The 70,839-nt window shown below is 30.2% G+C and overlaps 10 protein-coding genes, 1 non-coding gene and 1 pseudogene across 12 annotated transcripts in view; 8 read left to right on the forward strand and 4 right to left on the reverse strand.

Annotated features, from left to right (window-relative positions):
* Positions 1-3,364: 3,364 nt before the first annotated feature.
* On the reverse strand, positions 3,365-4,194 carry LOC148575507 (26S proteasome non-ATPase regulatory subunit 12 homolog A-like; annotated as a pseudogene).
* Positions 4,195-6,240: 2,046 nt separating this feature from the next.
* LOC107626450 (thaumatin-like protein 1b) lies at positions 6,241-7,251 on the forward strand. Its single transcript, XM_016329330.2, has 2 exons — positions 6,241-6,295; positions 6,575-7,251. The coding sequence occupies exons 1-2, from the start codon at positions 6,241-6,243 to the stop codon at positions 7,249-7,251; spliced, it is 732 nt and encodes a 243-aa protein (XP_016184816.1).
* Positions 7,252-8,965: 1,714 nt separating this feature from the next.
* LOC107626451 (thaumatin-like protein 1b) lies at positions 8,966-11,131 on the forward strand. The gene is made up of 2 exons (XM_016329331.3): positions 8,966-9,177; positions 10,245-11,131. Exons 1-2 carry the CDS (start codon positions 9,126-9,128, stop codon positions 10,916-10,918), a joined length of 726 nt encoding a protein of 241 aa, XP_016184817.1. The 5' UTR covers positions 8,966-9,125; the 3' UTR covers positions 10,919-11,131.
* Positions 11,132-13,069: 1,938 nt separating this feature from the next.
* LOC107626452 (thaumatin-like protein 1b) lies at positions 13,070-14,446 on the forward strand. The gene is made up of 2 exons (XM_016329332.3): positions 13,070-13,225; positions 13,555-14,446. Exons 1-2 carry the CDS (start codon positions 13,162-13,164, stop codon positions 14,229-14,231), a joined length of 741 nt encoding a protein of 246 aa, XP_016184818.1. The 5' UTR covers positions 13,070-13,161; the 3' UTR covers positions 14,232-14,446.
* A 9,906-nt stretch (positions 14,447-24,352) lies between these two features.
* On the forward strand, positions 24,353-30,023 carry NODGS (nodulin/glutamine synthase-like protein). The gene is made up of 18 exons (XM_088504350.1): positions 24,353-24,626; positions 25,147-25,398; positions 25,503-25,569; positions 25,648-25,764; positions 25,843-25,948; positions 26,044-26,200; positions 26,291-26,386; positions 26,490-26,538; positions 26,630-26,892; positions 26,990-27,162; positions 27,255-27,375; positions 27,464-27,516; positions 27,606-27,735; positions 27,861-28,006; positions 28,120-28,308; positions 28,784-29,016; positions 29,341-29,477; positions 29,716-30,023. The coding sequence occupies exons 1-18, from the start codon at positions 24,465-24,467 to the stop codon at positions 29,776-29,778; spliced, it is 2,514 nt and encodes an 837-aa protein (XP_088360476.1). The 5' UTR covers positions 24,353-24,464; the 3' UTR covers positions 29,779-30,023.
* Positions 30,024-42,164: 12,141 nt separating this feature from the next.
* LOC107626455 (phosphatidylinositol 4-phosphate 5-kinase 9) lies at positions 42,165-46,733 on the forward strand. 2 transcript variants are annotated; one of them, XM_016329335.3, is made up of 9 exons: positions 42,165-42,406; positions 42,816-44,178; positions 44,288-44,455; positions 44,707-44,872; positions 44,988-45,098; positions 45,202-45,389; positions 45,460-45,617; positions 45,933-46,098; positions 46,256-46,733. In XM_016329335.3, the coding sequence occupies exons 2-9, from the start codon at positions 42,935-42,937 to the stop codon at positions 46,533-46,535; spliced, it is 2,481 nt and encodes an 826-aa protein (XP_016184821.2). In that variant the 5' UTR covers positions 42,165-42,406; positions 42,816-42,934; the 3' UTR covers positions 46,536-46,733. The 2 variants fall into 2 exon arrangements, with proteins under 2 accessions (XP_016184821.2, XP_016184822.2); XM_016329336.3 differs by having other exon boundaries at positions 42,173-42,406; positions 42,565-44,178.
* Positions 46,734-47,444: 711 nt separating this feature from the next.
* LOC107626456 (ras-related protein RABC2a) lies at positions 47,445-49,534 on the forward strand. Its single transcript, XM_016329338.3, has 6 exons — positions 47,445-48,151; positions 48,436-48,504; positions 48,592-48,657; positions 48,822-48,943; positions 49,069-49,197; positions 49,312-49,534. Exons 1-6 carry the CDS (start codon positions 48,010-48,012, stop codon positions 49,423-49,425), a joined length of 642 nt encoding a protein of 213 aa, XP_016184824.1. The 5' UTR covers positions 47,445-48,009; the 3' UTR covers positions 49,426-49,534.
* An 82-nt stretch (positions 49,535-49,616) lies between these two features.
* LOC107626457 (Ankyrin repeat family protein) lies at positions 49,617-51,530 on the reverse strand. The gene is made up of 6 exons (XM_016329339.3): positions 51,288-51,530; positions 50,529-50,620; positions 50,351-50,429; positions 50,165-50,259; positions 49,927-50,022; positions 49,617-49,841 (listed from the first exon to the last, which is right to left on the reverse strand). Exons 1-6 carry the CDS (start codon positions 51,451-51,453, stop codon positions 49,764-49,766), a joined length of 606 nt encoding a protein of 201 aa, XP_016184825.1. The 5' UTR covers positions 51,454-51,530; the 3' UTR covers positions 49,617-49,763.
* An 828-nt stretch (positions 51,531-52,358) lies between these two features.
* On the reverse strand, positions 52,359-53,377 carry LOC107628627 (zinc finger protein ZAT5-like). The gene has a single exon (XM_016331259.3). It carries the CDS (start codon positions 53,238-53,240, stop codon positions 52,359-52,361), a length of 882 nt encoding a protein of 293 aa, XP_016186745.1. The 5' UTR covers positions 53,241-53,377.
* A 2,463-nt stretch (positions 53,378-55,840) lies between these two features.
* TRNAH-GUG (transfer RNA histidin (anticodon GUG)) lies at positions 55,841-55,912 on the forward strand. The gene has a single exon. It is a non-coding gene; the product is annotated as a tRNA-His (tRNA).
* Positions 55,913-57,841: 1,929 nt separating this feature from the next.
* Positions 57,842-61,074, reverse strand: ACA7 (alpha carbonic anhydrase 7). The gene is made up of 7 exons (XM_016331260.3): positions 60,513-61,074; positions 60,211-60,428; positions 59,157-59,263; positions 58,896-59,010; positions 58,596-58,760; positions 58,135-58,188; positions 57,842-58,008 (listed from the first exon to the last, which is right to left on the reverse strand). Exons 1-7 carry the CDS (start codon positions 60,598-60,600, stop codon positions 57,928-57,930), a joined length of 828 nt encoding a protein of 275 aa, XP_016186746.1. The 5' UTR covers positions 60,601-61,074; the 3' UTR covers positions 57,842-57,927.
* An 8,277-nt stretch (positions 61,075-69,351) lies between these two features.
* LOC107626458 (putative pectate lyase 12) overlaps positions 69,352-70,839 on the forward strand; it is a 4,168-nt gene continuing 2,680 nt past the window's right edge. Inside the window, exons 1-2 of the mRNA XM_016329340.3 lie at positions 69,352-69,629; positions 70,039-70,487. Of these exons, the coding sequence (XP_016184826.1) occupies positions 69,388-69,629; positions 70,039-70,487 (691 nt within the window). The 5' untranslated portion in view covers positions 69,352-69,387. The remainder of the gene's footprint in view (positions 69,630-70,038; positions 70,488-70,839) is intronic.

Below are 70,839 nucleotides of genomic sequence, written 5' to 3' on the forward strand. Positions count from 1 at the left end.
CAACCATGGCATTGCAAATTTTAAATGCTTTGATGCCAAAGTTGCATGAAGAATTATATTTTGGAACATGGTTTTGAGCTAAGAACACAAGCTTGTGAGATTTGAGCCTAATGGTGTGGTTACATCTTATAACCACTTATTTTTCCTTCTTGTGTGCATTATTCTCCTTCTATGATTGTGATCTTTGATTTGTTTGACTCTTTATGTCCATTATTTGGTATATTCATGCATTTATATGATTGAGGCCATCATTTCATTAGCTCACTCACCCAAACGGCCTTACCTTCTATCTTCCTTTGTTAGCCAAACTTGAGCCTACGATTAACCCACTTTGTTCTTAATTTAGCACATTACAAGCCTTAAAGCGGAAAACAATAAAAGTCCTTATTTGGATCTTTGATTAGCTTAGGCTAGTGTGTGTGAGTATCATTCAAGTGTGGGAACCTTGGGGCATTGGGTGGATAAAAGGGTATTTTGTATTATTATCGAAATATTGGGAATTGGGTACATACTCATGAATTGATCAAATGTAAAACCTTACGCATTGACGCTCTTGTATATAAAAAAAAATTGAGAAAAACAAAAGAACAAAAGAAAAAAAAAGAACAATATGGAAAAGAAAAGAAAAATAGAAAAAGAAAAAAAATAATAATAAAAAGGGGACAAAATGCCCCAAAGTGAAGCTCAAGAGGAATCAATGCATAAGTATTGTGAAACGAAAAGAAAATGCATGAGTATGTGGAAAAGTGAGGAATGGGTAGTTAGGATAGTACTTAATTGTATAGGTCATTATATAGGTTAGGTGGGAAAGTTTAAGTTAATCAAAGATTCAAATCCTAAGTCCACTAGCCATATATGACCCTACCTTGACCCTAACCCCATTACAACCTAAGGAAAAGACCTCATGATAATTGTATGCATGCATTGAATAATTGTTGATTGTTAGATGAAAAACAATTCTTGGAAAGCATGATTAGGAGAGAATTGAGAGAATAAACCCTAAACACCGAGTGATTAGAGTGCAAACACTTCCGGTGAGGGTTCGATGCTCAATCCTTTAATTCCCGGCTCTCGCGAGCATTCCTCATGCAAGGTTGCGCATATTGCATTTGATGCTTAGAACGTGGCAAGTCCTATGCTTTGGCCACCATCGTACCCCATGTGCTCGCATATGTCCTAAGAAGGCTAATTTGTTCCCAACCAAGTGGATAGTAGCACTAGTCATAGTTGCATGCATGTAAGTAGGTTGCACTTCATGAGTCTTATACTTTTGTGATCCCTCGGTCTTCTGTGTTTCTTTGCATTTCTCTAAGCATGAGGACATGCTAGAATCTAAGTGTGGGGAGGTTGACAAACCCCAATTTGAGGGTTTATCTTGTGTTAATTTCAGGGGTTTTATCAATGATTCCACACACTTTCTATATGAAAATACAAGATTTTGCATTCCTTCCTTAGTTTTGCCTCATGAATGAAAACATGCTTATTTTGCACTAAAATAAATACATTTCTAATCTTCTCTTGATGCCATTCGATGCCGTGACTTGTGTGTTAAGTGGTTTCAGGATATAGAGTAGGAATGGGCCGAAAGAGAGAAGGAAGACAGGTACAAAGGAAGGAAGCATGAGGATTAAGCTTTGGAAATTTCCGCATGGGCGCGTGCGCGCACCTGGCGCGCCCGCGCGGATTGAGCAACGTGAAGCCAAAGCCAAGAGCCAAGTCACGAGCCGGCTTGAGAAGCGGCTAAGCCAGGATCTTCATGGGCGCGCACGCGTACATCACGCCTCCGCGCACATTAAAAGACGTCTCAACGGCGCGTGCGCGTACCTTGCGCGTGCGCGCCGATTTGCAAATATGATTTTTTAAGAAGTCACGTGACTTAGGCGTGGAGGCAGTTAAGGATCCCACTTTTGGAGAAACACCTTGGCGGGAAAAGCTTAAGAAGACCAAAGGAACAAGGGTTAAGGACACTTAGTTAGTTCATTCTTCTAGATCTAGATATTTTGGTGAGAGAGAGAGTTAGTTACACTTTTTGAGGAGAAGAAGAGGGAGATTCCAAGCTTCATTAGGGTTCATCCTCCTCTAATTTCTGAATTTTCAATGACTTTTTGGTGAGATCCACTACAATTCTCACTCCACTTTGTTCATGTCATAGATTTCCTTCTCTAGTTTCAAGTAGTAGATGCAATTGATCAATTCTCATAGATCTAGAATTCACTTTGTAATTTTGGATTTTGTCTCCATTTTCATTGCTACTCTATGAGACTTGTTGTTAGATCTTTGTGTTGCAATACTTTCAATTTGACTTTCCTTCTCATTTTGCTATGACTTTCCTTATTGCTCATCACATGTTTGATAAAATGACAACACTAGCTATGGAGTAGAATTTTCACACTTGGCATAGGGTTTGGTCCTTGGAAGAAGTTGAATAGTTGTATCAATAGTTGATTGAGAATTAGGGATTGCTAGTTGGCTTGGAGTGCACTAAAGCTAGGTTCACATAAGGTGAAGCTAGGACTTGTGACTCAAGTTGATTGCTTTCATTTGACTTCCCTCTATACCTAGGGGTTAACTAAATGGAGCAAGGCTTAATTGTTGTCAACATTGAATGGACTATAAGGATAGAATTTCTAATGCCAACCCTAAGCCAAGTCTTTTGATAATTGATTGTTTGTTTCTCATTGCTTTGCTAAAACCTTCAAAGAATTCCAACAAGGCTTACTAAATCAATAAGAGGCATACTTTGGCAATTCCAAGGGAGAACGACTCGGGAGACAAGTACTCTCGGATATAGATTGTAGATTTGTTTGATGAAGGATTTTGCGTCGGTTTAGACTATACTACGATTGATCATTTGATAATTTCTATACCGGCAAAAAAAATTCATTTGTCACCCTCCCCCATCCCTCAAGAAAAAATACAGCAGAGCACTTTGAATATCTATGTGATGTTAAATATATAACTGTACAATCAAACAAAATGGAAATAAACGATAGAGTCGTAAGGGTCAGCAACAATATTTGTTACTAAACCTGATAGAAACAAGTTTGGTTTAGTTTACAAGAGGAGAGTTAAGTAGTCTACTTGCTGGTTTTAGTTCCTAATTGCTGTTAATTGGTTATCTGTTTGTTCCCTTTGAGATGCACTAGCAGGCATGAGGGAAATAGTCTTAGTCCTAGCTGCTGCCTATAAATACTAGTTGATTAGTTAGTTTTAGTTTTGGTCATTCTATTAGATCAGTTAGAACTACCGATTCTATTACTACCTGATCCTATCAAAACCACATCAAAATTCAAAACATCACCCAGTAACAAATTTCTATTTAGATTGAACAAGCTAAGCAACATAACGGAAAGTATTGATTAATTTACCGAATCATTAATTCGTAACAGATCCACTTCAACTCTGGTAGAGATGGTATATCAGCAGGAGCTTCTTCAACAACACTATCACCTTCTTTAGGTTTTTTCTTTTCCTTTGAAGCATCAGCATCAAATACTCTCGTACTAATTTTTCTTGAAAGTATTTGTGCACGAACATAATCTTGACGGTCTAGGCACAAACAAACCTGCACAATTTAATGCAAGAAATTCCTTATCCACAACTAAAATGCAACATCAAATTATGGCAGATGTCATCTCTAAAGGAAAGAGAATGAAGATGTCATCTCTAAAGGAAAGAGAATGATGTCTAGAACTTGTTCAAGAATGAAAGCAATTTTCTCGGTTTTTGCCATGGCACCAAAAGTTTTCACCTGTTATGAAGAACCATTTACACGAGTCAATTGACTACTAATTGCATAATCAAAACCATCACAACATTCAGTATCCACACCAACCGCAACTTCTTGCATCAAATCAGCAGCTTCAGCTATAAGCCCTTATTCCTCCTTAATCTTGGCAAGTTTCTTGACCAATCGAGCTGTCTCAATCTCAACATATATCTAATAAATGATACAAATGTCATATGTACATATCACTCAAGCTCAAGAACATAAGTTAATAAGAAGGAAAACTGTGAAAACATCACAAGCTCACCTTCCTTGCAGATACACTGTTCAAGGTTTTGATGAGTTCTATATGTGTTTCAATATCTGGTGTTTCATCAATAATCACTTGTTTTCATTCCAGCTGTTGCAGTGCAAGAAAGACCCACAAATTGGAAGTGCAGGGCGACACAGCGGCACCAATGCGTCATTAGCGAATTGAATTTTGCTTTCACTGTCTTTTGTTTTGTGTTCTTGGCAAGAACAAAAAAAAGTGTAAATTGAAACCAAATAAAAAAGAAAAAGGGATGGATTTGGAACCAAATAATAGAGAAAGAAATCTGAACCAAGTTAAATAAAGGCATAATCTCAACCAAGTGGCACATGAGTAGCGAGCAGATCTGGGACAGAAGCATCGTTTGGAATGCATAAGTGGGCGCTTCTTCTCTTGTGATGGGCAGAAGGAGAAGGAGAAGGAGAAGGAGAAGAAGGAGAAGGAGAAGACTTTGCGATGGGCGCTGGTAGAGCTGATGGAGGTTGGAGGCGACGCTGGCAGGACGCTCATGCACAGCTTAGAGGAGACGGCGAGTGGACCTGGTAGAGCAGAGGAAGTAGAGGAGCAAGGCGTACAGAGAACGCCGTTGAGAGATCTTGAGACCGCAACAAAGATAATGATGGAAGAGAGAGAGAGAGAGAGAATTCTGGTAATTGTTAGAGTAAACACAGGTGAGATTGAGATTTAGGAAAAGAAAAGGCGAAGTTACGAGAAAAATAAAATGAATTGTAGCTTTCTCTAAAATGGCTGCGTTAACCGCTACTAAATTGGTAGATAGCGGCTGATTTTAAAAACCGCATCTAAAATGGCGCTGCTATCTGTCACCTATCTTGTAGTGTATGTATACGTATTATTATTATCCACTGGTATAAATATAAATAATATAATTACAGGGATTGTGAACCTTATTATTACTTATTTAGCATATGTGGCTTTCAACGTATGAACATAAGACATGAATTAATCAACAAGAACCGAATCAAAGGCATATTCCAGTTGAGTAAACTTAAAAGGAAAATGTGTTATTAACACTGTACATATATCAGCATAATATTTTCCTTTTGGCGTATAATTAACAATAATTAAGAAAAAGATCCTTTAGTTTAATATATATATATATATATATATATATATATATATATATATATTTTAGCAATTATTTGTTGGGATTATTGTATGCATGTTAAGTATTGGAAGTATTATATTATATATATTGGGCATATATGAAATTGTAAAGTTGAATTTATTGGCAAGATCTACTAGCTATTTCGCTAGAACTTAATTTTTTTCCTTAAGAAAAAAATTTGCATTGCCTATCCCCAAATTTCAAAATTCCACGTTAGCTAGGTTTATCCAAAACGAACATTTATATATGTTGATATCTCTACGGATCAATGAAGATGTTTTGAATAAATGTAAGTTATATCACTTATTAGTTTGCATAAAGTAACATAATGTTAGGACGACAAAAAAAATATTCAATTTAAACGGCTTAAATTTATTTTATTTAATATTTATTTATTGTTTAATGTATTCAATAAAATTAAAAGTTGTAAAATTGGACAGTTTTTATTAAATTTTTTTATCAAATATTTTCATAAAGAGAATGTTTTTCATGATACATTATTATTGGGTAAAGACCATATCTAAATCATATCATCAATGTCGATGAGGTTACTATATATATTCATTATAATTAAGGCAAGGTGATGAAAGTACATCGATCTGATCTCAATAAGATAAACTTGAATTGATAAACAAAAGTTACATAAATAATTATATTTTTAATAGTTTCAATCTTATATCACTAATAATTATTATGCAATTCATCAATGCATATATAGTTGAAGGTTAATCTTATAAAAAAAATACGAAAATATTTGATAATCAAACTAAAAATAGTTATAAATTTATCTTATTTAGTATTTATTAATTAGTGTAACAATTAATAAATGTTAAATAAGATAAGTTCTAATTTTTTTGTCTTTTTAATATTACTGCAAAAAAAATTATTTAAATTTTTTTTATTTAATATTTATTAATTGTAGCGATAATTATTTGTAACAACAATTCATAAATATGAAATAAGATAAATTTAAACTATTTTAACTGATTTTTTTTTCTTCTAAATATTATTATTGTATGTATATATATGCCTCAAAGCATAGCAATGCACAAATACAATCCAATTTCATCATAAACAATGTCAACTATTCGTGTTTCTCTCTCTCTATTTAGCTTTGCATTCCTCCTTTGTGGTATATTTATGTTTTCAACTTTCAACAACATTTTCCATCCTACCTCGTTTAAATTAAATTTCCTTGTGTTTCCTTTATCACATGATGTTCTTTGGATCCAATATTATTTAAGAATCTTTATACATATGTCTCAAATTATATTCATATATACAAGATAAAAAGTTAATAGTGTAGTTATTAAAAGTGTTAACGTTCATATATATAATATCATATTATGGATATAAATATCATAATATATTATTTAATATTTTAATTTCTTTGTTTTCTCTTTGCATGTAGTGGGTCAAGGAGCACAAATTACATTCACAAACAATTGTCCATACACTGTATGGCCAGGAACACAAGCTGGTGCAACTAGTCCTCAACTATCATCAACTGGATTCGAATTAGCATCTGGAGCATCTAACACGCTGGATCTTCCGGCCGGATGGTCCGGAAAATTTTGGGCTAGAATAGGATGCTCTAATAATAACGGAGTATTCTCATGCGCCATCGCAGACTGTGGTAACCACATTGAATGCGGTGGTGCTGGAGAAGCTACTCCAGCATCTCTAATAGAAATTACTACAGGAAATAATAATGGTGCACAGGATTTTTACGATGTTAGTAATGTGGACGGATTTAATGTTCCCTCTTCAATGAGCCCACAAGGTGGCTCCGGTGCTTGTGGCACCGCGAGTTGTCCTGCTAATATTAATGCTGCTTGTCCGACTGAATTGCAATTTAAAGGATCTGATGGAAGTGTTGTCGGTTGTAAGAGTGCTTGTGTGGCTTTTAATACACCTGAATATTGTTGCAATGGTGATCATAACACACCACAAACTTGCCCTCCAACAAACTACTCTCAATTCTTCAGCCAACAGTGCCCTAATGCTTATAGCTATGCTTATGATGATAAGAGGGGAACTTTTACTTGCTCAGGAAACCCTAGTTATGTTCTCAAGTTCTGTCCTTGATTTTATGTACATTAGTTTGGGAGGAACGTAACGTATATATATAATTGTGTTGTGACTAATTAAGTTTTTTACTTTTGTTAGAAATAAGAGAAAAGAAAATAGAAAGAAAGAAAAGGAAAAGAATAAAAAATATATAAAGAGAAATCTATGTTTTTTTCTTTCGTATAAAATATAATAAATAGAAATTTAACATTTCTTTAATTATATCATAAAGTGTACTATTTTTTATTTAATAAAAGATGTTAATTTAAGGATGAATTTGAATTATGTTAAAATTAGACTCAATTCAGTTCATTCCTAACTCTAGTTTGGCAACAAAATTATTAAGACTTTTATTTTTGAGAAAATCTCTACATATAAGTGTTTTGCGTTTACAAGCTTTACAAGTTTGAAGAGAACGAAACCCACTAAACGCGCTGTTTATGTTTCGTGCCTCTTTTTCGAGTTTCTTGCCAAATTTGTTGGATCTCCTTCGTGCGTTCTCTCTTTGCTTCATTTTTTTTTTCATGGTTTCTGAAATCAAGCTTTGAAATTGTTTTGAAGATAATGGAACTTCAGAAATACACCCAATGATTACATAAATACACCCAAATGATTACAGAAATACACCTAAACGGTTACAGAAAAGATTACGAAAATACACCCAAACGGTTACAGAAAGGATTACAGAAATACACCCAAAACAGGGAGAGACAGTATATTTCTTTTTGAAATCTTTTAATGTTTTATTAGTTAAGGATGAGGCACATGGTAGAGACAATCTAAAAGAAAAACCTAGAAGAACAGTAAAACAGTACCTTGAATAATATTTCTTCGTTTTTTCTGGTGATTTTTTATGGAGATTTGTATCTTTTCTTCTTGATTTCTTCTACTCTTCGCGAGGAGTTGGAACGTTTCTGCAGAATCGTAGTTTGTTTCGAATGTCCCTTGAATCTTGACGGTTTATGTTTTGATTGAGGAAGAAGAGAAAGAGTGAACGTGTTGTGGAATGGTGATTAAGGCACGTGCATTGGACGTTTGATTCTACAAGAGTGGTATGCGTGTTTTTTTCTTAGACTTGAAGAAACTTGTATAACTTGTAAGCCAAAAAAGCTTGTATGTATAGCAGACCTATTTATTTTTTTATTTTTTATTTTTTATTTTTGGGCATTCTATCATGTGCGGATTAAATATTGGAGTTATTAGGCACATATGCGTGGAAATTTTGAAATTGATGAGTTTATTGGCAAGATTTGTTATTTGTGTGAAATTTCGCGGTGGATTTTTCACCTCAGGTTTAGTAGTTAGATAGCCTAGAAAACATTTACGTGTAACAACGGCAAGTTGAAGAAAAATAATCCATTTATTAACTTATTATTATGCACCATTTTATACGTAGAAAGACTTGGTCAACACATCATAATATATAAATACAGAAGGTGGTTGCTATATAGTGGAATAAGTAATAACTATTTTATCTCCAAATTAACATGATAAGCTTTTTATAAGATAAAAATAAAAAAAGTAAATCAACGAATGAATGCAGATAGATGAAGCAATTTAGATATTTAGAAGATTAACATATCCAATTTCATAATGTTCTTTAATTTGTCTGATCCAGAAAATTATGTTAGAAAACAAGAAAAATCTGCACCGTATATCACGGCATAAGGACATTTCTACATATATATAGCAGCCCCATATGGACCAATTCATTAGAGCCACGGTGTATTAATTACAATCCAATGAAATTGCACCACGTAACCATCAATATCGTTGAACAATCAAACCTCAAACCTTATAAATAGTAATAAGCATTGTATGGCACATTCATCACCATACAACTTAGTTACACCCAATACTATAATTTCTTGATCACTAAGCTAACAACAATAATGGCGATTACTCGTGTTGTTCTCTCCCTAAGCTTTGCATTCTTCCTTTGTGGTATATTTTCATCAAATTCAAACCACCTTAATAGCTTCCATATGTTAATTATCTCCTTTTATTTAATTTACTTTTTATTTTTTCTTGCCGTCATACTAGGAAAACAAAAAAACAATAAGTTTAGACAATTCAAATTTACTTTATTTAATATTTAGTTATTACATGATACATTAAATAAAATTTAAAATAATAAATTTTGCCAGCTTTTAATTTTTACCAAACATTTCCATTTTTCTTATAATTTCTCTAGTTATCACATTTTATTTGAAGTAGTAGTGTCTTATAAGTTATTCCACCTTCATTTTTATATATAGAATAATATTTTTATATCCATGATGTTAATGATGGATAGCAGAATATATGTATATTGTGGCAGACTAGTTAAATAATGGGTTAAATATAATTTTAGTCTCTAAAATTTTTTTTTTGTTTCCAACATTTTTTTGCATACAAAATCGTCTCTAAGATTTAACTTAATTTTAAAATTGTTATTATTTTAGAGACCAAAATCGTACGAAAATGGTGACAAAAGAAGTTGATTATGGACAATTTCGTCTTCTTCTTCCCTTTCTCCTTTATAGGAGTATAAATACTCTCTTTCTCTTATTTTTTTTATTTTATAATTTTTTTGGTTATGGAAACAAAAAAAAATTTCTACCTATATCTTAAAGACAAAAATCGTACTTAATCCTTAAATCATTTATTTATTTATTTTAACTTGAAAGTAGATTACTTATTGAATCCTATATACATACATACAAAATTTATTATATTTTTAAGTTCATCTCACTTTTTCAAAATAATAATTCATTGGACAATCATTTAATTTCTTCTAATAATAATTTCGAATATATATCTTTATAAATATATAACATTATTTCTCATTAATAAGCATGTATATTTAATTTAAAAATATACTATTATTATTATTATTATTATTATTATTATTATTATTATTATTATTATTATTATCAAACCCAATATTGACATTATTGACATTAAATCTCCTATAATATTATTTATTCAGATATATATGAATATTAACATGACATAATTTCTCTTTTCAGTTGCTCATGGAGCTCAAATAACTCTTACAAACAAGTGTTCATACACAGTGTGGCCAGGATCACAAGCCAACGCAAACAGTGCTCAACTATCAACAACCGGTTTTGAATTGCCAAGTGGCCAATCCAAAACAGTTGATGTCCCAGCACCATGGTCCGGGAAGTTTTGGGCTAGAACAGGATGCTCCAACAATAACGGAGTATTCTCTTGTGCTACTGCCGACTGTGGCAACCACGTTGAATGTAGTGGGGCCGGCGAAGCCACACCAGCATCTCTAATGGAATTCACCATTGCATCCAATGGTGGACAAGACTTCTACGATGTTAGCAACGTTGATGGATTCAACGTTCCCTCTTCAATTACCCCACAGGGTGGATCTGGTACTTGCAACGTCGCGAGTTGTCCAGCTAACGTTAATGCTGCTTGTCCGGCCGCATTGCAATTTAAGGGATCTGATGGAAGCGTTATTGGTTGTAAGAGTGCTTGTGTGCAATTTGGCACCCCCGAGTATTGTTGCACCGGCGATCACAACAAACCGGAGACTTGTCCGGCGACAAACTACTCCGAATTCTTTAGCAACCAGTGCCCTAATGCTTATAGCTATGCTTATGATGACAAAAGAGGAACTTTCACTTGTTCAGGAAGCCCTAATTATGCTATCAACTTCTGTCCATGAACTTAAATTAATGCATACATTATATATATATGGCATTAATATTAATTAATCAATAATTTTGCTATGAAAAAATAAGTGCATATATCAATGCATAAATAGATTCATAGCACATGCTATATATATATATGGCATTGTTATAGTGTTTGTCATCAAATGTAATAAAAGATATATAAGTTTTCTTCTTCTATATATATATGATTTTTCAACAGCAAATTTTCCCATATAGCACATAATTTTGTTCTTTTTATTACTCACATAACCACCTATTGCAAATTTACTTATCTCCTCCATATACTACTTTTAGTTTGTTTTTTTTTTTAATTAATAATTACCGGCATATCCAAGGTTGAGGGGGTTTATACTTTATAGTTTAATTAGTAATGTCTCAATTCATAGTTGATTCCAAAAATAAACGACAAGTCGTTAGCGCGGAGTAACCTAAATGAATTATTTTAAATTACTTGGACTATAACATGCATGGTTTAGATATTTGTTCGGGTTTTATTTATTTATAATTGAAATTCTAATACTTTGTGTTCATATTAGCAATATGCAAATTCTTCCAATTTTTTGGTTTCTCAAAAGGAGTCACTTAGATAAATATATCAAAAACGTCTTGTTTTAAAGATGTTTTTTAAAAATTAAAATTTAACACATATAATAAATTAAATTGTATTATTTTTATTAAAATTAGACTGGACAAATCAGTTTAGCAAAAAAATTAATAAATTAAATTTTTAAACCGAAATAAATTAATATTTTTTATAAAAGATTACTACAATATCCCTATTATAAAACATAACTAAAATATTCCTATATATATATATATATATATATATATATATATATATAAAACTTTAAATTCTAACTCTATAACGATAGAGAAGAAAAATGCTAGAATTTAGAATTCTCAAAATTAATATATAGAATAAGAGTATTTTAGTTATTTTATATAATAAGAGTATTATAGTCATTTTTAATAAAAAATAATATTAATTTAGACAAATTCAAAATTTGATTCATTATTTTTCGATCAAATTAATTTGTCTAATATAATTTTGATAAAAATAACATAATTTAAATAATTATATATGTTAAATTTTAATTATTAAAAAATATCTTTAAAAAAAGACGTTTTCTCTGTTTCTATGGGCTTCTCAAAAATATAATACGCGAAGACTCTTATCTTCACAAGTCTTATCTCTTTTTTTTGTTGTTTTCTTTTTTAAAATAGTTCTTGATCTACTCTTGTGAACGTACGTTTTCTCCAGATTTTTTAACTAGATTTACGGAAAAAGTGGCAACGTATACGTATTGTCTTAAAAATGAAATCTCTTTTAATTTGCTCTTATTTTTTTGAAAATATTTAGTAACAAAAAAATTAATAAAAATTCATCAAAACTTATCTTATTTAATATTTATTAATTATTATAATAATTAATAAATATAATTAATAAATATTAAATAAAACAAATTCTAACTATTTTTTTGTTTTTCTAACATTATCGTATTTTTTTTCTTTTTTTAATTATTGTATCAAGTTTAATTAGGGAGTTAGTTTTTTCAACTAACATCATCCAACTCTTTTAATTCTAATTTTTAAATTTTAAATTTTAAATTTAAATCCTAAACTATTTTTTTAAAAATAAAAATTATAAAAAGATAATTTTACAATAAAAAATTAATTGATATTAACTATTTAAAAATTGGTTTCTTATCTTTTTCTATAGTATCCATTACTACTATTCTTTTTTCTTTTCGTATATTACTTTGTTTTTATCTAGTCATTCTTTATTTAAAGATTAAAAGTTACAACGAACAAATCGGACTTTAGTTTTATTTATGAGTTCATTGAAAGAAAAAAAAAAACTCACTTATGCATGTGAAACCAAAACTATTATTGGAGAAAAACCTAACAACAGAAACTTGAGAGGAAAAAAAAATTTTACAACACGTCATAATAAAAGATTAACACGAAGATTTCTTCTTCCAGAAAACCATGTTGAAAATAAGAAAATATGCACAATGGATAAGTTTCTATACATATATATATATATTGCGGTCAGCAGCAGCCATGGACTAACTCATAGTCATCAATATGGCATTATATTAATTAATTTCACAAAATTGAAAATTCAACCTTCAATTACTATAAATAGCAAGGCACATTAATTGTTATTAGCACATACTTCACACACCATAGCATCATAACAAGAAGAAATCAATCACCAATTTCACCAACAATGGCGATCATCATCACCCGTGTTATTTCTCTTTTCCTTGGTTTTGCATTATTCCTTGCTTCTGGTATGTTTAATTTTCATGTATTTTTTCATCACATTTTCTTTTGGACTACTAGTGCCTCTTAATTATCACATGATCAAGCATCAAGATTATCAGAAATATTTGAAAAATGATAAAAATTAGCTTAAATCAACTTAAAATTGTCTTATTTTATATTTGTATAAATACATAGTATTAGATGTAATAAATATGTAATTTAGATATTATATATATAAAATTATAGATATTAAATTAAATAAGATAATTTTATATTATTGTCTTCCTAATATTACTGCAAAATTATATATATATGTACATGATTAAATAACTCTTGATTTTGGTTTTCTATGAAGTGGCACAAGGAGCTAGGGTTACCTTCACGAATAAATGTCAATATACTGTATGGCCAGGAACCCTAACTGGTTCTCAAAAGGCGCAATTGTCACAAACTGGTTTCACATTGGCACCTGGAGCAACCAATTCCTTGAACCTTCCATCCTCATGGTCTGGTAGGTTCTGGGGTAGAACTGGTTGCTCCAACAACGGCGGAAAGTTTACCTGCGCCACTGGCGACTGTGGCACTGGCCAAGTTGCGTGCAATGGCCACGGTGGAGCCACACCGGCAACCCTAGTAGAAATTACTGTGGCAGCTAACGGTGGTCAAGACTTCTACGATGTTAGTAATGTGGACGGATATAACCTACCTCTTTCGGTTAGCACCCAAGGAGGTAGAGGCACTTGCAAGACCTCGAGTTGCCAGGCTAATATTAACCGCGCTTGCCCGAGTGAATTGCAAGTGAAAGGCTCCAAGGGAAACGTTGTCGGTTGCAAGAGTGCTTGTGTAGCTTTTGGCAAACCTGAGTATTGTTGCACTGGTAGTCACAACACTGAACCAACTTGCCCTCCAACAAACTACTCTAAATTCTTCAAGCAACAGTGTCCTAATGCTTATAGCTATGCTTATGATGATCTTAGGAGCACTTTCACTTGCTCTGGAAACCCTAATTATGCCATTACATTCTGTCCTTAAATATTATAGCTTTGAGTAGCTAGAAAGGGATAGATCTTAATAACTAATTGTTGTGCCTTATTTATACTTGACAAAAAATAAGTGCACACAATTATTATACTGGATAAAAAAATAATAATACTAATAATAATAATCACGTCCCTTTGTGATTGCATTATTGTATTAATAATATATATAGTGATTTTCAATAATAATAAAATCTTATTATAGTGTTATACCTTGTTTGGTTTATGTGATGATACTAACTTAAGTATTACTCTTTCAATATTGTACGATACAAATGAACATGTCCAAGCTAAGCATGAGGTGTAACGTATTTATTTATGTTGTCTTTATTAGGATTTTTGTATGTTAGTCAGTAGTAATTCATTATCAAAGTTATATAGTTGATTCCAAAATCGATATGATATATAGTTAATGCAAACAAACTTTCCAATTTAACCTAACCCGCGGATCTTTTTTTCAGTCATTCATTGAATGATAAATCACGACAAGTGATGGAGATATGCGATTTAAATAACGGAAATAATCCCGCTACCGAGAAAGATGTTCACTTCTTAAAATATCCAATATATGTAGGCGGAAACAGGGGGAGGGGTCAAATTTATCCCGACGGGAGCAAGAGTAATAATACTGTGTATAATGCTACAGCAGAGACACATTCAGAAAATATATTTATAAAGACATTTTCATTAGATACAGCCATAAAAAAGACATTTTTATTAGATACATCCACAAAGACACTTCCATTAAATACCATCATAAATAAGAGTTGGTAGAAGTTGACAGAAATGTTGTTGATAACGTAACGGAATTGATATATATATAATGAAATACAATAATGCTAGGGAATCAAGATGGTTTCAGCAAAAAACTAGCCAAATACTTCGGGGTGAATCCAAAACCTCTACGTGGATGATGCTTATGCTAGGCATTAAGATATTTCTTTTCTTTGTAAATAGGATGGTTCTGAATCTGTTTTCTGATTTATCATGTTTTAGGCATCTGAAGAGGGAAGGAGAGTGAAGAGACGGAAGCTAATTGAATCAGTTTCCGTGATTCACATTGCAATGATACTGAACGTATCTCCTCATAATTTGAATATGATGAAACATTTAATAACCAATATTTTAAATCATAAATAAATAAAACTAATTACTATATTTATAATTAATTAAGTTGTTCTATTCTTGACTGATTTGGAGTCGGTTCATATATAATACAAATCATTTTTTGTTTTTCAATCATAATGATGACATGATATACGTTTATTTTAGACTTGGGGTGCTTCTTCTTTATGTTATGGTCCTTAATTATTACTCTCTCATAAATATAATGACTGATATATATACCTCACCAAAAAAGTATATGACTGAGATCACCAACGGTAGGTACAAAAAACGTAATAAGTAAATATTTTAGTGTATAAAAATAAATTATCATGAATTATACCACAACAATAAAATCTTATCTCATTAAATAAAGGGTAAAAAACCCAAATGAGCCAAGGGGAACTCATTTTTACCCAAATCCGCCAAAACAAATTTTAATACATCAATCCACCAGAACACATTTTTATATAATTCGAATCAATAGGATTCGAATTAGCTTTGCACATAATTCGAATTGATTCAATTCGAATTATGACCAAATACTCTTCCCACGTAGTTCGAATCAATTAGATTCGAATTAGGCATGCAAGGTTCGAATTATATCAATTCGAATTATATAGAGCACGTGGCTTAGGGGAGTTCGAGTCGAGTTGATTCGAATTACTTTCATATTGTAATTCAAAGTAATTATCCTTTGTGGCATATACAGTGATTATTGATAAATTATCTTTCAACCAGAGTTTCAAAGTTCAAATGAGATCGTCAAATTTAATTGATATCTCTAATACGGTCGCTAGAAAATCCTAAAAACGAGAGAGCTCAAAAACTGATAGAAATTTGTGATATATTAGTTAAAAATGATAGTAATTGGTGTGTGAAAAGAGACACCAAGGTACTTTATTTTATTTTTTATCTTTAATTGCTCTTAAATTATTTTTCAATTATTATTCAGATAATAAAAATCCTAAGATGATAATTATTGACTCATTGTTTTTATGATTAACTAATATTTTGGTTTGTTTTTGTTATATAGTTATAAAAGGGTACGAGTGTTGGTTATCTGAAGAGGAATATCATTGTTGATCTGACTGAATTTTAAGAAAAATACTAGGAAGAAAATCTTAAGAAGAAGAGAGCTGAAAAATTAATAGATGTGCTCGTTGAAATGGGAGATTGAAAGCATACGAACAAATTCAAAATTCTAACCTAATATATTGGAAATGGTGATTGGATTTGAGAGGAATTATGGTTTTAAAATTGGAGAAGAAGAGGTGTATTTGGTGCAGATTATGAAAATGACACTACTATCAAGTTTCAAGAGAAACATCGCATCAATTGAAAAAAAAATAGAAGATAATGTAAATCTTGAAACTCTGGTAGAAGAATAATTTATGAATAATCACGGTATATGTCACAAGGGGTAATTTACCCTTTATTTTAGAAATGGTAGAGTAGAATTCACCTATTTTTTATTATGTAATAAATTTATGTCTTAATTATTTAACTTACTAATATTTTTTACTAAACCAATTTAATATTATACTCTCGAGTCTTTGTATCTTTTAAATTAGATTTTATATAATTACCACTATATCTATTTTTTTAAAATCATTTATTTTTTAATATTAACATATTTAATATTTATATTATTATATAAAACAATAATAATGACTTACGTAACTATGTTTTAGTAATTACATTCTGCATTTTAAATTTTTTAATAAAAAATACTTTTTTTTTTTAATTTATATTTTTAAAATTTTTTTATAAAAATATTTTTTAAAGACTTTGATACATTTCGAATTATTTTGAATTGCAATATGAAAGTAATTCGAATCAACTCGATTCGAACTTCCCTAAACCACGTGCTCTATGTAATTCGAATTGATATAATTCGAACCTTGCATGCTTAATTCGAATCTAATTGATTCGAACTACGTAGAAAGAGTATTTGGTCATAATTCGAATTGATTCAATTCGAATTATGTGCAAAGCTAATTCGAATCCTATTGATTCGAATTATATAAAAATGTGTTCTGGTGGATTGATGTATCAAAATTTGTTTTGGCGGATTTGAGTAAAAATGAGCTCTCCTTGGCTCATTTGGGTTTTTTACCCTTAAATAAAATTATTTATATAAATCGAATAATATTATTATATCTTATTAGAACCGTTAAAATAGGTCAAATTTATCAGAACAACTCATTTATCTATTAAAACTAATGAACTTTTATCTTTAAAATTATACTTATTTAAATTTTGGGTTAAACAACTGAATCCAATTAATTCAAAAAATAACGAATTAAACAAATAGTTTGCTTTTTTTTTTTAAATGGTCAGACAATATTTTTTATGATCCAACTTGAAGACCCAACCCGACAATAAAAAAGCTATTTGTTTAATTTTTTTATTTAAAAATAATATTTTTTATTTAAATATTTTTTAAAAAATAAACTAAAAAGATAAACAAATTAGTTTGTTTAATTTATTGGGTTGAAAAATTATGGATAATGAACAAAACGAACTTAAACGGGCTAGCTTATTTAATTCACCGACTTAGACGGATCAAACCTAAATGGGTCGACAAACTGACCCGTTTGACAACCATGTATCTTATTGTATCATATTTATCGTAGAATCACATAATACATAAATTTTTTTTACCATCTCATATATGGTATTTTTAGGTTATCATATAATTGATTATATATATGTCTAACATAAATGTTTATATATAGTTAATTTCAAAACAAAAAGTTCTAGTAATTAGATGTATAATTTTTTATGTGTCTTCTCTTAGTATTAGTTTAAATCTTTTAGAGAAGTAATATCATGACATAATATTAGAATTTTTATGACTTAACAATCTAGAATTTTATCATTGTTGACTTCAAAAGAAAAAATTTAACATAAGACAAATAAAAAAAAATTATGCAAAAACTTATACAAATCGAAAAAAAAACTCTTGTAAAATAACATATTAAAAATATAATCATTTATATGTTTTTTTCTATCAATTTAAATTTTTTAAAAAAATAATATCAAATGAGACGCTATGTAATAATGAACAATAATGCATTTTTATTTTTAGATATTTCAAAGAATTACTAATAACGAAACCACAAAATGTAACCCATGGTATGTAGTTTAGCCTTGATTGAACAACCAAGGACAAATTCATTTTATTATTAAAAGGACGTGATTTTATTTTATTATGAAAATTGAAAAACGCCAGATGTAATTACTTGACACATATGGCAAGTTTTATCCTTTGATCTTGTCACTCGTTTGTGCCTATTACTAAGACTTTTTCTCCTCCCATAATGTTCTTATGTGTAGTGCGTTTAACTTTCTTTGTTGTTTGAATCTAATTTAATTAAATAAAAGAAAATAAGAAATCTCTATTGTGCTGAATTAATGGTCAGAAAATTATTACCTAATAATGAAGGATAATTTGCGACGGTTAATTAATTAAAATATGGTTAAGTTAGCTTCACCTTTAATTTATTGCCATTTAATTATTAATATGAGACTTTTCAAGGTAATATATCATGATGGAGTTAGCTACTAATTATATTCATCCATCTTTGTTAATACATTGAATTTTTTTTTCATTTATTGTGATAATATATTTCCCTCATAATATAATACTAATATATAAAGACAACAAGAATTGACATAAATGATTAAAATTAAAAAAGTATCTCTCATCACAAGAATATGATTCCGAATCTTTTTTTCTTATCAGAACTAAAATAATCCATTTATTAGTAGATTTGGCACATTCTATAGATGTGAAATTCACCCAAGTTCTTTTTTTTTTTTCTTTCAATGAAAAGTTATTATACAAAAGATTGGACTGAATCTAAGCTTCCACATATATTTCCTCATTTTTGGTTTAAAAATTAAAATTTACAACAAATGATGAAAGAGAGAGTAATGAAGATCATCATTATCATTTTATTATTAGTACTTATATTAATTGAGTTTGGCATGCATGCATATATATGTAGATGGTAATTCAATGTATTCTAACTAGCGCAATTCTCGCCATAAATTGAAGTGTGCTTGAAGTGACACATTCTTATTGATTTCATCATCATGTTGAAAAATGATCAAACTTCTAAAATGATACGTCTTCTTTTTTCTTTTGGTTTTTTTCCCTCCGAAAAGTTAAACCCATCTTCCTATATTTCCATTCTAATTTTAAAATACTAAATTAGATATATATTCCCATTTTTATTTTAAAATAAAATAATTTCTCTTCTCAAATTTTGTTCGAGGGAGATATACTATTTTCAGAGAAATATACAATTAACAACCCACGTTAAAGAGAGAATTAATATTTATTTTTATTTTTCACAGTATTTTTTAATCCAATAAATAAAAGATTATTTCATCGCGAATGTGAGCTCTATTTAAGAGTCTGTTATTAATTAATGGGTTGCTGCATATATAAAGTGAAATATAAATACTGACATTTGGTTAAACAGTGAATTGACTATTCAACCAACTCAAATTGATTAAAAAATTAATATTTAATTAGAAAAAGGAGATTTTCTTTTTTCGAAACATGTAGTTAGTTGAAAAAGAAGCAAGAAAACTATAAAGTAAGATCACCTTCTATTGTTATTGGGCTGTTCTATATCAACTAGTGGGCTATGAGGCTTTTTTCCAAACTCGTAGAATCGGATTTTGATTTTTTTTTTAACAAGATAGTTTTCTAAAGACCCAAAAAAAAAAAGGAGATGGTTTTTAAACCAATAAATTAAAAAAAAAATAAAAGAAAAATTGTGCAACCCCAAGACTTGGCACTAATAGTTAAAAATGTTAGTGTCGTAACTAACTTAAGTTAGTCGAGTAATCAGCTCACTCGTCCATTTAAATAAGTGTTAGAGGTTCGAATTCTATCTTGTCTATGCAACAACCTATTAATCAGTGATAGACTCTTAAATAGAATTTAGATTTGTTGTGAGTTAGTCTTTAACTTGTAAGTTTAAAAAATATCGTAAATAATAAAAAAAATTGTATCTTAAATTTGAGTAAGAAAATATCTATAATTCTTTAAAAGAAAACAAAAATGTATGTCTATATTAGGTCAATTTTTTTATGCATTAAAATTGGTATTTTTTTTTTTACCAAAATAGTCTAAAACTAGATAAATTATCTGTATATATGAATCTATCTCTTCTTTGCAACTTACCAAAAAAAAAATATATGCTAACACCTACACATAATTTGCAGATTATTGTAAAAAATAACCATTGATTAAGAAAGATTTTTCGTAGTTGACAAAAGGTATTTTTTTAAAAAACCAATTTTACATATTGCAAAAAACTCTTCATTGATCTTATATGTATTTTGCAAATTGCAAAAAGTTGTTATTACTGCATACACATAAATCTCACTAATAACCAATATTAATACATTATACTAATTTTCTTTTCTTATAAAAATTAATTTCGTGTTGATTATTTTAGAAGTATATATTAGTAGAAAAAATTATAAGTTCTATGAGGTATATATATATTAATTTGCCAAAAAAAAATAATGTCGTGTCGATCTAATTAATTTGTCGGAAGAAAGAAGAATGGAGATAGAGTATAGTAGGGACACCTTATGTATAGGTTGCAGGTTGCAATAATTGTTTGTGTGTTCCAGATAAAACACAGATTGGCTCAGAGCAATAAGTTACTATCACACTGCATTTTCATCACGGGACATGACACCCTCTTAATGTTTTTTTTTTTTTTTTTTAATCAAAAATAAGGATAATATTCGAATCCATTATCTCTAAATGAGTATAAAAAAATTATGTTATTTATATTATAATTTATTAGTTTTTTTTTAATAATTTACATGCATATTATAATATAAAAATATTATTTATACATTAAAAATTAATTATTAATATATTTATATATAAATATATATATAATTTATTTTATTTTAATATATTTTTATATTTTAATATACATTTTATATTAATAACTAATTATAATAACTAATTTAGTGTATATGTAATATGATTGATTGTAGTATCATTCAAGTAATTATGTGTTTAAGGTTTTGTTTTTAATTTATATGTTAATTATTATAATCTATTTTTATTTATTTTAGTTGTTTATGGTATTTTTTAGTTTAATAGATTAAAAATTAATCTGTCATAAATTTAAACTTAATTTAAAAATTTATTATTAATTAAAATAAATTTAAATTTCTAACACCTATTTAAATAAAAAATAATCAATTAGTCGACCTAGATCCAAAAAATACATAATTTCTCCTCCAAAAATTACTTCTCCAATTAAAAAACGTATTAAATATTTATCTTTAAATCAATAGGTCCCTGAATATATAGATTCTACATTAATCCCAAAACGTTGATCTTTAATTAAAAAAATAAAGGATTATGTTAGATAATTAATAACTTTTTTGAATAATATGAACAACAGGTCTTAAAATTGACCTAATTCAAATAAAACACACTACATTTTAATTTATTCACTTAAATCTTAATATTAGAATAACTATCCACATACCTAATAAATTGAATATCTGATATATTCATTGTTCACATTATTTAATATTTTTATTGTTTATCAATACTTTTCAAAAATAAATACTTAAACTTGACAAGTTTCTGGACCTGTCTTATATTCCGCTCCATCTTAGGTGATGAATTACAATAACACTTGTTAGTTGCTATGTCCAAGCCAAATAAAAAAAATAAGAACACTTATGGATATTCTTGAATTATTTTAAATATTTACAGATGGAATTAGAAAAGGACATATTTTTATATTATTATTTAAGTTATCATAGAAACGGTGACACGCAATGTTAATTATTTATTAGGAGAATTATTATGGATTATGGTCCACACTCCACAGGGCAGAAGAAAATATGATTGTTTGTTATCTGTTTTCTCTTGCTCTTTTGTATTGTCCCTTTTCGCTCTGTCAAATTCAACCAAAATAAATAAATAAAACAAGAAAAAAGAGGTTGGAAACAAAAACCATTCCAAAATAAAAGGGTCCAGAAGGTATCCATTTTATTGTCCTCCATTTTTGTCCCTCTTTTTTTTTTATCATATATATATATTGTCCCCCTTTTTTTTTATCATATATATATATATATATATATATATATATATATATTTTAATATTGTTAATATAAAATTATTTTATATATATATTTAATTACATAATATTATATTAATAAAAATAATTATTTTTTATATTAACTATGTGAATAATTATCTAAAAAAAAATTATAATTATATAGTTACTGTATAAGATATTTTACCATGTCAATGTATTAAAATAAACTTATATATATGATAAAAAAAATAAGAAATATTTGTTAATGGCGGTTAAGGTATATGCAATGGTTGAAGTTTGACAAAATGGGAATGACCTTAAAGAATGTTTAATTAGGGTGTGACTTTAAATCTTGTGTAATATATAATTGGTTGAGGTTAGCAGCCAATTATTATTATTTGGTTGGTTTATTATTTCTTACCACAACCCAAAATTATTTATTTATTTAAATTATTTATTTATTTTCTATTTCATTTAACTACTATATATTGAGTTATCCACCATTATGAGCAATTTTTTTTTTACAATATTCTTAGCATATTTTAGTCTCTTCTCGTTTTCAAAAGAAGAGTTGAGAAGATCTCAGTTTTATTCATATTCTATCAATCTATTGTTCCACTATGAATATTAAATTCTAAATTTGTTTGTTTTTGTCATTCTTTTTTCGTAATTATATATATGTCCATGTCAATGAGTTATAACTCAAATGGCATAGACTTCTCATACTCAATTAAGAGGTCGCGAGTTCGAGTCATATATCTTTTTAAATTTAACCAATGAGTAATAGCTCAAATAACATAGTCTCCCCATACTCAATTAAGAGGTTACGGATTCGAGTCTCATATCTTTGATGAAAAAAAAATATATATATATATATATCTGTCCATATCACTACACGTATTCTCACGCAAATCTATTTGTTTTCTTACTCCAAAATCTAACCACCAAAAGCTTAAAGTCACTTTATTTATTTATTTATTTATTTATTAAATTTAAACAGTCATCTAACCACATATAAATATATTGAATGATCATTTAGGGTGAAAATTTAGGTGAAGTCGATTTCATGTAAAGTTGATATTTGAGAGCTGTTAGATAAAAATTTAGTCAAATTAGTTAAATCATCTAACAATTTTCAGATATCAACTTCACATGAAATCGACTGCATCTGAATTTTCACCTTTATATAATCATAAAAAACGTAGTTAATTTTTATTTATTTATTTATTTTGATCCACTTTTTCAAAGTTTAATTTTGATCAAACTTCTAACATATCCGATGGCTTTTGTTGAATTCCAAAACCCAATGTGATTTGAAAATCAAATCTGAATTCTGAACTTTGAACTTTGAAGTAACATTTGTAGCTCACCAGTCACCGCCACGTTCTAAGCACCATCTATGTATAAAATATAAATTATTACCATACCTTATCATATATTTATTAGAATAATATTTTAAATCAATTTTAAAAAAATGTATTATATATAAAAATTAATACAAAATTTTAAAAATGTCTAAATATTTTTGTATTGTAAAATAATTTTAAAAAAAATTAAAATATATTAAATTTGACTAATAAATTAAAATTAAAAACTAATTTGATAATTATAATTTATTAAAGACCAAATATCTCACTAGAGAATTATTAATAAAAAATATTATATGATTAACAAATATTATTATTTTTAGTCAATATTTAGTTGATAATAATTTATATTTATATTTACAAAAAATTTATATACAAAAAAATATAATTTATATGCATATTTATTAATATTTATACATATAAATTAATAATTTACATTCATATTTTTTAAAATTTGTACATATAATTCTGTTTACCTAGAAAAAGAAGAAAAAAAAAAAGGACACACTATATATAAGCATATTGCATAATACATTATTATTGCAGCATATTGGAAAGTCAGAGACAATAGAAGAAAGTGTTGACTACCCAGCATCTTATAGGAGTTGAAGAAGAAGAAGAGATCAGTGAGATTGAGAAGAAATAATAAGAATGGATTTCAGTGAGTTGAGAAGAACGGTGGAAGAGGTGGAGCTGGTTGATGCACATGCCCACAACATAGTTTCCATTGATTCTAACTTCCCCTTCATCCATGCCTTCTCTGAAGCCTATGGTGATGCTGTTTCTTTCTCACCACACTCTCTCTCCTTCAAGGTCCATATCAATATCATCATAACTATTAATTAACTCCTCTTAATGTTCATTTATTTCTTAGCTTATGATTTTTTATATGCTATGTTTGATGATAGTGTTTCATCTATTTATGAACCTATAAAAACTAGTAGTATAGTGTGGACCACCTAACACTTTTTTAGGTGGATTAAGTTCTGCAATTACAGCATTATTAAGCAGATAAAATGTTCATAAATTGAAGTTTAGTTTGCCTGAGTTATGCATTTCAATTTCATCATGAGTGATAAACAGGATATGAAGTTGAAGAAATGAAATTTTTCCTTTCTCTATTGATAAACAGAATAGATTCTTGAGAATTTTCTGTCAAATTGATTTATTATGTGGTGCTTAAAATGTGTAATAAGCACTTGGAAGCTGGTAGTACCTGCTGTCCAAATTGGTACATAGAAAAATTAATGTATAAGGATGAAATTGTGTCTAGATACATTGATTTTGAACAGAAGATATGATTTGTTGACAATGGATTATTATGTAATATCAGAGAAGTTTAAGAGACATTGCTGAGCTCTATGGATCCGAGTCATCTTTGGAAGCTATTGAAGAACACCGGAGAGTCTCCGGATTACAATCGATCAGCACATCGTGCTTCAAAGCCGCAAGAATCTCTACCTTACTCATTGATGATGGACTAAAATTTGACAAGAAGCATGATCTTGAATGGCATAGGAGTTTTACCCCTGTTGTTGGTAGAATCTTAAGAATTGAACGAGTCGCCGAGGAAATCCTTGACGAAGTAAGATACTTGTAGATAGTTCTAATAGTTCTATTTCACATTTTCTGAATTCTGCTATATGTTCTTGAATTTCTATCTAATATTTGTGTCTCATGCTCTTAAAGGGTTTAACAGATGGATCTTCTTGGACATTGGATTCATTTACAAAAGCATTTGTCTCAAAGTTGAAATCATATCCTTTTATATGTTAATAAATCTCTGTATATGAACACATTAAATGTTTAGCTATGATCCTTAACAGTATGGTTACAGTTGCCGGTGAGATCTTTGGATTCAAAAGCATAGCTGCATACCGAAGTGGCCTGGAAATCAATCCAAATGTGACAGCAATAGAGGCCGAGGAGGGTCTCGGACAGGATTTAAGTGGTTAGTGGAGTATGCAGATTGGTTATAATATGTTCTGTTTTGGTATGTTCTTAATCAAGCATATTCTGTACTTTTTAGCTGGGAAGCCTGTTCGCGTAGCTAACAAAAATTTCGTCGATTATATCTTCTTGCAAAGTCTAGAAGTTGCTCAATCCTATGACTTGCCAATGCAGATACACACAGGGTAATCCATGGCTTTTAGTAATTAGTATACTTCTAAAGCTGAAAAGCTTTCAGAAAATTATTTGTTGGTACTAAATTTTTGGTCTGCTTAACTAGTTTTGGGGATAAAGATTTGGATATGCGACTGTCCAATCCTCTTCACCTACGTGCAGTCCTTGAAGACAAGAGATTCTTGAAGTCTCGGATAGTCATTTTACACGCATCCTATCCGTTCTCAAGGGAAGCGTCGTATCTCGCTTCGGTTTACTCACAGGCAAACCTTTTCTCAACTCATTGAATTATGTTAGTAAGTCTGAATATGTATTTCAGATTCAAATTTAGATATAACAATCTTGTTTTGCAGATTTACCTTGATTTCGGGTTGGCGATTCCAAAGCTTAGTGTACATGGCATGATATCTTCAGTGAAAGAGCTATTAGAGCTAGCTCCAATAAATAAGGTGACAAGAATAAGAATATTGTTATACTTCAAGATCATGATTTATTTAACTTTAGGACATGAAATTCAATGTCACAAGACTAAGCTAAGTTTTTGGATTTCAGGTTATGTTCAGCACTGATGGCTATGCATTTCCAGAAACCTTTTACTTAGGTTAGTTAACATCTATTCCTATGCCTGAATTTGAAGAATTTATATTCTGTAGTGTAAGATTAAGTGGTTGAAAAAATATTTTGCAACATAGGTGCAAAGTGGTCTCGTGAAGTTGTTTTCGCTGTTCTGCGCGACGCGTGCATTGATGGTGATCTCTCAATTCCTGAGGCTGTGGAAGCTGCTAAAGATATATTTGCACGAAATGCGATTCGATTTTACAAGATTAGTCCAACTAATAGTTTAGCTAGTTCAGAATACAATTTGGTTTCTAAGTTGAATACTAGTAGCTTAGAGTCTGATTCGTCACTGGTTCGTATCATATTCGTTGATGGTTCAGGGCAGCATAGATGCAGGGTGAGTTTAAGTTCCATCAAAGCAAATTTCAGTTATTCATGAATCATGACATGAGCTGCTATTAGAATTCCTGATATGGTGTCAAATTTTATTTCAGGTTGTTCCTAAAAAGCGTTTCGATGATGCTGTTTCGAAGAATGGAGTTGGTTTGGCGCGTTGTATTATGTCTATGGTTTCTTTTATGGATGCACCTGCTGAAGGGTCAGGTCTAACTGCAGTTGGTGAAATAAGATTAATGCCTGATTTGTCTACTAAATTAAGAATTCCATGGTACTTATAATCTTTCTTAAGCTGATTTTTTAATCATCTTACATTATAGTAACTTGTGGTGCAAGTAATTCAACTCTTTTATGTGATGATAGGAGCAAGCAAGAAGAAATGGTTTTATGTGATATGCAAATCAAAGCCGGAACGGCCTGGGAATATTGTCCGAGAGAGGCCTTAAGACGAGTTTCGAAGATTCTGAAAGACGAATTTAACTTGGTATGTCGCGATTGCGAAATTCTGATATTCGAATTCATATCTTTGAACCAAAGTACTTTGGTGTTCAATTTTGATTTGTGTTTTCCAGGAAATGAAAGCAGGATTTGAGAATGAGTTTTATCTCTTAAAGAGCATAACAAGGTATGTAATAATTCATATCACCAGAACAAATTTTCATGAAAATTAATTAAAATGTGAAGATGAAAAAAAAAGGGTGTAATTATATTCAGGGAAGGGAATGAAGAATGGTTACCATTTGACTCGAGTCATTACTGCTCATCGTCAGCATTCGACGCTGCTTCTCAGATATTTCGCGAAATTTCTGCTGCTATTCTTTCCTTGGGGATTTCAGTAGAGCAGGTAAGAAATGATCTATAAAATGGTAACAGCTTCGCTTGGTTTTAATCGAAAATCATCTGATTTTTCTAGAAAAGCTCTATATTCTGAGGGCTAGTTTCAAGCCTTTCTGTTCTATAAAATTGTAGTTACATGCTGAAGCTGGAAATGGTCAATTTGAAATTGCTTTGGGATACACCACTTGCACTAAAGCTGCTGACAACTTGATTTACGCGCGCGAAGCTGTCCGTGCAATAGCAAGAAAGCACGGCCTTCTCGCGACTTTTGCACCAAAGTAAGTCAAGTTTCACCATTCTTCTGCTTTTTTAAGACACTGCTATCTTACTTGAGTCTCAAGAAACAATTTGAAAGTGTGTATTACATGTGTTTTTCTTGTCTATATTGAAGGTATAAGCTAGATGATTTGGGTTCTGGATCCCATGTGCATCTTAGCTTATGGCAAAATGGGAAAAATGTGTTTATGGCGAAGGATGAATCGTCGAAGCACGGAATATCAACAACAGGGAAAGAATTTATGGCTGGAGTTTTGCATCATCTTCCTTCTATTCTGGCATTTGTAGCTCCAATTCCTAACAGGTTGCTCTTCCCATTTAAACCAAGTTTGTTAATGGGTGAAAACTCAGGTGCAGTCCACTTCAGGTGAAGTTGATAACTGAGAGCCGTTAGATTATTTGACTGATTTGACTAAATTTTCATCTAGCGGCTCTCAACTATCAACTTCACGTGAAGTCGACTGCACCTGACTTTCCACCTTTTTAATGACATCCGATCAGGTACTAACACATAAGCAAAAGTGGCGTCGCGACTTTTGTCTATGTGACAATACCTAATTAGATGTCTGTACAGAACTATGTATATAAATTAAACTCGAATTTTTTTAGAGGTGGAAACTCGTATGCAGTTATCTTTCTGTGAGTTGATATTTGAGAACTGTTAGATGATTTGACAAATTTGACTAAATTATTATCTAACGGTTCTCAACTATCAACTTTACATAATGACAACTGCATGTGAGTTTTCACCTGTCTTAGATTGTTCTTGGTTTTTTCAGTTATGATCGGTTACAACCAAACACGTGGAGCGGCGCATACTTGTGCTGGGGGAATGACAACAAAGAAGCTCCATTGCGAACCGCATCTCCGCCCGGAACTCCTGATGGCCTTGTAAGCAACTTTGAGATGAAATCATTTGATGGCTCTGCGAATCCACACTTGGGATTGGCTGCCATAATTGCCGCCGGCATAGACGGTCTTCGCAGGCATCTTCCGCTTCCTGAACCTGTTGGTAAGATCATGAATAGTACTTGTTTGTATCTGTTGGTGTTGCAAGTGTGAAGTTAGTTCCACATCAAAAAAAGTAAGGAAGAGTGAGGAGTTTATAAGATGAGAGACCCATTAATTTGACATTTAAAAGTTTTGAGTTGGATGTGGTGTCTTCTCATCTTATGTTATCTTTCTTGATTCCTCTTCTAAATCTCCTCGGTAGTTGAGAGCTCCCCACGGTGGCCTAACAGTATCAACACACAGTTTATATGATTTTTCAAACAGTTTGCAATTTTGTATAAGTTCATATGAAATAATGAAGTTATTATTTTCATTTATGAAACAGATACAATTCCAAATCCAGAAAAGCTTCAGAGATTGCCAACATCGCTCTCTGAATCTTTGGAAGCTCTTCATAAGGATGACTTGCTTAAGGAGTTTATCGGCGAAAATTTGATGGTTGCCATAAAAGCGGTCCGAAAGGTATGTGTATGACTTGCATAATTCTAAATTATTCCGTTTCAAAATGAGTGTCGCTCTGACTAAATATATATATTGAAAAAATTGAATTATTCCGATGTAATTATATTCAAATAAATTGATTTTTCAATATATCAATTTGGTCGGAGCGACATTTATTTTGAAACAGAGTAAGGAATTCGGAGCAGGATCATCGATGCGACAAAATTTGATACTTATTTTATGAATTTATGATATGCAGGCTGAAATTGATCATTACTCAAAGAACAAAGATGCTTACAAGAAACTCATACACATATACTGAAGCAATGGATAACAATTTATGTTTGTTATGATTTAGATTTAGATTTTGGTTGCCTAATCTTGTTCATAGTATTTAGTTTAAGTATATCTCGTGGTTATCTAATAAGTTATCCTTAATATATAGAGCTCGTCGTTATGCTTATATATGATGGAATAATTTTATTTGTCAACTCATATTTAAGTAATCTTGAGTAATCTTGATTGGAATGAACTCATTTTTTTAATGAAATGTATTATTTGTTCTCATTCTTTGTTGGACAATACATTTTCTTTTTCTTTTTCAAAAGTGGTGTAGGTCAATTTAGTGTATGAGGTAAAATAAAGGTAAATATTCACGCGCAGTTGTCATGTAAAGTTGATAGATAAGGACTATTAGATAACAATTGAATCAAATATATCAAATTATTTAATAAGTCACCAAAAAAAATTATTTAATAATTTTTAACTAATAATTTCACATGATGCCTGAAATTTCACCTAAAATAATTACACAAAATATAGTATCCTACAATCGAATTGGGCTTATAATATGATTTTGGTTAGTTTCTTTTTCAGATTTTTTGGATACATTTTTTTGTTCCTTTTTTTATACATTTTTTTGTTTGTTTCTACGTTTTTGGGATACCTAATTGGGCCGACTGTGTTTTTCTTCACAAAATCTAGTTACTGAGCCCATACACGAGGAAAAAAATGTAATACATGGATGCTTATTATATGCTTTGCATTTTCATCATTTCTCTCTAGATTTTGTGTGGTTAAGGTCACATCTTGAGAATTGGAAACTCCATAAGACATCATCTGAAAACTCAAAACTATGTCTCCAACCATATTAATTTATAGGGGATAGATAAGGCTTCTCTAAAAGTGAGAAGGTGAGAGCTCAACACAAAAACATTTAGTGGGTCTTACACATAACATATGTATTTTATTAATATATAGGTTGACATCTACATACTCTTTTCATTTTCTATACTAGCATATTTAACTTTATTTTATAAAAAATAATGTTACTTTTTTTATCTATCTATATGAACAAAACTTAATTGAGTGTTGGGGAGATGGATGCTAATCCTTAACTTACATGTTATATTAGAATAAGACAATTAGACAATGTGTTAATCAAATTGCTGTGTTTTATAGTGGAAGTTTCATCAAGGGAATCTTTTGTGACGAATAATATAAAGACAAATAAAGAGATAACCATCAAAACTTCTCTTCATAAATTAAATACAAATAAGAAAATGTTTGAAATAATTTATATAAAAATAAAAAAGAAATTCTCTTCATCCCCAAAAATGGTTAATTAAGAAGAGCATTTTTGGGAAACTACATAAGTAGTTTTTGTTCCCAATTTAAAAGCTTTTTCAAAAATAAATTTATAATATATGAAGAACTAGATCACAAACTATTTTGTTTAGTTTAATTTAGGCTTTTTAGATTTGGGAAAAGGCATAAATTCATTTTTTTAGCATAAATATTATTTTTATTCACAACACACATCATATGTTTATGTTTTCACTAAATTATCCTTGTTAGAATATAATTAGGATCAATTAAAATTATTTAGTATATCTGAATATTTATTATAGAATATTACGTCTTTATTATTACGATTCTCTTAGTCCCTATAAATACCTTTCTATATTGTATCATTCAGACAATTTGAATAAACAACTTGAATACACTCAATAATACACAAATTATTTGTCCAATTTAGTCTCTTATTTCTAACAGTCCTGATTATCAAAGATTAAAAAAAAAAAAAGTTCCATACCTTTATATTTCAATTTAGGAATTTTACCAAACAAAAGTTACTTTGATTAGTTAACTAATGTCTCTTTCTCTAAACTTTGCTCCTTCTACTCTTAAATGTCACTATCTCTAAGCCTTGTTAAAATTAAAGTAATAATAATATTTACCGACATATCAAGGAATACAATATAATAAAATCAATAATTAGTCATCATAAGGTGATGAATGTGGGACTGAGCTTTCACAAAATTATGGCCATAAAAATATATATATGAATATATATGAATATGATGAGAGCCATTGGCAAAGCTAAAATTGGCCACTTCCATTTGTCTTCCTTATATTCCTACCCCCAAATTCACTTGTCTCATTCATATAACTTAGCATATGTCCACGTGCTTAAAAAATTCAACAAATAAAAGAGAAGTGCAGAAATTCAAACAAAAAAGGAGTTACAAATTATTTAATGACAACTAAATGTTTTAAATTAATATTAGCTCATTTTTTTAAAATTTATTGTTTATTATAGATTTTAAATTATAAGTTTTCTAGAAAATAATGATTAAAAAGTTAATTTTATGGTGAAGAAATTAATTAGTATTTATTAATTAAAAATATTTTCTCTATATTTATTCTTTAATTATTTCTTAGAGAATTAATACTAAAATAAAAAAATTTCATTTATTTATTTAGAAATATTTCTTAAACATAGAAATATTAAAAATTGGACGTCAAAAAGTTAGCACGAAATATGGCCCAAAAACATTTTATTGTCGGTGTATATATATGCATGGTAAATATTATTATAATGCAATTGCGAAACTCGAGTATATATATATATATGGCTGATATTTTATTGATAACTTTAGTTTTCAAAAGAATAACCAATAATACTAACGTTCTTAATGTTGAAGATTAATGCATGGACACATGCTATCACTAGTATCTTGATGTCAAATTTTGATAAACAAAAAATGTTGAAATACCAACTAGTGGTCCCTCTAAAGCTAGAGATAAGAGTTTTTAATTATTTTACAATAATTTTAAGGGTTAATACTCAAATTCGTCTCTGAAAGATTATACGATCTTTATTTTCGTTCTCGAATAATTTTTTTAATCAAATTAGTTCCTGAAAGATAAAATGCAAGTCAAATTAGTCCTTCTGTCAGTTGGATGATGACGTGGCATGACACGTGTCGCTGACCTGTCACGTGGTGTGCCACGTCATCATGCCATGTGGCACTTAATGTGCCATGTCATCATTCAACTGACAGAATGACTAATTTGACATGCATTTTATTTTTCAGGGACTAATTTAATTAAAAAAATCATTCGAGGACGAAAATGAAGATCGCATGATCTTTTAGGAACTAATTTGAATATTAAAAAAGGTAAGTGTTTTTGTTTACCTTCTTTCTTGGTATAAATTATTCTTCACTTCCAAAAAAAGTTTCTAAAGATTATAAGAAAAAACTTCCTTCAAAACTGTCTTTTAATTTAATAAAAACAAATGTTTTACTTAAAAAAGAAAAAAAAAAATAGTTCCAGACTTCAATCTATATATATATTTCGTATGATAGTTGAATACTTCATATATTATCGAAACTAAGTCACCTTCTATTACTTTCTATTACCCACCGGAAGTCCATTTTTTATGTCCGGAAATAAATAATAAATTTTATGTTCAAACTTCTTCAAAACTAATAAAATATTATTGGACATGAGATTGGAATTAATTACTAATTAAACTATAGATTATACATATGTAAAAGAGACCTCTAATGTTTTAATTTTATTGGTTAGTAAATCTCTGTCATGCTTTGTAGATAATGTACTTTTTTTTTTTTTTATTTTGACCTTGTGTTGTACAAGAGTATTTGGAATCAATAATTAAACTCCTATATATTTCATAATTCAGATATTATATTTTTCTTTAAGCTACTGTATTAGTATGTATTCCAAGATTTTGAGGAACAAAATACAGAGATAAAATAAATAAAGTAACAAAGTTAAGACATGGACAAAATCTTGGATTTGATTCAGTTGGCTATATCAAACTTTGGAAATTTAGGACCACCTGACATATGTGTGCACAAATTATCTCGTGTGTTCATTGTGCGTGCGTTTGGTTGGTGTTTTTGGACACTAAAGACATGGATACGGTGGCACATGTCTATCGTTTGTTTGTTGAGACACAAATTTATGATAGACACGATGATACATAAGTATACACAAAATACATGTTTTTAGTGTTTCTCTATTGAACTGAGACATTGAGACATAATTTATAAGACACAAAATTTTACATTTTTATCCCTTCTTTTTTTAAAATTTCAATTATATCCCTAATTAATCTAACCCTAATTTCCCTTTTTCTCTCTTATTATCTTTTCTATTCCGTGTTTGTAACCCCAAAATCCTTCCAACCTCCACATTCCTTCTTCCATCCTCCTTCTTTCATGGGTGTGTCCCTCCTCCATACCACCGTCATAGTCATTGTCTCTCCTCTCTTTCTCATCTCCTTCTCTCTTTCTCTCTTCGCATCACTACACCCATCACTCTGCTTCTCCTTCCATTGTTGTGTCCCTCCATACCGCTGTCACGGACCGCCACCATTGATGCCGTTTTTTTTCTTTTTCATCCTCTTCTCTCTTTCTCTCTTCACACAGTCGCACCTATCACCACCATGGGTCATCATCTTCGGTCATATTTATTCGTCTACATTCATCAGGTGTTGCCCAGATCTGTTCATCTCCACTATTACTTGAATCAATTTCAATAAGAAAGGCGAAAAAAACCAAGAAAGCCTAAAATAGTAGTCGATCATTCTTGAGATTTGTCTTCTCATTTTCGTTTTTTTTTTTTATTTTAACCTGTTTCAGTTTTTTTTAATGAGAAAATTAAATTGCTGAACTGATGAATAAATGAAAATTAAAGATAGTATTTTGCGATGAAGTTAAAAAATTGCAGGTGACAGTGGTGGTGGTGGTAGAAAACTATGGTGGCGGCAACGTTAATGTTGGTAGAAGATGATGGTAGATAATTAATAAAGATAAAATGGACATTTGAATTAAATTGTTGTGTCTTGTACACTCATGCTAAACACGTTAAAAAATTTATGTCTATCTATGTCTATGTCTTTTGGTATAATTGTGTCTGTGTCTATATGTTCTGAAGACAGTAACCAAACGAAGCCTGTATGAACATGACAATATATTTTATACTTTCATCATTACCTTAAAATCAAACTTAATTAAATCTTAATATTAAGAGGTACTACACTGCAAAAAGAATATTATGGAGAATATTTTTTACCCAATAGTATGAGATTGCATTAATTAAGTACTATAATTATTTTAGGACAAATTACTTAATTAAAATAATTAAAAATTAATTTTACTAAATTATAACTTCCTAAAACTACATATTTATTTGTAACTTTTGTATAACTATAAAAATTGTTACATACATCAAGGAATTTAAACTGAACGTAATCTGCTATTAAATAGTAATCACAATTTACATTGAAATGAAGCTGGCAAAAAACTATTATAGCTTGTAACGATTTCTGAAAGAGGGATAATGTACATAAACCGCTACTGACTATAGCGATTTATGTTCAAAGGGAGTAAGGTAAAAAATGCTGAAGGCAGTAGCAATTTATGCTTAGGATTATTCTCTACATATACCTAACCAAGAAAATTGAGAAGTAGTAGATCTAGAGTATTATTTTCACATATGGATGGTGAGGAGAGTTTCCTAACTCTAGTGCATGTTCTGACAAAATTCAAAAAAGCAAAAGACACGATGTTAAATTTACGAATAGGGAATTACTGAGTATCTTTATCCGGGCATCGAATATGTTGTCATAATTAAAAATCAGCATATTACAAAAAGTTGGGGGTGTGTGAGATAAAGTGGGTGAAAAAGTTGTTTTACAAGATCTCTATTACTGTTGTGTCAATCGGTGTGACGTACGATATATTTGTGATAGGGTTCGATAAAGATATGCATGTCTTGTTTCATCGTAGGCGAAGTTTTCCGAAAGTTAGAATACACGAGTTGTTTGCTAAGTTAGAAGATGGTGTCGACAGCTCTGAAAGATCAGCGCCGAATCCTCAGTCGACTACTTAGGGGGTGCCTCAACTTCGATGCCTGTGGTTTTACCTGCTTGTCCATTGGTTGGTCTTCCATCTATTGCAGTTGGGATGACTAGTTCAACTCGTCTAATTCCTGATTTTATAGTTGAAGTTAGACCGAATCGAGTTAAAAATATCGTTGGTTGGTCCTCTATCTATAGTCAGTAGCAGTTTATGTGTATTGCGCCTTTTTCACAAACTGTTACAGCCTATAACGATTTCTGTCCAACTCTATTTTAATATAAATCATGAGATTGTGACTACCAATAACAGATTACATTTAATTTTAAATTTGTTGATGTCTATAGCGATTTATATAATTATAAAAAAATTTTAATCAAATATACAATTTTAAAAAATTGTAATCTGATAAATTTAATTCCAAATAATTTTAATTCAGTAACTTGCCTTTTACTTTATCATGAAAATAATACTTTTAATAATACTTTTAATAATATATATAGAGAGAGATTGTGAGCTTGTGAACAAAATTTATATAGTTATCTAATAATCGGATTAATGTATTTAGATTTTTTTTAATAAATAAGTTTAAAAATTTAGTTACTTTTACAAATATAAGAAAAATAAACTCCTATATATAACTAATTAGGGGAATAAAGAGAATCTTTTTCAAAATATATAACTAATTAAGCTTGAAATTAAAATTAAATAACCATGCAAATAACTAGCTAGAATAAAAATTAAAGTAAAGAAAGGGTTCAAATCCTTTAATTTTTTGTTTCTTATTCTGAGTTCTATATATATATATATATATATATATATATATATATATATATATATATATTAATTTTTTTTAAATTAATAATATAAAAATATTATTTATATATTAAAATTAGTTATTATGTATTTTTATATAAATATATGTATATAAATATATATGTTATATTATTTAATTTATTTTTAATATATATTTTATATTTTAATATATATTTTATATTAATTAATAATTAATTTTAATATACATCTAATATAACGACTAATAATAATATGTTTTAGTTATGGCATGAAAATGTTTAATTAGAATCAAACTCGTACAAAAGCATGCAGAAGCAGTTTCTACATATGAAGTTTCTTTGGAACTCAAATAATAAAAAAATAACGTTAAAGGAGGTAATATTTAAAATTATTTTATCTAATATAATACTTATAATTTTATATCTATAATATCTGTAATTATATATTTATTATATTTAAAATTACATAATTATTTAAATAATAATTAATAAATTTTAAATAAGACAATTTTAAATTATTGTCTTTTACATATTATTATAATAAAAATGCATGCAATAATGGTTCTTTATTTAAAATACATTATCTTCATGTGTTTACCTTTCATCATGATCTATCTATCTATCAGATCATTTGAACAACTATATAAAAATATATAATATGGTACTATCTTATATAAGTTATAGTCACTCTAAGTTTTGTAGGACCCATAAACCATTACATTAAAACCATATAAACTATATAATAATTATAATAGTATAGTATATTAACGTGAAGGTATAGAAAAGAGTCACAATTGGAAGAAGGAGAAGAAGAGAACAGTAGCGATGAGAAGAATAATGGACAGCTAAGATTACCCACTTTTGATGTAGTAATAAATAAATAATTTAATTGATTAATAATTATTATTTTGTCTTAGAAAGTGGATTCTGCGTAGTTATCACTGTATGTATAATCAAATCATTTGTTTATTCATTGATCATATGGCACAATTAGTTTGCAACCAAGGAAACAATTGCAATGAACACCTCTTTTGTATATATAAAAAGGATGTATATAAATATTAAAGCACACAGATATAAAGCTTTTAAAAAGTGAATATAAACACCCTTTTATGAAGAAGCTTTTTTATGGCAAAAATTATTTGTTGGCTTTACTATAGTTTAGATAACAGATAAGGATGATTATTGTTTTATGATAGGGTGATAGATGTTCTAAACAAAAACAGTGAAATAGTATGTATATTGAATAGAGTAATTACGCCAGAAGTACAAGTTTAGAGTTCAAAAATAACTAAGAACAATCAGAAGGAAATCAAGCTCATCAGTGACTTGAGCTCTAAGAACAGAAACAAGATAGAGTTCTTCAGTATAACAGTAATTGTGTCAAAATTGAAGGAAATAGGGAAATCAGAATCCGCCGAATCTGATTGCAGCAGTAGGAAGAATCCATAACCTGAGAGATGGAAGTGGGAATCAGCACAGGAAAGGGAAAATAACAGAATAGGAAAATAGAAGGAAAATTCTATGTAGCAGCTGAATGAGAGTGACCAAAGAAAGAGGGTTGAGAGAGAAGAAAGAAGAAAATACCACAATACGCCTAGTGCTTGAAATCTCTTAACAGCTTGCTATTTGATCTCTTTCTCACGCTTCTTTTGAGGTCCTGAATTTGAGGATCTGCTGCCATCTGTCCCGAGTTAGTTACAACCTCTTTTGCTGACGTTGCAAGCCTCTCACTTCCTTCTTTGCATTTAGCTATACTCGTATCATTTTAATAAAACAATTCATATATATATACTCTAATTAATTATCTGAAACTAAGAAGTATATATGTATACGGTGAATTTTATCATATCCTCTCTAAAATAAAGGGTAAATTATCCTTTGTGATATATACAGTGATTATTGATAATTATCTTTGTACCAGAGTTTCAAGATTCACGTTATCTTTTTTTTTTCAATTGACGCTATGTTTCTCTTGATATTTGATAACAATGTCATTTTCATTATCCCCACCAAATACACTTCTTCTTCTCTAATTTTAAAATTCTAATTCCTTTTAAATCAAATCACCATTTTCAATCAATTAAGATAGGATTTTGAACTTGTTCTTACGTTTTTAATCTCCAATTTCAACGAGCACAACTATCAATTTTCAGCTCTCTTCTTTCTAAGATTTTTTTTCGTATTAGAAGATATTACGCTCGGAGAGAAGCAAGAGGGTATGAGTTTGTATGACAGATATGAATTTGCACCATAAATAAAATTCTTGTAGGTAATTAATGGCATGAATAATAAAATAATTAATTAATATTTGAGGGGAATGTAAATATTAAAATACTTATTTCATTTTGTCTTATTGTTATCTGAATAATAATTTAATATTTTTTGTGACAATATAATAGTTTAATATATGCTCCCATCAATGCATTAGGTTTTTTTTGTTTAATTATTCTGCTGGTCTCTATAGTTTCACAAAATTTTCAATTAGGTCCCTATACTTTTTTTTCTTTTAATTGAGTCCTTGCACCAAAATTTTTTTAATTGGGTCCCTACACTTTTTTTTCCTTTTATTTAGGTCTCTGTACTAATTTTTTTAGTTGGGTCTCTATAAAATTAAGCCAATTATTACTAAAAGGGACTTAATTGAAAAAAAATTGGTGTAGGGACCAATTAAAAAGAAAAAATTATAGAAACTTAATTGAAAATTTCACGAAACTATAAGGACCAACAGAATAATTAAACCGTTTTTTTTTTTAAATTAGGAAAGAGGTGTATTTGGTGGAGATGATGAAAATGATACTGTTATTAAATTAAAAAAACATAAAAAAATAGAAAATAACGTGAATTTTGGAGTTCTAATGAAAAGATAATTTATCACACAAGAAATAATTTACTTTTTATTTTAGAAAAGATATGGTAGAGTTCACATATATATATTATATATAAAAGAAGAAATTATTACAGAATTTAAAAGTTACATACACATGGCAAGACAGCAAGAGAATCGAGGCACATGAGTGAAATATCCGAATAAAGTTAAATTCCAAACAAAGACTTTTGTTTTATTTACTGGGAATGGAAAATGGAAAGTACCTTTCCAGGGGAAAAAGGATCGAACTAACGGTATATATAAAAGGATGAAAAAAGAAAAAAGAAATCTGACACTAGAATAATTGATATTGACTTGAGATTATTAACCATTATTCTATAAAAATGTATAACAACATATAATGGTTAAAAAGTAAATACATTAAGATGGTAATATAAAAATGAAGAATCTCGATTTAATTTTATTTATAGTTAATAACATGTAGTTTTATATTGTTTTCTCTCTATATACGTATCTATTAAAAGAAAGAAAGAATTTAATATTTATATATGTAGTAATAGGGTATAACTTATATATATATATAAACTACACATAAAATTTAATTAAAAAATATTTGATATTATTGAATGTGAAGAATATCTAGTGAACCAAAAAGTAAAAAATGAATAACTTTTTTCAAACTATATATATATAGTGCCCACTACTTGGCCCTGCCATGTCTATGGTCCCCATTATTTCATTTTCAACTCTATTTATGATTATCATATTGAATATATTTATTATCATAGTAGTAGTAAATGAGTTTATAAACTATTGGACAAAACATTTAAGAAGCCCTAAACTCTTTTTAACTTTATTGATACACAAGGATGTTAAAAGATTATTGTACATTATTTACTTAGCTTGTATTTGATTATTGCTGTCAGCATAAAATTCTTAATATAATAAAAAAAAAAGTTAACCTCTGAATTTAACATGAATGATAAAACATTTGATGTTTTTTAACTTATCCTCATTAAATAATTTTTACTCTTACCACTACATTTTACTCTCACAATAACTTGATATCTTATTGGTCCAAACCACATGATAGAATATAGATTATGTATATTTTTCTTAAAAAAAATTGCTCAAATTGAATAAGATTTTTATAAAAAATTAACAAGAAATATAATTTTATTATTTTTATTTTTTCATAAAATTCTTAAAAAAATACTAAAAAAATAAAAAATAAAAACGTAATCTAAATGCACCCTAAAAATATTTTTGTGATCATTGTTCTTAATGTAAATTTTGAGTGAATACTTCATCCGACCTCTGACAATTATTTCGAAAGGACAACGAGGTCTCTAAGAAAAAAAAATACCCAATTCAATTCCTGATATTTTTTTTGGGATTGATTAGCCCATCTGCCAAAAAAATAACATTGATTTTTTTTAGGTTTTGTTATCCTTTTGAAATAATTGTCAGGAGTCGGATTGAGATTTTTTTTTGTCAAAGACCTCGTTATCTTTCGAAGTAATTCTCAGGAACTATTTTGAGTTTTTCTCGTAAATTTATATAATTGGCGTACAAGAGCGTAACAAAGAGGGAATTTAATAGTATACATATATAGTATGTCGTATGAGGGGAAGGTAAAGTTAGGCATTGGAAGATTATTAATATTAGACTTAGAAGAAAGAATGAAAATTCAAAATTTAGAGTTAAAGTAAAGGCAAACCAAAATCCAAAATCCAAAGGGTAGTCTTTGAGTTAGTTGGGGTTGGGGATCTTTTGTCTCAACATGGCTATTTAGGAATCATATTATTGCACTTATGACTTAGGTAACCTTCCATGTTTTAATGTCTATACTAATTGCATTCTGACTCAACAACATTGGACACTATTGTCTTTTCCTTCTGTCCTTATTAATATCTCTCTTTTCTAAGATATTTATTATTTATCTCAGCATTTGAACTTTGAGCACTACATTAATTTCTTCTATGTAGAGTAAATATATATAGTTTGAAACTATGAAACATGAACACTTTGCTGAGTTGTCGTGTCTATATGTCAGATATATTTTAGACATGATATTTATTGATATTTGTCCGACACGCATGTCTGCTGTGTCCAAATCGTATCTCAATAAAAATAAAAAATTTTTTTTCGGACACACTTAAATACCATCACGTGTCAACGTGTCCGGTCTTATTCTTAATATATATTTTTAAAATAAATTTAGATATATTATATATTATTATTTATTAAAATAAAAAATATTTTAAATACTTGATATAATTAAAATAAAATATTAAAATGTTATTACGGTTTATCTAAAAAATACTTTATATTTTATATGTATGCGTGTCTCTGTATCATGTAAAATTTTAAAATTTGTGTGTCGACGTATCCCGTGTCATGTCGTGTCGTGTGTCCGTGTATCATAGGTTTGAAAACTTTATACTAGGTGGTAACTCTTAGAAGGTTTAAACCTTCACTTTTTCCAAAGTATAGTTAATTAGTCTAACTTCATTAACCATATATAGAATCTGGATAATTCTAATCATATCTTGTTTAAATCATTTATACATAGGTAAGAAATATAAAATTAAGAGACAAAATTTTGACTTAATCTGTTAATCATAAGAATTTTTAACATAAAATTTTAATAATTGTAGACCGTACAATTTGTAATAAATAGTGTAATTAACTTCCTTGCAAAATAAAATATTTAAACAAATCTAAATAATTAAATATATATTGTGGGGCTAAAGAAGACAAATAGAAGATAAGTTGAGTAAAGAGTTAGCTAGATCCGATCAAGGACACTGTTTGTTACTACTTCTCTCATATTATTATTATTATTATTATTATTATTCATTTATTTTATTTTTTTTATTATTGTGTTTATTATCATTATTCTCTTTTCATTCCAAAGACACAGAAAGAGAGAAGAAGGAAGAAAAAGACTGAGTCATCCAAAACCATATACTTTGGAATCAAAGCTTAAGAGAGAGGGAGAGAGAATAATAAGTCTTTTTTTTTTGTATTTATTTGTTTGTTTTATTTCCACTCCTTCTTCTTCTTCTTCTTATTCTTTGTCCTTGCCTTTCATTCATTCATCACTTTGTGTGACTTTGTTCTCATTCCTTTTCCCTTTCAACTTTCAAGGTACTCTCTCTCTCCTTCTCTCACTCTGATTCAATTGTATTTCTGTATTATTATGTAGTTAGTGATATTACTGATATCCTGTTCTTGATAATGTGCAATCACTAATCCTTATATAAATTCAATTATTCATTTATGAATGTATATGCTTGACTATATAGATTGGTATTCAGAGTTGTTGCTATTGATGGAAACAAAGCTATGGAACTGATCAGATAATTTTATTATTGTTATTGGGATTGGGATTGAAGATTTGAAGTTGAGTGTGTGTTGGCAAATTCAGTTGCAATTGTAGTTTTGAATTGCAATTTTAAACCATGTTCAAGTGCTCTTCTTAAATTGTGCTTAATAGTTCATAGTACTGTATCAAGCTTTCTGATATTGTTTCATTTTTCTGATTTCGCTTCACTAGTCAAAAGGACAAAGAATTTCAAGGGTCAATCTCTTCTTGTAGCTGTTGAGAATTAGGGTAACTTATAATAATTTGATTGAATAAGGAAAAGTTTTTCCTTTTTCTGGTAATTATTATGCATGTCTGGCCCTGTGGCCACAGTTGATAATTTGGATGGAGCAGTTATCTCTGCAGAGAGAACAAAGTCTCTTGATGCCATTTCCGAGGTAGACGTGTCGTCCTTATTGAGAAACGGCGAAAGCAGTGGTCATTCATCTGAGATAGTTGGGTTTAGAGTTGGGGAAATCTTGCTTCCTAATGGAGAGTCATATTCCGGGTCCCTTCTCGGCAACATGCCGGAGGGTAGGGGTAAGTATGTATGGTCAGATGGATGTGTATATGATGGTGAGTGGAGAAGGGGGATGAGGAATGGAAATGGAAGGTTACAATGGCCTTCTGGCACGGTTTATGAGGGCGAATTCTCTGGTGGCTATATCCATGGTACAGGAACATATATTGGTTCGGATAGTCTTACCTACAAAGGGCGGTGGCGATTGAATCTTAAGCATGGACTTGGTTATCAAGTTTATCCTAATGGAGATATCTTTGAAGGGTCTTGGATCCAAGGAACGCCAGAGGGGCCGGGGAAGTATACTTGGGCGAATGGGAATGTCTATTTAGGGAATATGAAAGGTGGGAAAATGTCAGGGAAAGGAACTTTGACATGGATCAATGGAGACTCATTTGAAGGAAGCTGGTTGGATGGTATGATGCATGGTCTTGGAGTTTATACTTGGAGTGACGGCGGCTGCTATGTTGGGACCTGGACGAGAGGTTTGAAAGACGGCAAAGGAACGTTTTATCCGAAAGGTAGCTGTCTTCCGTCGGCACAAGAGGTTTATCTGAATGCCTTGAGGAAAAGAGGACTATTGCCGGATTTGAGGAGGCAGAAACAGGCTCATATTCATCATGCTTCTTCGGTTGATATGGGAAATGTCAAGGTCAGTGGTGATAATCAGAGTTCTAGCCTTGTTTCGTCCGATAAGCTTGCCAAAGGGAGTCTATTAAACATTGAACAATCGCGCAGCAAGAATATCTCTCTCGAAAGGCGATGGAGTCTTGAGGTGTCTATTGAGAAAGTAATAGCCCATGATTCAACAGATTCTATATTGGAAGGTAGTGAAAAGATCCCCATTTTGGAGCGCGAGTATATGCAAGGTGTATTAATAAGTGAGGTAGTTTTAAATAACAGCTTTTCAAATATGTCTAGAAGGGCAAAACGGCTGCAGAAGAAGCTCGCCAGAGAGATTAAAAGACCTGGTGAAGCCATCATTAAAGGTCACCGGAGCTATGATCTGATGCTTAGTCTGCAGCTTGGAATAAGGTACAATGCATAATCTTGACCCTTCTTCAAATTATAATAATTATTTACTCTAAAATTTTCTGCAGTGGATTTCTATATGTAATGTAAAATTTGGCTTCAATATTTCTAGGTATACTGTGGGAAAGATTACCCCGATACAGAGGCGAGAAGTTCGAGCATCGGATTTCGGTCCTAGAGCAAGTTTTTGGATGAATTTTCCTAAAGAAGGTTCTCAGCTAACTCCTCCTCATCAATCTGATGACTTCAAATGGAAAGATTATTGCCCAATGGTGTTCAGGTTAGTAGTACTTTGTATGATTATTCCTATTTCATCCGAATTTCAATTATATTCTTCTCCAAGGAACTGAATTTTTGTTTGGTTTCTTACTTTTTCATAATCTTCTGTTGATTATGGAAAAGAAACTTACACTCTGAATTGTATGCATATGATCTCATATATCCATGTCAAAATTACAATGCCTAGTTAAGATGGAATGATTATTCAGCATAACCTCATAATCATGTAATTATTTATCAAAATTTATGCAGAAACTTGAGAGAGTTGTTCAAGATTGATGCTGCTGACTATATGATGTCGATTTGCGGAAACGATGCTCTGAGGGAACTATCATCTCCGGGGAAAAGTGGTAGTGTCTTTTTCCTGTCTCAGGATGATCGTTTCATGATCAAGACGCTTCGAAGATCTGAAGTAAAGGTATGCTTATTTTACTTATATCTTGTTAATTAACATTTTTCCATAGGCTTACATACACAGGTTTTAGGCCTTAAATATAATAATCATATCATCATTATCAAAATTTGGTATGTAGGTTCTTCTAAGAATGCTTCCGGACTATCATCATCACGTGAAGTCATACGATAATACCCTCATCACGAAATTCTTCGGTCTGCACCGGATTATACCTTCGAGTGGTCAAAAGGTATTGTGATTTGAATTGCCAAATGCATCAAATATTTGAACCTTTATCTACATTTCCTTTAATAGAGAGGCTAAAATTTATATATAACTGTCTGTTTCTGCAGTTTCGCTTTGTTGTGATGGGAAATATGTTTTGTACAGAGCTAAGGATCCATAGGAGATTCGATTTGAAAGGTTCATCCCTCGGACGCTCTTCGGACAAGATAGAAATGGATGAGAATACAACTTTGAAAGATTTGGATCTCAACTACTGCTTCTATTTGGAACCTTCTTGGCGCCAGTCATTGCTAAAGTAAGGGAAAGAAGTTGCACCTTATGTTCATTCATTCATTTTTTTTTTATCTTCTCAAAATGTTCTGCAGGCAGATTGAGATCGACAGCAAGTTCTTGGAAGCACAGCATATAATGGATTACAGCCTTCTACTCGGCGTTCATTATCGAGCTCCACAGCATTTCCGTCCTCTCACATCATACAACCGTAGCATAACTGCTGATGGATTAGCAAGTCTTGCTGAGGAAGGTTAGTATGAGATGTGATCTTGAAAGTTATGATATGTTAAAAAGGATTAATATATCTGAGTTTTGTCTTTTAGTTAATAGTCAAAATAGTTCCTGAAAGATCAAAGCGAGTCAATTTAGTCCCGAAAGATCACTCTCAAATTGAATCATATTGGTCCTTTCATAAGTTAGATAATGACACGTGGCATAATCATTTTGCGACACATCATCATCTAATATTGCATGTTGATCTTTCGAGGACCAAATTGATGAACATATTCTTCTTGTTTGTACTAAAATTGTTTATTTGAAAACATTCCAAATGATGAATTGACAGATCCTCTAGAGGATGAAGTATCAAGCTATCCGCAAGGCCTTGTTTTGGTCCCTAGGGGATCAGATGATAACAGTGTTGTTGTAGGATCACACATCAGAGGTAGTCGACTGCGCGCTTCGGCTGCCGGCGATGAGGAGGTGGATCTGCTTCTTCCAGGCACAGCAAGGTATGGTTCCTTCTAATCTTCATAACTTCATATATAGTTCTCCAGCTAACATCATTGCACAGCCGAATCGGCCGCAACGCCACACCTATTCACATAACAGTTAGGACTATATGGTTAAACTAGAATTGTTGAAACACCACCATTGATTGTTAAGCAGACTACAAATCCAGTTAGGAGTAAACATGCCAGCAAGGGCAGAGCAAATTCCAGGAAAGGAAGAGATGCAAACATTTCATGAGGCTTATGATGTGGTGCTCTACCTGGGAATAATTGACATTTTACAGGACTACAACATGTCCAAGAAAATTGAACATGCCTACAAATCGATTCAGTTCGATTCGATTTCAATCTCGGCCGTTGATCCCGGATTCTACTCCCGTCGCTTCTTGGACTTCATTCAGAAAGTGTTCCCACCAAATGAATCTCTAGCTGGTTGATTTTCAACCAAGTCATTGTTTGTTTAGTCCAAAAATTTGAACATTGTCACATATTTTGTTTTTGTGCATTTTGTCTATAAATTTTATATGGTTGGTGGTCACATAGGTATTGTATTCATAGATAGCTTTGTGTCTCAAATCTAATGCTTTGAAGCTTGAATCATGAAATGGATAATATTGGATCATTTTTATCCTCCATCATTTTTTTTACGGTATTTTCCAACCCAACAAATCAACGACTAATTCACCGCAATTTGAGTTTCATTTAAGGGTCTGTTGTTGATTAATGAATTACTGCATACACAAGATGAGATTTAAATCTCAGACATTTACTTAACAAATGAATGAGCTAACTATTTGACCAACTCAAGTTGTTTAAATAAATTATTATAGCCTTCTCGTTTGATTCTTTTAAAATTAGAATTGTTAATGACTTAATTAAGGACAAGAACCCGGCATTAAGGAGAATATGGCAGAAAGTTAGGAACTTCAAAGTTAGAATTAATTATGTGTTACATGATGGCTATGTGCATTATTATTATTGCTCGTTTATTTTAAACACCAAGCATCTTATCTTGGGTATGGTTAGGTGTATGTTAAGGATCAAATGACCTTCAAATATACAAGGATCCATTTCCTCTATAGTTGATTTTTTTTTATAAAATCTATATATTGTTTTAATTTTTGTACCTTGATTTTACAATATTAGCCAATTAACTTATTCCATGTATAATAATTCATATATATGGTGATTATTAGTCAAGTACTTTTATGGTTTATATGATGCAAGTTATCTTTTCATATACAATGATGCAAATAACATAATTAGAAAATAAAATATGCATTTGCTCGAATAATTTCTAAGCTGAAAAAAGAAAGAAAGTTGAGGCGGAGAAAAGGAGAGAAAGAAAAGAATAGAATAGAACTCAAGCAAAGTTAGCCTTTTTTTTTTTTTAATTTTTGGCTTCTGTCTCACTCAACTCTCTCATACCAAACAACAAACAACATTAAAATTCTTTGTTAAACATTTATATATTTTATCATTTTTAAATTCTAGTGTACTCTCCACCTTAATATTTCAACTCTTACTTTTCATCTTTAAATCATGTTAGACATTTAATTGAAAAAAAAAAAATGTCAATGATTTTAAACAAATTTAATACATGTTCTCAAAACTTTCCTAGTTACACATTCTTAGTTTATATGAGTATGCATAAACTACAAATAAAGAACATACAAAAACTTCTATTCTAATTAATATTGCTAAGAGCCTTTATGATTCATTGCTGTATGATACCTTTTCTTCTTTCTTTTTCTCTCCCTTTCTTTCTTTCTTCACTTAAATAGGTTCCTTTGGCATTGTACTTTCTATTTATTTATATATATATAGAATCATTCATTAGAGAAAGAGGAGGGAGGAGGTACTTCATTATCAGCATCATAAGATCATTCACAGAGTTTATTTGAGAGAAAGATGAGTTTATCTTCAGGTCAAATCAGTAGTAGCTATGATCTCTCATTCAAGATCTTGTTGATTGGTGATTCAGCTGTTGGAAAAAGTAGCTTACTTCTAAGCTTCATCTCTAACTCTACTGAAGAACTTGCCCCCACAATTGGTAATTCTCTCATTTGAGATATACTAAGGATGCAATTGTTTTTGTATTTTTATTTTTTGTTTTTATTTTTTTATTTTGTCTGTTTTTATAATTTTATGAAAGAAACAAGAAAAATAGGTGTTGTCCCTAGACAGTGTCTTATGGTTTATTAATAACTATTTTACTATTTTGTTCCTTGTATTGCATTGCATTTGTCATTAAATTTTAGAATTGATGATTATTCTATCATATTTCTCATACTAATTTGTATTTCATTTAATTTCCCTTGTTTTTATGTTATGAAGGTGTTGATTTTAAGATCAAACAGCTCGTAGTTGGTGGCAAGAGATTGAAACTAACAATTTGGGATACCGGTAACTTATAACCAATTCATTTGCTTCCAAGCTCTTTTTCTTTTCTTTTTTCTTTTCCCTTTAATAGTAACATTACAACTGTTGTAGCTGGACAGGAAAGGTTTAGAACACTAACAAGTTCTTACTATAGAGGAGCTCAAGGGATCATTCTTGGTATGCTAAATTAATTATGTAAATGTGATGGTTTTAATTTTTTCTACTAGAGACATGTCTTTGCTATTTGCAAATTGCATTGAAATTTCTTTGTGGAACAAAATCCCTCATGACATTTGTTGTTACAGTTATAGAATTCTTTTGCTATATATATTTGTTTTCAGTTTATGATGTCACCAGGAGAGAAAGCTTTACAAATTTATCAGAAGTATGGTCCAAGGAAGTGGAACTCTATTCTACTAATCAGGATTGTGTGAAGTTACTAGTTGGAAATAAAGTTGACAGAGTAAGTTCTTGTGTTATAATTAATATTGTTCTTGAATATAGTGAAGACATACCATGATATTTATGTTATGTATATTGTATATTAATTTTCTTTGATGCTTTGCAAAATTGTATCTTTCTTTTTAGGATTCTGAAAGGGCTGTGAGCAGAGAAGAGGGTTCAGCTCTTGCTAAAGAGTTGGGATGTTTGTTTTTTGAATGTAGTGCCAAGACTAGAGAAAATGTGGAAAGCTGTTTTGAGGAGCTTGCATTAAAGGTAGGTAGAATTTTCACTTTAATTTTCTTTTTATTTAAAGGACAAGAAGTAGAAATTCAAATTGTAGATAAATTGTTACCTTATAGCTAATATAAACCATTTAACATATCATAGATAATGGATGCTCCTAGTCTTTTGGAAGAAGGATCAAGCACAGTAAAAAGGAACATTCTCAAGCAAAAACAGGAACCTCAAGCATACCAACAAAGTGGTGGTTGTTGCTCTTGAAATGTTTGTTCTAATTGCTGCCAATGTCTTTTGGCTGCTTAACTACTTGTATCTATCACTAGTTCACCAATGAAAATTTGAAACAATAATACCTAATAGCTTGTGTATATATTTATTTCCTTGACTTATGTTTAAGGGGATTTAGCCTATGTTACAACCATTAAAGAGGTAATTATTTAGCCGTTAATCACAAGTGATTCTCTGTTAAATCATTTCTGAATGTCAATCAACAGCCATATAAAATTAGTATACAATAATCCAGATGTTTTGGCCCTAAAGCAAAATTGGCAAAAAGAAAACCGAATATTTCTACCAATCACAATACTAAGGCTATCATATTAAGCTTCCATAGGAATGGTGGTAGATTCCAACAGCCTCCTAGCATCTGTGCCCGGATCAGGTAACTCTGGCGGGGACTACCAAAGAAAACAATCCTCAGAATTTGATGAAAACTAGAAAAGGTTTATTATTATGTATTAGATTCCTTTAAAATTTACATACCTTTCCATATAAGTTTTGCTTGGTGGGGGAAGCACCATGAGACAGCAACAACCTAATTACATCAACATGCTCACCTCTTGCTGCATGATGAAGAGGCTGCAAAAAATAGTCACAATCACAAGATCATGATGATAGAAAAAGATCAGGTGAAGTTCATAAGGATAAAAATCAGAAAAATCTCAATCTATAGGTGGCTCGAGACTACGAAAAATTGAGTATGAAATCTATAAATACTCACCGTGTCACCCTCGGAATCAACTGATTCCAGCATCCTTTTTATGATCTCTGCATCACCAGCTCTGTTCAATAGCAGTTGGACTATCTGTGTATAACCTGATATGATCATCAACATGCAAAAGAAAAAAAAAAATCACAAATTGTGCAACAACATTCATTTTAGCTTTGAAATGCGAGCGGAAACTACCTCCAGCACAAGCATCGTGCAAAGGAAGTGCACCATCTTCGTCGTTGGCCTCCAAGTTCGCTCCTCTATCTAGAAGTAGCTGCAATTTGTTAACCAAGATCAATCATCCGGTATCCACGGAATAATCATGCTGCATAATTTGAGCATGTGAAAGTGATAATAAGCAATGGAAACAAACCTGGGCGCATTCCAAATGGCCATACAAACAGGTCAAATGTAATGCTGTATCCCCATCCTCGACCGGCTCATCGATACTACCTTGCAAGTTATCTGGAAATCATGCAGTACAAGTGTAAGAATCAAGCAGAAAGAACACCCTATGTTCTAGTGAAAAGAGTACAAAACCATAGCAGACAGAGTGCAATAGCTTTCAGTAAACATGCATGTCTTCATGGCCACAATATAATCACGGCGGAGAATGCGAAACCCCCCCCCCCCCAATTCAATCTCTAAGGAGCCATGAATATTGGTCCCATCTCCCATGGTTTTAAACTATAGTCAATAACCAAACACAGTAAGGAAGCAATCATATTTGTGGCAGAATCAACCACATTTTCCCTCAATTTCATTATTCAAGCAGAAACCATAATCTAAAATAATGATGTGACCAAAATTTTGGCTTCTCTTAAGGATCAAGGTGAAGCTTTTAGCATCTTTCGTAGACTAATATATACCCGCAAACAAGTTTCTTACAATGAATTTGAGAGGTTTAGACTCGTATCAGATTTCGATTCAGATGCCACAAAAATTTACATGCAAAAAATTTAACAAATAAAATTACAAACAATTATTTCATACAAGTTCAGCTGAAAATAGGGTTTGAGCTTTAGCGGAGGCAGCTCAATATACATGCAGAAAATAACAATTTGGAAAGTATAAAAGAAAACATAAAATTGAAGAGAGAGAGATAGAGAGAGAGAGAGAGAGAGAGGAGGACCTAGGGCGGTGCGGAGGGCGGAGAGGTCGCCGAGCTGAGCGGCGGCGGAGAGGTCACGAAGGTGAGGAGGAGTGTCGGATTCATGTTCGATGAGTCCTTCTTCTTCGAAAAGGTTGTTATCTTCGTCATCTTCGTTTATGCCGTTGCGCCTCCCCGGAACCGCCATTGATTCCTTTCTTTCTTCCTCTTCTTCTTCTCCTTCTTCCTGTGTCTCTTTTTGGCGGCGCCTCTATTTTCTAACACTCAGATTATTTTTTTGGAAATGCTAATAGATATTGGGCCTTTAAACGGCCCATTGGGCCCATCAAACTTCCTAACTTCTTCTAGTACAATATAACTTGGTTTTGGGCCTTGACAAAAAAAACTTGGTTTTGGGCTGGTCTAATCTCTTAACTGTATGAGAGTTTAATTTAATTTGTACATACATCAATTTATTAATCAAAAAAAATTTTAAATAAAATTTAAATTTATAATAAATTAATCATTGATTTATTAGACTAAAAAATATTATGAGAAACAACAAATATATTTTTGATTACTTGAAATACTTTTACTAAAAAAAATTGCCTTAATTAGTGATCTCAAATAATGAGTTAGAGTTATAAAAAAAAAAAAAACGAAATCCCTCAATAAATTCCTACTATAATATTCTGTGTTGAACACATAAGTAAAATTATATCTAGTAGAATAATATTTCTGATTTCATGTGAAGTAGAATATTACTCTTACTGTATATAAGAACATCCCTATTATTGGTGAAAGCTATTACCATGATTAGATTGACAATTAGATATATAGATGTCAACGAAAAATGTTGGGGATATCCAAAAAGCTAAATATTTAGAGAGAAAAAGTAACTACACAAAGTGGTGAATAATAATGAATCTTAAATACTAACAATAAAGAGCATGTCAACAAAGAAAACTTAAAATCTAAGGCATTTATAATAAAAGGATTCAATTTGAATGAATGAAAAGAATGTTGAGTGAACAACAACAATCAATAAGTACAATTCTAAATGAGAAAAAAGAATAATAGATAAAAAAATAAAATAATTGACTAATTATAAATTCAGTAATGACAATCCACCAAAGAAGGTGCAGAAGAAGAGAAGACAATAACTTTCTCCCTTATTTGAAATGGGAACTTAGATGATGATTCTCTTTGATCATCTTCCGGTGATGCTGGAAGATTCAAATCCAGCTTCAAAAAATGATTCCTTATTGGTTTCTTGTTTTTGTCACCTTCATCAAAATTTCTATGCCTTCTCATATGACCCCCTAATGCTTGGCCGGATGAGAATCCAGCACCACAAATAGAACATTCATGTAGCTTGCATTTTCTACTATTATTAGCACTATTATTATTAGTACTACTTCTTTTTGTTATTATTGTGGTAGTATTTGATGATGATACTTGCAAAGATAGCATGGTGCTTGTTGTTTTTGTTGTTGTTCTTGTGTTGAGGTCCTCTAATTCATGATCATGATCATAAGCATTATTATTACTCTTTGATTTGTTGTTTGGTAATAATAATTTCTTGTGGCTAGCTCTATGTCCACCAAGTGCTTGAGATGAAGGGAATGATTTGTTACACGTCTTGCATTGGTAGTAGATGCTCTTTTTCTCATGATGATCATCATGATGTGATGATGATGATGCTTTATTATTATTATGATGATGATGATGATGATGGTGTCCTTGTGCCAATAGAATGAGACAATAGGCCATGTTTTCATCATCTAATGTTGTTGTTGTTGTACTAGTAGTTGCACTAGTTGGTGGTGGCATCATCATCATCATGTTGTTGTTGTTGCTTTTGATGATGATTGGTGCAAATTCAAGTGGTGGTGGTGGTGATGGCGAAGGCGAAGGCGGCCGCGGCCTCTTGCTTCGTTTGCCTTTAACAACAAGAAGTTGTTGTTGTTGTTCCTCTAATTGAACCTCCTCCATCTTGTTGTTGATGTGTGAAACTTAATTGTATAGTGAGTGATCACAATTTGAAGAAGAATAAGAAGAAGAGGAGAAAGAGGGTGTTGGTGTTGTTGAATATGGAAGAGAGAGTGGGATGTTAATAAATATATGGAAGCTAATAAGGGTTTCAAGTTTGAAGTAGTGGATGCAAATTGCATGAGAATAAAGAATAAACCCTGGTTTTAGCTTTGCCAAACTTGCTTTTCCAACCTTGCAAGTTATATATATAGAAAATAGTGTGTCTTATACAGTTGTGTTAATAATTGTGTAGTGTATGTATAAGGGAACAGAAACCTAGCTTCAACCATTTTTATAGGGTAAATTTAGTTACATACATCACATAAACTTAAATTTAATTAAGGTTTAATTACTTTGTTCGTTTATATAATTTTACTAAATTTTTAATTAGATTTTTATTTATACTTTTTTTTAATTGAGTTTTTACACTATTTTTAATTTTGTAATTAAGTCATTTTCATGTCAAAACGTTAAAATTAACGAAATATTTCTTCCAAAATATATGCGATTAAAGATCTAATTAAATTTTTAATTATGAATATTTTTAATTTACGAAAAAATATTTAATTAATTCTAATATTTTTTACACTAGAAAAAACTTAGTTATAAAATTAAAAACAATATATAGATCTAATCTAAAAAAAAATATAAAGACCTAATTATAAATTTAGTAAAATTACAGGACCTGCATAATAATTAAACTTTTAGTTAATATCTCAGATGTAGAATTGGTAACATGATCAAATTTTATTTTGAAGGCATCAAAAAGAAATGGATTATTAAATTTGATGAGTATGTGTGAGAATTATTGTTAAGTAAATGATAGTGAGATTCGGTTGGTTTTTGAAGCAAACTTGTTACTTTTCCTCTAAGGTACTATCTACTATTTTGAAGAGTTGGTTTTGCAAGCCTGGAACCACGGAATATTCAACTTCCTAATAAAATTAAACCTTTTTTTTTTAATATTCATTTACTAATTTTTATCTACTTTAATTTGGTTTTGCTTTTCTTGCTGGTTTTATTTTTCATCACTAAATTTTAACTAACTTGGCTTGTGGTACCAAGCTAGCTAGCTAGCTATTAGTTAGTACAGCTTAATTTGATTAATTTTGGACCCAATCCAATTAACAATTAGTTAACAAAGTCCAAGTGTGGAAACTATGGGTTGGACATGATCCTTATGACTTGTGACATGAGATTATGTTGTATTATTAATTATAGTTTATAGTAGCTATATTAATTAAATATTATAAATAGAGTGCTAGTGGTTATGTTCATATAGTTCACACACTTGCTATAATGAGGGAATTCATGTGAAGTTGACCCAAGTACCCAACTACTTATATATTTTTGCAAATTATATTCACATTTTAATTTTAATTGGACAAAACTCCAACAATTGCGCCGCATATACATCACCAATTGATTTTATTCATGATTCATATATCATATAGTCTTATTATTGTTCCCAATCATTTGGTGTTGGTAAAAAGCACATTTTATGTGCTGAAGAATTGACTAATATAAGGTTATACCGTCATAATATAAGTCTTTACCATTTTTTTTTTTACTAAACATAGAAGATTCGAACCTGCAACCTCTTAATTGAGTATAGAAAAACTATGTTATTTAAGCTATAATTCATTGGCAATCTTTATTATTATCTATTACATTTTTTTTTTGCTTCTGATGAAATCAAATTACCCATATTCATATGAAAAAAGTCTTTTTAAAGTGAAAAAAAATTGTAAAATAATAAATAAAAAATTAATTATCATTAAATTTATAATTTTTATTATTATATATAAATTTTACTATTTTAATTCAAAAATATATATATATTTTTTGGGTATGTAGCTCAAAGATGATTTGAAATTTTTTTTTTTTACTAATTTTAATTTTTCATTTTAGAGTAACTTGACCCATTAGTATAAAATAAATATACATAATAAGTTAAGTAGCAAACCGTGTTGAAGTTATGGCAAAGCTATGAGCCTAATAACAATGGAATAACCAGCCATATTATTAAAAGAAATAATATTTTGTTAAACAAGGAACCAACAATAATAATAATTAATTCAAGAAAATACAATTAAAAAAAAAAGCTGTGGAATATGGGGTATCTATATATTGATGCATCATGCATGATTAGGGTTCCATAGTGGCATAATATAATATATAGAATATACTAATATAGAGTACATAGAGCATGCAAATTAAAAAGATCATTGGATAGAAAATGAGAGATTCTTAGCGTAAGGAATTTATTAAGTTATATGAATGGAGAGGTTGTGAGGGGCGCGTATTAGTGTCTCAAAGAAAAGTATCAACCTCTTCACTGCTAGCTTTAATTTTTTTTCTCTTTTTTTTTTTTGTTGTTGAATATATCATTTAGACACTTGAAAAATTATGTGCAAATAAATATTTGGTAGTTTTAATTGCATTATTAACAGTAAATATGATTAGCAAGTCATGTCAATTATTGGTTAGATTCAAAAGAAGGGTGATGAAGAGTTATTAAGATACATGAGAATAATAATTTGCAAGCAATGAACAACATTGTGGCTGTAGTTTAGTGGTAAGAATTCCACGTTGTGGCCGTGGAGACCTGGGCTCGAATCCCAGCAGCCACACTTTTCATTTTATAATACAAGTCTAGTAATTCCAGCAAATATGTCTAATTTGATGTAAGTAAATTATGTCTTATATTAAGTAAATTTTAGTTTTTCAATTATTATATTTTAGAGTATATCAATAGTTTAAAATTTAGGATTTTAATAAATTTAAAGTTTAAAATTTTGGATTTAAATTTCGAATGTGTCGTATTTCTTTTTTTTTTCGAAACGTATTCATAATTCATCAAATAACATCTTTTTCTAGTATTTAATATAATATAATTTGTTTTTTTAAATAAATTTTAAATTTATTTGAAAAAAATAAGTAACTTAACTAATTTAATATTTTTTTTTGTCTGGATAAATTTTTGTTCTTTTAGAGAATTTGAAAAAAAATAAAACAGAGTAAGTGGAACATAAATGAAATTAGTGTATGGTATAATAATATTTTTGTAGAGTTAAGTATTTTATAATAACTTTATGATTTCGTTGGTAAAATAATTATTTTAAATAATAATTAACTAACAAGATTATAATTGAAAATTTGAGTTGTAACTACAAATAAAAAAGAAAATTGTTAACTAATTATTGTTTGAACATTATTAGTTTTAACTTTATTTAATTTATGAAAGACTTAGTTTTTAACGTATATATTGAAAAATTTTTTAGAAGAACGAAAGAATTAATTTGTCTAAAAAGGAGAATTATATAAATTTTATAATAAAAATTTATTACATATTAAAGTAGTTTACTTCAAAATACTCATTTCAATATTTATTTAATAAAAAAATTTAAGATATGAACAACTTTTTTTTAGGAGAAAAAAAAAAGCTGTGTGATATTTAATTGTAAATTCTACCGTGGATGTAGTTGGTCATATTGACTATCTCTGATGTTTTTTCGTACGAATCGCTACTAGGACGTGCATGGTTGGGTGAAACTGAGTTTGATGTGACTAAGATTTGATCTAAAATATATACTGAGTCTATTTATTAGATCCAAATTCAGCCTTAAATCCGATGAAATTTATACATTTTCGGGCCACGATTATATCAGGTAAAAACCGGGTGAAAACCGAACCATTAACATTACATTATCTTGATACATTCTTATAAGTTAGTATGTGAAAATATCCAAATTTCCAAGATTCCAACTATTATTTGACATGATAAAATTTACTTAGAAAAATATAACAAGAACCAACCATTTTCTGAAATTAAAGCATAACCATAATCAATACTAATATTGTCTAATAACATTAAATATTTAAATCAATACAAATAACACAATATTATGCATTAGTCTAAAATCTTATGCATTTTAAATATAAAACATTAACTTATAGTCTTATAATAACTAATAACACAAAATATTAAGCTTTACAATACTTAAATTCCACATAAGAATAGCCATCATCCATCACTAATAACACAAAATATTAATTGTGTATGATGACCGGTCTACCGGGCCGAGTTTGGGTGACCCGAGTTATGACCCATATCCGACCTAAAATAATGACAGGGTCTATTTTTGAAACCCTTATCCGACTCTAGACGACTAGACCCAATAAAATCACACTAAATTAGCTCCTAAAGTGTTCGGAGGCGGGCCAAATCTTCAGACAGGACCGGACCATGCACACCCCTAATCACTACACATATATAAATACCTTATCCATATTAAAATTAATAAATAACGCAAATATAAATGAAAAAGAAAAAGAAAAACTTATTTGTCTTATGTGATGTGATCTTTTTTTTGTCTGTATGTTCTGTGAGTTGTAGATTGAAGAGATAAATCTTAGCAATTAGCAATCGAAATTTTTCGCAATGCACGGATCTTCTGCTAGTTAGTATTCATAATTCATCAAATAACATCTTTTTGCAATATTTTGTTATATATTATATATTAATAGTAAAATAGGAAAAAAATTCTACAAGTAATGTATTGAATGATTAATCCCTTGAATACAATAGTAATTATATATATGCCAACATGAACAATAGTCTATATAAATCAATTATGTAGTGAATCTATTCCTTGCGTTTTGGGTTATAAAATTGGATTCCTCTTCCATTCAGTGGCTGTGTAGGTCTGGCATTCTTCTCAGCATGCTGCCATAAAAAGAGCATATAAAAAAAATATTATAATCATAAAAAAAAAAATAAAGTAAGACAATTAATTAAACTATTTAATTTTTTTTTGTTGGGTTGTATTAATAGTGCAATAAAAATACTTACATCATGGACTGCCTCTCTTAGTAAATTGATTTGCTCCCTAGACACAGTTCCTACCTAATAATCATGGAAATAAATAATTGTTCAAATTAATCACATGATAAAGAATTATATAATAAGGTTTAATTACTCTGGTCCTATAGTTTCATAAAATTTTCAATTAGGTCCCTATACTTTTTTTTAACTGGTCCCTGTACCAATTTTTTTTTCAATTAAGTCCCTTTTAGTAGTAATTGACTTGATTTTATAGGGATCCAAATAAAAAAAAAGAATTGGTACAGAGACCTAAATAAAAGGAAAAAAAAGTGTAGAGACCCAATTAAAAAAAATTTGGTGCAAAGACTCAATTAAAAGAAAAAAAAGTATAGGGACCTAATTGAAAATTTTGCGAAACTATAGAGTAATTAAACCATATAATAATTAATAATGTCAGTCATAGGGTTTTGATGAATAATTAATGGTACCTTTTTGTTAATGGTCCAAATGACACCTTCAGTACAAGGAGGAACAGTGAGGGAACCCATGTATCTGTAATATTTCTTGCCACCAAATTTGATCTCTGAAGGATCAAACACTCCTATGTTCTTTTCTTCTTCTTTATCCACTAAGGATTTTATGTAATTTGACAACTACAATAATAGTTTCAACCACATTTAATTAATCAAAATCAATTTCAATTTTTATTTAATAAAATATAGAAAAGATTCACAAGAAAAGTTTTTTTTTTTTCTTGATCAAGAGCAATTTTTTTTGTGTTGACTTACCTTAGAAAGTATAGGGTTGGGCCTGCCAATCTTGAACAGAAGCCCAACAACAGCAACCTTGGTCTTTCCATTTGTCTCTGGGCTTTCATGAACCATGTGAAGCTCCATGTCATACCTAGTATTTCCATGACCAACAAAAAAAAAAAATCTAATATGTTAATTAAAGAATAGTTTCTTTTCAATATTTTCTGACAAAAAAATATATAGACAAAATAATATATATATAAGTAAATAAAGATTTTGACAGAAGAAATATTGAACCTTCTGCCATTGATGGTGTGTTCTGAAGGTGAGTGCCAATGACATTGTTTTAGAAATAATTGAGTGCCATTGATGTCTATTGATCCTGCATCTCCATTCCATCTCAGCTGCACCATAAACAAACATTTTAGATCTTAATCAAGCTTGTTATTAGCTGTGTCCAACCGTTTGTATTATCAATAACCATCATATTCAATTACTAATAATTAATATATCTTAATATTAGATATTTTTTCCTGTTGCCCACAATATCCTCAAATCCGACAGATTGAAAACTAATCTGTCATAAATTTAAACTCTATTTAAAGGACTCACCAATAGGTTGTTACATATACATGGCGGTAGGGTGTTATCGGTTCGGTTTGGTTCGGTTTTGGACAAAAAATCAACCAAACCGATATGTTCGATTCCTACAGACACACAACCGTTCGGTTTGCTGTTTTTACAACAACCGAACCAAATCGAACCGAACCAACAGCGGTTTAGTTTGGTCGGTTTTTTCGATTTTTAATTTCTAATGAGAAGAATATGAATCACAATAATTAGAGGTTTAAAATAGTCAATAAACTGAAATAATAAGAGTAAAACATTGAAATGGTTAGGGGTTTAGGATTTTTGTTGTTAGGTTAAAGGTTAAAATGGTTAAAACATTGAAATGTATGCATATCTTCGGATCGGTTCGGTTCGATTTCTATCAAGCCAACCAAAAATCAAACCAAACCGATCGGTTTTGTCAAAAAAAAAAAAAAACCAATTTTTCGATTTTCAAATCGATTGTTGTAATTTTTGATTTGGTTTTGCGGTAATTTTCGATCCGATTTGGTAACTTACACCCCTACATGGCGGAATTCGAATATCTAACACTTGCTTAAACAGACAAATAAAACGAATGAACTGACCGCTCGACCAATCCAATAGTACAAGAAAAAAGTTATTATTACCATGCATCTTTACTATTTGGAAACAAATATCAAAAGGGAATTGGTTAATTTAATGAGAAATAAATAATAAATAAAAGCAATGAAGATTAAGATGAGTAATGATGATTAATTACCGAAATATCATGCCCTCTATTAACAAGAGTGGCATTGTGAGGTTTATAGTTCTTCCTTAGAACTCCCAAGTTTGGAACCACAGTCACCCTTTTATTTGACAAATCAATGGGAGATTGCATTTCTCCATTCTTGCATGCTTCCCATTCTTTATGTAATTCACCCCAATGTGAAGGACCCTTCTCACTCCCTTTTATGTAATCAAACTCTCTCTCATTCTCTACACAAACAAACAAACACATACACATCATTAATTAATTAAAAATACAACAAGTAATTTGGAGTTGATTGATATTGTGCTTACCAACTTCCTCCGCTGAAGTCCAAATTTTTGTTGAATGGATGAGAAAGATGGTTACTAGTATTTTGATCCGGCTTTGGTGTTTCATCATGTTGATGAAGATTATTGGGACTAGCTTGAGAGAAAACTATGAATAAATTAATTAATTAATTAAAAGTAGATGATGGATTGATGAAAGTGGGTGATGATTCTCATAATGGAAGGAATGCGTGTGTATATATATATATATATATTTATATATAAAAGCATGACTTTAATTAGATTGGTTTTGACTTTTGAGATTTGGTTAAGGGAAACTAGGAAGGTTCCTAGTTCCTAGATTGTTGAAATTTTGTTACACCAATTGGTGTGAATCGTAGATTTTCTAAGTTTCTATGGTGTTTTACTGTTTTTTTCTAACCATAAACCAATAAAATGATCAAAAAAAGGACAATATTAAAACCGAAAAGGGAAGGACATACAGCTACAGGCTGTCCATTTCATAATATAAATCTTGAAAATCTGAAAAGAAAGGGTGGAGAGTTAGGTAGAGCAAATAAAATGGAAAATCGGGTACATTAAGATTAATTAATTTTGAGTAATAGTTTTTTGCTTTTTTCACACATACACAAAACGCGTGACATTAATTAATTATTAGTTTTTATCTTTTGGTTTTAAAATAACTGTTATTTTTTTTTCCGTTTATTAAAAAATTAATGTATCTAGCGAATTTTATTCTGAAACGGAAAAAATAGTATTTTTAACCATAGAAAAATTTTATTATGAAATTTGTTATGGACCCGAATTTCGGTCTTAATGGCCCAATGATAATTCGGCCACCAAGCGTGAATCATTCTTCTCAAGTCTCTTTTTTTTTTTTTTTTTAAAAAACTAAAGATAAGAGACTCGAATCCGTAACTTTTTAATTGAGTATGGAGAGATTATGCCATTTGAACTATAACTCATTGGCTTATTCTCAAGTCCCTTAAATCAACGCATCATCAACTTGATATTCGAATTTAAATTTTTTCTATTTCCTAATAAATTAAGAAATAAGATAGACAGTCAAACATATATAAAGAAAAATCACCGAATACATTGCACACACATTCACTATCTTTATTTTTTAGATTTATTCTGATTTAATCGTTAGAATGTTTTATAAGTCATCATTTACCTTTCATATAATTAGATAGTGAATAAATTTATCTCAAACAAAATTTGCATTCTTTATATAACAAAAGTATCTTCATTACCTACTTCTTAGTTTCATTATGTTCTCTAAAATAAATAATAAATATAAAATTCAGCCATATTATTTATCAATAAGATTTTGAAGACATATGGCAGTATGCAACATATTATTATTCATTTATTTAATTTGGTCTTATTTCCTATTGCTTTCTAAGTTAACAAACCATATTCCATTCTCATTGTCATAAGAGAAAAAAACTTCGATTCTAATTTTAATTTTAATTTTTCCATTCTCAAAAGAAAGAAAAAATGTTTAGACTAAAGTTTGAATTGGTCTAAATTTGTGACTAAGGTGAAGCTGTGTTGCAAACAAGTTTGTTTGTAAAGTCTTGCAAAATATTATTATTTATTAGGGTAGGTTGGAACCCCCACACCCCTTCTTTATTTCTAGACAAAATTACAAAACGTTACTCATCAGGTAACTATTTTCCTTTAATTAGAGCATTTCTTATAATAGAGAAACTTTTTTTTTTCGGTTTTAAGGATCTGGATTACTCTATTGGATCAAAAGTAAACAAATGAACTAATCAAGTTTGTTGAGAGAAAAAAAAAAAAAGGAAAAGTATGGGGAGTCAATGGAATATTTGTACAATGCGTATAATAGAGGTTTAGAGAATATTAGAGATATAATCATTAGTGTTACATTTTTTCATTAGCGTAAGTTTTTGGGATGAGTGGTATCATGACATGGTATCAGAGCTTTAGATCCGAAAAGTCAAGAGTTCGATCTTTGGTGAACTCCAAAATCAGCTTAAGCTTTTGGGATGAGTGATTTTATGATATGAGATGTTTATTATTCCTAGTACTCTGATGGTTATTTTAAATATTATGAGTGATGTTTATTTTGTAATTTTTGTAATTTATATAGTCCATTATACACATTGTACAAATATTTCATTATCTCCCTAGCAGGACTAAAAAAAACTAAGGACGTAAGGTATCATTATGTTTTGGTCAACGACATCAAGAGGTATTTTATTTTGCCCGCGATGTAACCTGTTGTTTTGGGTTGTTAAATATATATGTTGATAGATAATTTAAATATATATTTATATGATTATATGAATTATTGTACTAATGAGTACTTTAAAATTGTGTTTAGATTCTGACTTCAATATTAAAATAATAAACAAATATTATGGAAGATGTGTTGAGTCCTCCAAGTGTATGAATGTCGAAGGAATCATACTATAAAAAAAATATATAATATATATTAATTAAAATCAATAATTAAAATTTTATGTTTTAGGAATATTTAAAATTTTTTTTTCATATTATTAGACAAACAAATGAGAAAAATGAGTTCTAACTTGCACCTAACAGAAGAGAGATGTATTGAAAGGCGAAATCAAAGGTTAAATAGCTTTAAGAAGAGAACCACAACACTCAATTCTTCCATAAAAAATTCAAAAATAGGATGAGAAGGAACGGAATTTAGAAATTAGAGAGTGTAAATGGTGAAACAGTAACTACAAATTCAAAAATTACAGGAGTAGCTGAGGAATATTTTAACGAGATCTTCTCTTCCACATGTCAAACCGAATCGGATCCTTATTTCACCGACTTTGAACCTAAGGCTACAACTTACATGAACCGTAGATTGCAAAGATCGGTTACTATAAAAGAAGTTAAGAAAGCTACTTTCAGTGTGCATCTCCAAAATGCTCCGGGAGAAGATGTCATGACAGCCAAGTTCTTCCAGTGTTACTGGGACATCATTAGCAGTGACTTATTTTGAGCAGTTTGAAGCTTCTATGCAGGTGGATGACTTCTTAAAAGCTTAAATCACACCCATATTTGTCTCATTCTAAAGTCCCAGATGCTAGCAACATGACTTAGGTGAGACCTATTAGCCTCTCTACGGTGGTCTATAAAATTATCTCTAAAATTCTAGTTTTTAGACTTCAAGGTTTGATGAAAAATTTAGTAAGTCTTAACCAGAGTGCTTTTATTAAAGGCCGCTTGATCTCGGATAATATCTTAATCGCACATGAATAGATGCATTATCTTAAAAGTAAGAGGCAAGGGTTGGAGACTAAAATGGCTGTGAAATTAGATATGAGTAAGGCTTATGATATGGTGGAATGTCATTTTCTTTAATTCATGTTAACTAAATTAGGCTTTGATGGTACTCTGATTGCTTGGATTCAAGAGTTAGTCACAACTGTTTCTTATTCTGTCGTTGTGAAAGGTCAACCATATGGTTTCTTTAAACCAAATTGAGGTCTCCATCAAGGAGACCCTCTATCCCATATCTTTTTTTATTCTGTGCAGAAGGTCTCTCCTTCTTGCTACACAAGGCAGAATAAAACAATCTAATTCAAGGTATTCAAGTGTCAAGGAGGTGTCCCAAAGTCAATCACCTACTGTTTGCGGATGATTCGATCCTATTTTGCAAGGCTTCTACGATCTCGTGCGAGAATATTTTGGAACTCTTACATACATATGAGGGCTTTAGTGGACAAAAAGTGAATCTCAACAAATCTTCAGTCTTCTTCAGTCATAATACTCTGGATTTACTCAGAAATCAATGGGCAGCGGCTTTAAATATTAACCACATTGGGGCTACAGACAAATATTTGGCCCTTCCTTCTATTGTTAATAAATCTAAGAAAGCTACCTTCAGCCTCATTAAGGATAAGATCAGGAAGCGTATTCTAGGTTGGAAAAGAAAGCTACTGTCAGCAGGAGGTTGACATACACTACTCAAGGCAGTAGGAGAAGCAGTCCCTATATATACACTGTCCTGTTTTAAGTTCACAGACACACTCATCTCAGAAATTCATAGCATGCTCTCTCAATACTGGTGGGGACAGCGAGGTACAGAGAGAAAAATAGTGTGGATCAGCTATAATACTATGACAAGACATAAGAAGGAAGGGGGACTTGGGATCAAGGGCCTTAGGGTGCATAATCTAGCCTTACTAGGGAAGCAGTTTTGGCGAATAACAACACAACCAAGTTCACTCCTATCTAGAATTTTAAAAGGAAAGTATTATCGAAATTGCAATGCGTTAAAAGCTAAGATTGGAAACACACCTTCATGGGAGTGGCGTAGCTTGCTAGAGGAGCACAAAGTGGTTGAGAATGGGCTCTCTTGGAGCGTTGGCACAGGCTCAGAAATCAAAATTTTTGAAGACCCGTGGCTTCCACCTCCCTATCCTTTCTCTATCCCTCCACATTCAGCTCATCAAGCTACAGATCCAACAATTTTTTGGGTTAAAGATCTAATTACTTCAAATAGCGAGTGGAACACAAATATGATTCAACAAGTCTTTACCGAAGACATTAATAGCAGAATTTTATCAGTTCCGATTGAAGGAGATAGTGATAAAATTAAATGGGTTTTGCACAGATCAAACACTTACAGTATTACTGCAGGATACCATATTGTTTACAACTTTTTCCACGAGCCCCTGGAGCTTTGCCCTCCAACTCTGCGTCTGAGGGACCTTTGGGCGTCCCTGTGGAAGCTCTCAGTCCCCCACAAAATCCAAATCTTCCTCTGGAAAGCTTGCCATGAATGTCTACCAGTCTCCTCTCTTCTCTATCATCGATTCCCGTCCACTAGTGGAATCTGCCCTTGCTGTCATGAAACAGAGGAAACCCAGCTTCATTGCTTGGTTAGATGCAGAGAAACACAAGAAATCTGGGGACAATCTCAACTCAATTGGTGCTTACCTAGCTCGGAGGTTATTGAATTCAGCTCATAGTAGTTGGCGGTAGTTCGAGCGCACGGTAGTACAAGAGGTGCATCGCTGCTGCAACAGATTGCTATAACCCTTTGGTTGATCTGGAAAGAACGAAATAGCTGGTTCTATGAGGGCACACGTCGCAGCCTAGCAGAAGTAGTAGCTTTGGCAACGAAGCTAGTCCGAGAAATGCGAGACCTTCCCCGTCACTCTTCTCTTTAGTTCTTTTTACCAATGTTTCACTTTTCTCTTTTGATATCAAATTTTGGTCTATTCAGACGACCTTTTAAGAGATCCCTTTTTACTTATTTTTGTCCTTATAACGTGGACGCTGACTCCTTCTATTTCTATTAATGAAATTTCATTGCCTTTGAAAAAAAAAAACTTGCACCTAACAGAATGAGGTGAATAATGCACTTTGTCCTTTTTGCCTTGTTATTCCTTTCATATAGATGACAGGTATAAAAAATTTTCATCATGTGATAAAATATAGATTGTTTTATTACAGTTTTTCGGATGTATAAATTTTATATGAAAATTTTACTTTTAGTTCAGTGGTGTCTATTTTGTAAATAATAAAAAATTTGTAATGCGAAATTTGAAAATATAAAATACTTTTTATTTTTGGTATTGTATGAAATACATATTTATTAAAAACATTTTTTCAGTATCGTTTGGGCCTGTTGTTTAAATATTGGCTTCTATTTTTTGAAATCCAAATCAACCCATTAACCCCAACTCAAGGTATTCAATATTCATAGCTATCCCAATCAGAGAAAAGTCAAGAATTCCTTGCCAGGCCAGGACGGAATCGTAACAAGTGGCAGTGAAAAAAAAATGGTGATGATTTCTAATGACGACGGCGGTTCGCATTGCGGTAACGCACGGAGTCAGTCGACACAGTTATAACGAGGTACGGGAGCTGCGTCTTCTTCACATAGGGGAGGCGATGTCACGGTGTCAATTTGTTGAAAATATCGGCATGGAAATGGAGCGAAACTGCATCCAGTAGATTTGAAGAAGAAGGGAAATCAAGTTGTTAGCATAAGGTGGTTGTGTTTATTTTTTTTTTTAAATGTTCTAATATTATATTAGAATCAAGTGTACATTTAACTTATTTTTTCAAAAATTAGTTAAAAAATAAAAATTATTTTAACAAATTAGAATATATATATATATATATATATATATATATATATATATATATATATATAAAAGAAAACTTTTTAAATTCTAATATGAATATACAACCTCACCAATTCTAGAAGATATTAATATAGCCATGGCATAATCAAATAATTTTTTCTTTTATATACTAATTAATATTTAAAATTTTAAATAGTATCAATACTAATTATATTTGTTGATATGATAAAAGTATAAAACAGAAGATCATTAATTAATTATATAAAATTCGTGTCTCAATTGATCAAATTTATAAAAATTACATATAATATTATATTTTGTTAGACCATATGAATATCCTAATAGTCACAAAAAAAAAATATAAATGTACTAATTATCAAAAAAGAAGAAAAAACATCTGAATATGACTTGTTTTTTTGGTTTGACAGTCGAATATAATTAAACAAAAATATTTCAATTTGTGTTTTTGTTCCTCTAAAAAATAACCCGACTGTTCAAAATGGAGAATTTATACAAATATTAATTTTTTGAAATGTCATTATATAATATATGACAACTGTAGATATTTTTGTTTAAATGATGAAAAAACCTAATAACAAAATACAAACAAATATCAAGTTATCATGCATCATTCACCTCATTTTCCGAGGTGCAAAATTATAGGAAAATTTTAAAATATATCGTTATACCGATTAAAAATTACTGAAATACTAGTATATTAGTATATTTGAAAACTTTCCCAAATTATAACTCACCAATGAGAAAAAAGTGTATGTGAGGATATTGGTCAAAGTGGTGGAGCCACTGTACTATTTCATCGGTGACACCATAGTAAAAAAAGTATCACATTTCTTGCAGTGGTTGCATGTGCCATTCAGTCTCAAATAAAAGTCATAATTGCTGCTATGGATTGCACCAGTTTCATATTGAACCAAGTAAAAAAGGGCTAGAAATTAGGGTAAAGTTTTTATTGTTTCTATGTATTTTTGTTTCCACCATTAATTGTCAGTAAAAAAGCGATTATTTATGTCAATATTTAACTTTGAGGTTTTAAAATATACTTTATGCATTTTAAAAATTACAATGGAATAAAATATACATATACATTTGTTATTTAAAGTTGGGTTTGCGGCTCTATATAACTTCAGGAATCGTGTAAACATGTTGCAAAGTATTTTAATAATTTCTTATGTTTTTAGTTCATATTATTAATTATCTTGTGTTTTCAACATTCCTAACATTATCTCCCAACATTTTACTTATTTAGTATTAATAAAGGTCGAGGATGCCAAGCAAAGCATGCGAGTATGATTACTTTTATTTATTTTATGGCAGATTATATCGTTCTAAGTTCTAACTAATAATTTCCATTTAACAGTGCCTTTTGTTACTTTTTTTTATCTTGTGACGGATTTGCGGGTGTCACAAAAAGCAAAAGTAGATACTTTACTCTATATTATTCTAATATATTACATGGTATGATTTGCTAATATCTATCACAAATTTTACACTTATTAAGAGAATAATCTTAATCATTTTTATAAGATAATGTTTATCTTTTAACTTAATGTTTGAAATCGAATTATACTCACTTAACCTAAGAATGAAGGTGAACATGTGACAAGATGCAATGGAGGTCCAAAAGGTCAAAAGGAAGTTAATTAAATGCAAGGGGCAAGCAAGAATCAAGAATGTTGGAAATTCACCAACCTTTTTTCATTGCTACGAGTCAATATTCAATAGTCATTGGTGAAAGAAATAGAACTTTTTGTTTTTGATATTAGAGTGTTTTTTTTAAATGTGACATGTTTGGGTGTTATTCTCAGGAATCGTTTAATTAGGGAAGTAGAAATTAGACCGTTTAATTTGTTAGAAGTACAGAAATCAGATCATTCGATTTGTGTTAAAAAATTAAAAAATTTAAGATTCAGAAATCTGATCCTCCGATTTATGTATTTTTTACAATTTTAAAAAATATAAAAAATTACAATATTAGAATATATCACTATTTCTACTATTTCTACTTTCATGCAAAAAAAAAGTCAAAGAAATAGGAGCTATTATTAATTTTTTATTATTATAAATCAAAATATTAAATTAAAGTTGTCAGTATGAGGAGTACCATCACCACCCATTATGGTGGTACCAACAACATTGTACTGTGTCCATTGTCCATACATAACTTTCTTGGAGACCTCACAACTCTCAAAACCTAATATTAACCTTTTTGTGTCCTTATTTAACGGTTAACTTAACTCTAGTAGAAATTTAGAACAACTCAATGTATACTCCTATAGTTAATGTAATAAATAAAAAAATGAAAGACCTTGTTTCACAAAATGTTGAAGAAGGTTTAAACAATAAACACTTCGTTACACACTATTTTTTTTCAAAATTTTTGAATATTATATTAAAAATCTCTAATTAATCCTTAGTCATCCAAATAATTGATTCTTTGGCTTGTTCACGTTGAGTGGGTAGTAAATAGAACTGCGGATTGAATGGCTAGATATGGTGACAAGAGTAACTCTAATCATGTTATTTGGTATGAACCTTGTGTTGATTTTCAGCAAATCATCCGCTTGAATATACGATAGTGTTTGCTTTGTTTCTTTCCATGTTTAGGTACAAAAAAAACGATTCTGATAAATAACAACGTGCACAAACTATTTTAATCAATAACAAAAATTATTCAGAACAATTAAATAATTAATTAAAAATTAATTAAGAATTTTCAGTATATGTACCGCTTTTTCCTACTGAGTAGGGATTTTTGTTCTTGTAAAAACTATGAGAACTTTTATTTTATGTCTAATCCCTATGATCACGGAGCTTCTCCATTTATGCACCTAAGTGAGAGAGAGAGAGAGAGAGTGAAACTCTTCCAAAGAAGCAGAAGAATAATGTTCCAAAGAAGGTGCATTGTGGTAACAATAACATATGTATTATTGGGATGCATTATTGTGGATCATGGAAGAGCAACAATGGTGAATCTCACACTCCAAGGACAACATCCAAACCCTGAAGCTCTTGTTACACAACTTCATAGGTACTACTTCTCACTTCTTACTCCTTCTCCTCTTATTTCATGACCCTACATTACTTAAAGTTAGATCTTGAAATTCCAGGACATGCTCAATTTCTTCTTCTTTTTTAGTTTATTTTTAAAATTTATTTTTCCTTTTTTATGAAATAATTATCTTTTTGGCTTGGAGTTTATTATTTGCTAGTTACTAAGGGGAGAGATTCAAGTTTAATAATGCACTCACAATAAAATGTAGGTGTTGCTAATAATTTTCATTTATAACTCTCCTCATATATATTATTTCAAATAAATATTTTTTATGCACTAAATTAATAGCACTTTTCTATCATTAGAATAATTAGAAATACTAATGTAATTAAGATGAGTCATATAACTAAAGTATCTTATATTATGACACTTTTTATTTTTGTAGTAAGATTAATGCTTCAATAGCAAGAAGGGAGATGTTAGCATCATCATCATCATGCCTAACAGGGAACCCCATTGATGATTGCTGGAAATGTGACCCAAATTGGGCCCAAAACAGACAAAGGCTAGCCGATTGCGCAATTGGGTTCGGTCAAAACGCAAAGGGGGGAAAAGGTGGCGAGTTCTACATAGTAACCGATTCGTCAGACAATGATGCTGTAAACCCTAAACCCGGAACCCTAAGATATGCCGTGATTCAAAATGAGCCACTTTGGATAGTGTTTCCTAGTAACATGATGATTAAGCTTTCACAAGAACTCATATTCAATAGCTTCAAGACCATTGATGGGCGTGGTGCTGATGTGCACATTGTTGGTGGAGGGTGCATTACTCTTCAATATATTAGCAATGTTATCATACATAACATTCACATTCACCATTGTCACCCCTCAGGTAATTAAGAAATTAATTTCAAATATTATGGTTAGGTTAGGTTAATTATTTTCGGAGATAGATCATGGACAGTAGATTTATGTCCTTTTTGTTTGTCCGAATAAACCATTGGCATTTGTCCTTTTCTTAAAAGATAAAAAGAATTAAAAAATTTGAAAAAAAAATGAGGCTAAAAATTTTTGATATAGAAGTAAAATGAGTGATATATTTTAACATATAATTTTTGGTATTTTTTAAAATTGTGGGAGTACACAAATCGGACCATCCGATTTGTGTTTAAAAAAAATTAAAAAATTCAGGGTACACAAATTGGACCATCCGATTACTATAATCGGACCATTCGATTACTCTC

Source organism: Arachis ipaensis, chromosome B2 (genome assembly GCF_059453495.1).
Source record: "Arachis ipaensis isolate K30076 ecotype BB chromosome B2, ASM5945349v1, whole genome shotgun sequence".
NCBI lineage: Eukaryota > Viridiplantae > Streptophyta > Magnoliopsida > Fabales > Fabaceae > Arachis > Arachis ipaensis.

Excerpts from the sequence above, each read along its gene's own strand:
- LOC107626450 (XM_016329330.2), top strand. The coding sequence starts at position 6,241 with ATGTCAACTATTCGTGTTTCTCTCTCTCTATTTAGCTTTGCATTCCTC. Across the intron at positions 6,296-6,574 it reads CTTTGCATTCCTCCTTTGTG|TGGGTCAAGGAGCACAAATT; the intron begins GTATATTTATGT and ends CTTTGCATGTAG.
- LOC107626451 (XM_016329331.3), top strand. The coding sequence starts at position 9,126 with ATGGCGATTACTCGTGTTGTTCTCTCCCTAAGCTTTGCATTCTTCCTT. Across the intron at positions 9,178-10,244 it reads CTTTGCATTCTTCCTTTGTG|TTGCTCATGGAGCTCAAATA; the intron begins GTATATTTTCAT and ends TTCTCTTTTCAG.
- ACA7 (XM_016331260.3), bottom strand. The coding sequence starts at position 60,600 with ATGATGAAACACCAAAGCCGGATCAAAATACTAGTAACCATCTTTCTC. Across the intron at positions 59,011-59,156 it reads CACACCATCAATGGCAGAAG|GTATGACATGGAGCTTCACA; the intron begins GTTCAATATTTC and ends TGGAAATACTAG. Across the intron at positions 58,189-58,595 it reads TTTGGACCATTAACAAAAAG|GTAGGAACTGTGTCTAGGGA; the intron begins GTACCATTAATT and ends CATGATTATTAG.
- LOC107626455 (XM_016329335.3), top strand. The coding sequence starts at position 42,935 with ATGTCTGGCCCTGTGGCCACAGTTGATAATTTGGATGGAGCAGTTATC. Across the intron at positions 44,456-44,706 it reads TATTGCCCAATGGTGTTCAG|AAACTTGAGAGAGTTGTTCA; the intron begins GTTAGTAGTACT and ends AAATTTATGCAG. Across the intron at positions 45,618-45,932 it reads AGCAAGTCTTGCTGAGGAAG|ATCCTCTAGAGGATGAAGTA; the intron begins GTTAGTATGAGA and ends ATGAATTGACAG.
- LOC107626456 (XM_016329338.3), top strand. The coding sequence starts at position 48,010 with ATGAGTTTATCTTCAGGTCAAATCAGTAGTAGCTATGATCTCTCATTC. Across the intron at positions 48,152-48,435 it reads AGAACTTGCCCCCACAATTG|GTGTTGATTTTAAGATCAAA; the intron begins GTAATTCTCTCA and ends TATGTTATGAAG. Across the intron at positions 48,505-48,591 it reads ACTAACAATTTGGGATACCG|CTGGACAGGAAAGGTTTAGA; the intron begins GTAACTTATAAC and ends CAACTGTTGTAG.
- LOC107626457 (XM_016329339.3), bottom strand. The coding sequence starts at position 51,453 with ATGGCGGTTCCGGGGAGGCGCAACGGCATAAACGAAGATGACGAAGAT. Across the intron at positions 50,260-50,350 it reads GCACGATGCTTGTGCTGGAG|GTTATACACAGATAGTCCAA; the intron begins GTAGTTTCCGCT and ends TGATCATATCAG. Across the intron at positions 49,842-49,926 it reads AGCAAAACTTATATGGAAAG|TCCCCGCCAGAGTTACCTGA; the intron begins GTATGTAAATTT and ends TTTCTTTGGTAG.
- NODGS (XM_088504350.1), top strand. The coding sequence starts at position 24,465 with ATGGATTTCAGTGAGTTGAGAAGAACGGTGGAAGAGGTGGAGCTGGTT. Across the intron at positions 25,765-25,842 it reads TCTCGGACAGGATTTAAGTG|CTGGGAAGCCTGTTCGCGTA; the intron begins GTTAGTGGAGTA and ends TGTACTTTTTAG. Across the intron at positions 25,949-26,043 it reads CCAATGCAGATACACACAGG|TTTTGGGGATAAAGATTTGG; the intron begins GTAATCCATGGC and ends CTGCTTAACTAG.
- LOC107626452 (XM_016329332.3), top strand. The coding sequence starts at position 13,162 with ATGGCGATCATCATCACCCGTGTTATTTCTCTTTTCCTTGGTTTTGCA. Across the intron at positions 13,226-13,554 it reads TGCATTATTCCTTGCTTCTG|TGGCACAAGGAGCTAGGGTT; the intron begins GTATGTTTAATT and ends TTTTCTATGAAG.
- LOC107628627 (XM_016331259.3), bottom strand. The coding sequence starts at position 53,240 with ATGGAGGAGGTTCAATTAGAGGAACAACAACAACAACTTCTTGTTGTT.